The following is a 72,089-nucleotide window of genomic DNA, read 5'->3' as shown; positions in this document are numbered from 1 at the left end:
ATACATAATGATGCTTGTACAAAATCATTGCATTTGTTTCGGAATAGTATTTTGATGAGAAAAAAAGATTTTAAAGGTATTTTAGGATTTTTATAAAAAAAGAAGTCAAAATTGATGGTTTAGGGGGCAATTTGCTCCAAATTTAAAAATACAAGGATTTATATGGAGTTATTAACTAGTATGGGGTGTTTCTTAAACATTTTTTATATAGTGAGTTTTTTTTTTTTGGCACTTAATCCCTTAAAAAAACTCAAGATATTTTTAGATTAAGATCCTTTAAGTTCAAACCTCTCTACATTATTTTAAGTCGAATTGTTATGATTTTAACATGTGTCATTTCACTTAAATATAGGACTGACAATGCTCCATATAATTAAGTGATAAAAAATGATTGAAACGATAATGTTTTGAGGAAGAAAAACAATTTTAGGTTTCCAACCACCCACCTCTCTCTCCGATATTCTTAGTTTGATTTTTGATTTTTTTTTTTTTTTTTTCCATTTCATCTCATGCAACTAGATTCTCCGATTTTTTTACCTTTCATTGTCTTTCCTCTATTCTAATTCTTTTTTTATGTTTAAACTAAACTCTGCTCCTTCCAATTTCTTGGACATAAAGCTAGGTTGTTCAATTTTTATTATTTCTTTATTTTTTTATTATCTAAATCAATGAGATAATTGTGTTTTTTTTAATATATGATTTGTTGATTACAACGAGTTGGTAACTGCATTTGATTACGTTTAAATGCAAATTATTCAATCAAAACTGAAAATTAGGGTTTAAATTCACCGATGATCACCACAAAATTGCAAACTTCACCACCAATTCTATACCAATCCATGAAGAACCCACTAGTTTAAGGCATATGAGATCAGAAAAAATGGAGAGTTGAAGAAGTTTTAGCATTCTGTACATCCGTTAAACAACTTTAATTTTAATTTTTAATTTTTAATTTTTAATTTGCTGATGTGATGTGGTGCATTATGACTCATAGATATGTGATAAAGGCCACATGTCAAAATTTCTAAAATTCAACTTAAAAGAATATAGAAAAGTTTTAACTTAGAAGATTATAATCTTTTTAAAATTACGTTTAGATATGTTTGATAACCATTAAAAATGTTTTTAATGGTTACCAAAATTAGCTCAGTAGAGTTTTTGAATGAAATTAGAATTTGGTGATTTTAAAAGTGTAAATATATGTGGAATATTTTAGTTAACTCTTTTTATTAGACAATTTGTCTTTAATTTTTTTTTTAATAAAGATAATTACACTCATTTCTCAATAAAGTGATTATTATCAAATATGATGACATTAAAAGATATTATTATAAAATTAGCAATTATAAATATTTTAAAAAATATTGTTACAAAAAATAATTTATTTGTGAATAGTATTGTTTCACCAAACACTTAACATGTTTTTTTACTTATTACAAATTTTTGTCAGCTCTAATAATAAAAACATTTTTTTTTTCTTCCAACAACCACCCTAACCAGGCTCTGAGTTAAACCAGTTTGATGTTGGAAATGAAGAGAGAGGCTAAGTTTTACTTTAGTATACCGCGTGCTCACCACTTTATGGTGCATACGCCTATTTTGAAGGGTTGTTTCCTCTGGGAAATTCCCTACAATTCAAAGTTCAATTTTCTTTTTAAAAATATTATTTTTAATGTATTGTTTCTAATAAAATTTCAAATATTATTATCTGACCAGGAGGGCATTTTGTTAATTATCACTAAAATTCGATTATCAATAAGAATTGAGAAACCTAGATCATAACAACAATTCACGGTCGCAGTGGATCAATGTGGTTCCAATAAATAAAAAGAGCACGACAAATTGAGTACAGATTTATTTTTAATCTTTACACATTGAATTTACATTGTCCTTCACAGCCAAATTTATTTTCTCAATGCACTCCCTCTTTCTAGATATAAATAGAATCAGAAATGTTGGAAATTTTTTTTTTTTTTTTTTAGGCAAACAAATATACCATATATACATTTTCTGAGACGCCCTCGTAAAAACAATGGTCACCAACGCATATTTCTATTGAATCGGATTAATCAATATGGCTCTTGTCTTGTTTAGTAATTGCTAGGTGGATATCTTGTACTTCTTCATGATACCACAATCCTATCCTAAAAAGAAGGTATCTATACATTAATACTCACATGTATGTATCAATCCACATACCCAAAATTTGGATTTGAAGATTATAAATTTTATAGCTAATGGTCCAACACTGACCTTATGCTTTAGTTCATTGAATCATACATGCAAAATTCAAACCGCCAAAAATGATGGGTATCTTGGTTCAGCATTTTGGACATTTTGACACCAAAAATGTTTGCCAGCTTTGATGATACAACAGGCTAAATAAGGTGCAGAACCAGAACCATCAGAAATAATATCTGACAAATCATGATCCCATGAAGTGATCAAATAATACACTACAAGATTAGAAGAGATCATTCACCGGTAAAGATACAAAAAATCGTCAAGTCAAAATATTACCCGCGGTTGAATCCTCAGCAGTTCTTTTTTTAAATATTGATTTTTCTCACCACCCTAAATATTTATATGTGGGGGCCGCACCACTCATTGTGAGTCATAGTCTACGAGGCGGACAACTAAAAAGAGATGGAGTGAGTCACAGTCTACGAGGCGGACAATTAAAAAAGGACGGAGAGAGTATTAGTACAATAATGGACTAAAAGGGTCCCAAAAAATTGATCAAAGCACTGCTGGTGAATCTGATCCGCTCTCATGAGACGAGCTCTTCACTTTATTTGCTGCTGATTTAGCAGCAACTTTGCTCTGGGTTTTTTCACAATAGCCTCCGTCCCGTTTCGACACCTTCATAACTATTGCTTCCCTAAAACTGAAAAACTTGCACATTTACAGTTACCCATATACATTAAAATTCCAAAAAAAAAAAAAAAAAAAAAACCTTTTAAATCAACAAGGAAGTTCAGACTAAATTGCTAAAGTACTGAGTGGTGTTTATTACTAAATATTTGCGAAATTGTATTCCACAAGGAAGTTCAGTCTCAGGTGAGCTTTACTCCGATGGTCAAATCACCTATATTTCAAGACTCAAATGTAGAATAAACCATTTAAATCCTATATGATTTATCAACATTCCAAGCTTAACTGCGAAAATATTTGATACTTACCATCTCAATCCATTCAAATATTCAGCTTCAATTATGAACGGTAAAATTGAAAATCGTAAATGGAAACAAAGGCAATTCTCTTTAAGTTTGAAACATCCTCAACAATGATACACGGGGGAAGGGAAAATTTTGAGACAACTAATCTTTTTCAAGTGATTGAAAATAGGGCCAGTGTCTTGTTGGACAATCAGTAAACAAACAACAATACTTTTATCCACCCACCTGAAATTGATTTATATGGATAGGAGTAAGATTGAGACCCCTCATGGCCTTGGTAGCAGTAAAATCAGATTTTAGACAAAGATTAACCGGAATATACATATGCTCAAAGTGGCCATGAAAAAGCTGTCTATAGATGAAATGGCAATAAGAATATTAGTGGAAACATTGAAAAGCAAGGTAAGAATGTGATGAGAATGAAAGGAAGGAGAGAGATGCATCGGAAGAGAACAAGATGATGCTCCACCAGAACCGTCATTCCTCTGTCATTTTTTCCTTTTACTTTTGCTACGATGGAAACTAAATTTTTAAGAAAGACTTTTAATTAGTAAGATAATAGTGCAATAACATAATAATCATGTACTAAACATGCTAGGAATATGCATAACCATTTTGGTGATCCTTACTGTTGATGAATTGCCTTGAGTAGACCAAGTTTGCCAAGAGTTACTAGTAGCACTAGAAGCAGCAGCAATCTCTAATGAAGAGTACAAATTAGACCATGTTTTCCTCCTCCAGCAGTACTAAAGATTTAGGACCCTTTGTACCTCATATGTAGCAGGGGAATTTGAGAAGAAATTGGTAATATCTGTGTAGGTGCGTTTTTTTTTTAAAGTTGAACCACTAGATTACTGCCACATGTCAGTTTGAATGTCATAGCTACCACTCAGAGAACTTTGTGGTGGATGACAGACAGTACGTGGCCATTTGCCCGACTCTTCAACTTGAGAGAAATATTGGGCTTTAACTTGGGTCACATTTGCAAGAAATTTTCTTCTTAATTTATCAAGAGAATCAGCACATGCTCAAGTAGCTTATTGGAATTTTGAACTGGCACGTGCTGTAGAAGCATGGCGATCCGTTGTTGCATCACTTCAAGTTCCACTTTCATAGGAGGTGGCCCCCAAACAGCGCTTGGTGTAATCCCCAAACCACACATCCTAACACATCCCCCCTCTTTCTTCTCCTCTCACTTCAAAGTACAAATCAAGAGGGGTAAGGCTACCTCCCGAAGTAGATGCACCTTCTGTTTGGCTTTTAGATAATTCTTCTAATTGAACCTCCTGCAATACAAAATTATGCAAAAAGAAAGTAGGCTTATTTGCATGGCTCCAAAAGTAATCAGTTTGTTCAATAATTAACAACTTCAGGTTTTCTTTATGTGTTACTAAGCAAAAAGCTTCTTTCTGTCCCACCAACAAATGTGTGTGTGTGTGTGTGAGAGAGAGAGAGAGAGAGAGAAAGATAGAGGCAAAAGAGAGAATGACGCGTGTACTTGTTGTTGAAGGATATAAATAATAAAGTTGCACCCTCTCTAACGGATTAAGCTTTTGGAGTAGATGGTAGTTAACACTTATTATAGACCACATGCCAATTAGGCAAATTCAGGGAACCTTTATTGTTTCCCGCACTTGCACAAGTTTCATCAAATTTTGGCATCACTCATTATGTAAAATTGATTTTAAAAGTCATTTTGCTCAAATATATAACAAGAAATAGAGGTGATTAATTTGGATCAAAAGAAGAAAAGTGCTACTATTTATGGATATATAATGACCTGAAATGATGAATTAACTATGGAGAGTGCAACCGGGGCCATGATTTAATTTTGTTGTCACTACCACCAGTGTGCAGCAGCAGCAGTTGATAAAAGAGGGGGGAAATTGTGGGCTTCAAGTTTTATATGGAAGTCTTAAAGGAGAGGATGAGATTATTGATAAGCCTCTCACTATGGCCGTGGTTTAGTTTATTCTCTCCCACCACCATTATGACCTCTGCGCTTATTCTTTTTAATGTTGTTTTTTCCCTCTAAAAGGAGACCTCATTGCAATTGGCAGTAACTAATAGTAAAAAATAAGGGAAAATATCACTTACCTCCCTTGAGGTTAGGCCTAACTACAGGCAATAACCCTAACGTTTTAAAAATTGCAGAAACCTCCCCCCAGTGTGATGGAGCTAGATTGTAATACCTCTAATTTTTAAAGGATAGAATTGGAATTTAATTATTTGTTTTATTGCATTTTTAATTAATTATGTGGCTATGTGAATTATGTGTTAATTTGAATTAATTATTATGTGATTTAATGGTGCGCATTTAATTATTTGTTTGGATAATTTGCTTGTTAAATGATGTTTGTTTATTTGTAATTAATTGTTAGGATTAAATGATTTATTTGTTTTATTTTTATTTCTATTTTATTTTAAACGGATTGGATCTGGATAGTAGTAATGGACCAACCTAATGGGTCACATAGACAACTTGAATAAGAAGTCTTGATGGGTATGGATAATTACCAACGGATATTAGTGTGTATATATATATATATATATATATATATGGGTGTATATGTATATAAGGTAAGTAGTACTGTTGTTGTTATTATTATTATTATTATTAGCATTAGTATTAATAAATAATAAAGGGATAGTCAGTTATATATATATATATATATATATTAATGTTATATAATTATATATGTATATACGTATAAACTGATGGCTTAGGTATATATATATTTTTCCTTTTCCATTTTATTTTCTTTTTCATTAAGGCAGAGGATTTGGTTTGGGATTAGGATTAGTTTAGGGTTTTATATGTATATTACAGGTATGTGTGGGGATTATTTACGTGCATAATTATAGTGGAGGCAAGAGAGATGCAGAGAGGAAAAGAGAGGAATACGCAGAGAGAGAAAGAGAGGGCTTGGCCAAGGAGTGAAGGTCGGATCAAGGAGTAAGGAGAGAGGACTGTCTTGTGGGCTAGACTAAGAGCAGCAGAGGGTAGTAAAGGCAACCAAAGGTCGCCGGAATCAGAGAAGAAATCAGAGAAGAAGATTTGGGTTTTTGATCTGAAAACCTGGCAAATTCTTCTTCTATTCTTCTCCTTTGACTACGTGTTCAGTACATGTCTAGATCAATTCCAGGATGATTAATTAGATTAAATAAACCTCTTTGCATGTGAAAGTTGGATTAAAACAGTGTATGTGTATCTATATATGGGTTTGTATACATATTGCTTAATTTGATGATTTGATCCATGATTGATGTTTTAAATTGATGTAATTACGTTTAAAGACTTTAAAATAATTACTAGGACACTCTGGGACGTAGTATTGAAGCATAGGACACTTAACAATGGAGTTTGGAGGAAGAACAGGTCGCCGGAGCCAAAGAAGATGAATCTGCTGCCGGAACCGATCAACCGGTTTGGAGAAACGGTAGACCGGTTGTGGAAATCGGTCCACCGGTTTGGTCCAGTGAAGGGATTTTTATGGGATTTCGTGCTGGGAGCTGTTCAGTTCTATTTTAATGATTTTAAATGGCTGTAATTGACTCGATAAAGGACTAGAATGCACAATTTACAATAATATGTTGAGGTTTAGACAATATGGAATTTTTTAAAATAACTTCGAAGTTGTTTAATGGATATGATTTTATTATTTTAAATCGTTTTAACAATTAAATGGATGTTAATGATTTTAATCGTGTTAAAGGATGTTTATATAATTTAATTGAGATGTAGATTAATTACTTGTGATGTAAGTTAACTGCATGCTATTTAAAATGTTAATATTGCTAAACTAAATGCAATGTATATCTGTCATATTTATTTCTGGATTATTTTGATGTATATACATTCTTGCATCATTGTATGGGTTGGAAACCAATGTTTGGTTATGTTATGGATTAATGCACCATTGTTAGGATATGGGGGCATATTATTAGATGGTCTGACTAATAAGTTAAGTCAAATCTATTCGTGTCAGGTCACGAAACCATGTGAATGACATGCCATTGAAAGACTATGGCGGATAGTTTAGTTTGTGTTTTGGATAGGATATGGATTTTTATATATATGGATATGTGCCACGATATGAGCTTGAGTCCTCAGGATCGGTGGTTAGGGAGTGTATATTGCCTGGGATGCATAGCTGGATATAGTGGATAGTTGTGCGCCCTGGTACATCATGGTACTCATGCCCACTATGTGTGCATTTTGAATGTTGCCTATTATCCAGGTTGAGGCCGCCCTATAGTCCAGTGATAGTCCTTTAATGTGTATATATATATATATATATATATGGACTATGTAATTATTGTATGAGTTGACTAGGATGTATTTGTATATCGGGTTTCTGTTTGGGATGTAGTAGAAAAAGACTTGTTCGTAAGCCTGACCCACTATTATTTTTCAAGTGTAGAGATTGTTCGTACAGAGTAGAGACCAGTCTTCATCACTCTTCCGATTCTACGTAGGATTCTATTTATGTTTTCACTTTTTCAGTTTAGACAGTTGTTCTATTTTACTTATGGATTCCTAAGTTATAATATAGAGGATTATTGGTATCAGAATATTTAGAGGATTATTATTATTGAAATTTATTTAATTATTATTATTTTAGTTTCCTTTCAACTTATTTAATTATTCTTTATTTATCTTTTGAAATCTATGTTTGTTTATTACCTTAATTGTTTGATATTCCTTCGGGGTCGTGTGCGGACTTGATCAACTTGTGTTCCGGAATCGAGGAGTATCACATAGATTCCGGTGGAATCCTTGTTAAATGACTAAAATACCCTTATTATATAAAACAAAAAAAATAACAAACACATCTCTGTCCTCTCTATTCAACAAACAAATACTAAAACCCAATTAAAAAACTGAACCACCAAGCTTGCCGCAGTCCTCACCACCAAGTTGCCGCCGCCACCGGTTCAGTGTCGGCGTCCTTGCTCACCGTCGTCAGTTTCCTTGTTGAGATCGTGCATCGCCGTCGCCATTTCAGTCCGCTTCATCGCCGAATCAGAGCACTTCTTCACCGCCGAGCACAACCTAGCTCGTTCGTTCACCGCTGGTATCTTGCGTTGCCGGGCTCACTTTCTCTCTTTATAGATTGCGTTCACCGACTGCAGATCCTTGCTCGCCGACCGTAGATCTGTACTCCATCGTTGTCGATAAGAGTCCATGCACGTCTTTCCAAGCTTGCTATTAAGAGTTCGTGCATGCCCTTCACCGTCGTTCCTCGCTGGTTGCTCGTCGTTCAGACCTAGGGTCCTTGCTGTCGGAATAGCCATTGTGCTTGTTGCAGAAATCTCTGCCGTCGCCGGAATCACGACTTTTCTGGTCGCTGTCCGTCACCGCACTTTGCCGCTGTCGTGTCACTGTCGTCCTTCTTGATTGCCGTCGACGGAGCATATCCTTGCTCGTCGCCGATTGGTTATTCATAGCTCGCTGCCGTCCGATGTTCCATCCTTCCTTGCTTGCCAACACAACCAGTCCCTGGTGCACCTTTGTTTAGGACATCACAAGATGTATATTATATGATCCCTAAAGACCTTTTCGACTGTGTGAGGATTGTGGTATTGAAGGTTGGCAGGCCAAAGAGAGAACAAGAGACTCGAAAGAGAGAGAGAGTAGAGAGAGGTGGGTATATGAGTAAGGGTGTAAATGTCTTTATAATTATAGTAAGGGCAAATGTGGTATTTCATGCTAAAAAATGGCTGATATCATCAAAAACAGTTATTGACCGGCATTGACCATCACCGGAAGGGCAAAGTGTTACAACGGAGCTACCTTTGAGGGAGGTTTCTGCAAATTTTGAAACGTTAAGGGTACTGCCTATAATTAGGTTTAACCTCGAGGGAGGTAAGTGATATTTTCCTAAAAATATAATAATCAGAGTTGAGTAAGCTCAATAACATTTGGGCATCATCACTAGGGGTTGGTTCCATCTCTATGTTTGTGGGTCTAGCAAATAGCTTAGCACATGAAGGGGCCTTGCCATTTTTTTACTTCATCTAACATGATAAGAATATATTTGGGTTGACTAAGGGGAGAGAACATATATAGTTCATAAAGTACACAATCCATGAAAAAATGCCAAGACGCTAACCAACTAAGCTACTCGTGCGTAGCTCCCTGATCCCGTGGTATGAACCATGGTTTGCTTTGAGCCTCTTTTTTCTTTCCTTTTTTCATTCACTTCGACTCTACAAAAGAAGGATGCCAGACATAATTGAGTATCAACATATGTTTATTATGTCAGATTTTGGGTTCTTTTGTCATTTGCAGGTACAATACAGCAGCAATTAATCAATCAAATTTCTGCTCATTTCTAGCAAAATAATCACACAAATTGCAAGCAAATACCACATATAGAACAGAACATGATATCTTGCAGAATCGAAAAGTTCTGTTCAACAACAACCAAGCCTTTTTCCAATTACTTGGGGTCAGCTACATGAATCCCATGTTTCCATTCTGCTCTATTTAAGGCCCAAAAAATTTCACCTAAGAGAACAATACCCACAAATTAGTAACCATATGATCTACCATGTATTTTTATATACGCATTATTACAGAGGAAAATTAAGGGTTTCAACTGTTAGAGAACATACATAGCACGCAGAAATTTGTAGCTGATTTTAAGAATCTTGAGCAAAGTGGCAATTAATTCGTGTACATAATAAGACATACCATATATATATATATATTTAGACAATTAATTACCCAAAATCCCATGGTATGAAGCATGTTAGATCTTCAGTTTCTTACCTTCCCCTCCTTGGAGATAAAGTACTTAACCAAATACACCCAATCCTCCTTTACTAATGCGAGGTGGCAGGTGAAACAATCGTTTCTCATCATTGTCCCAAATAGCACAGTAGTCTCTCTCTAGATCAGAATTAAAATCCTTCCATTTTTTTCCAATGGAAGCAATAGTCCACTTTTTTGCTATGACGTGGCACCTCATGTTTTTCTACAAACGTTATGAAAAGATACCAGTTGGCTATTATATAACTTTTCTGGAGTTAATAAAAACACGAAAAAGAAACTAATAAAGTATGTACCTTCAAAGCAACAACATTTTTACCTTGAAAAGATTCCACATGTCCTATTTTATAGCACGAGGGAAATGTTTGGGGTTAAGCAAAGAAGAGTTTTGGGCTGAAAGTTCAAATGAACATGATTGGGGTTCAAGAGCTGTTAGAAGAGAGAAAGAATTGAAAACACCTATTGGAATCACTCCAACAGGGCCTAGGTATCACACCTAGAGAAGGAATTTGTGAATAACCAACAAAGAAATTTTTTATTTATTCATTTATTGAGTAATCAGAGTTACATAGTATCCTTTTTATAACAACTGATGACCCTTGGATTACCCTACAATTGCGATAATCAAAAGTTGACTCTAGCATAATAAAATTAACAAATAACTTAATTGAAACAATTTGATCTAATTGATGCAATTTACCACAATAATGCAATTTCACCATAACTGATGCAATTTACCAAAATTATGCAATTTGACCCAATCCCCCCAATTATGCAAGACTGCAAGTGGACCCCCCCTTCACCTAACAGGTGCCAAATCAAGGCTTGAGCTCTAGAATCCTCTTTCCCACGCCTTTTATACATTTTAAAACACTGCTGCCACTGTCCTCTACTTGTTGCCACTGTTCTCTACCACAGACTACAAAGTTTCATTAGTCAATGGCCTTTAAAATAGACATCAAAAGGGATATCACTTGTTTCTTGGGACTTCTTGTTTCAGGTTCTAAAAGCTTTTGGATTAGGGGATAAATTGATTGAATGAATAACATAATGCATATCTAACTCATGGTTTCATGTGTTAATAAATGGCACTTCTGCAGGGTATTTTCAGCCGAAAAAGGGCTTGGAGCAAGGTTGCCATCTCTCTCCCCCTTTTTTCACATTTAATTACAGAATTTTCTCCTATATGGTTCAGGCTGAAAGGAATAATGGGGGGTTTCACACTAGTGGTGCTGCTGAATCGAATGGGTTAGTCTTTACATACTGTTTTTATGCAGATGATCTATTTCTGATTGTTAAAGCAAGTGTGAGGTCAGCTAAATATATCTTGAATATCATTAATAAGTTTAAAACCCTCTCACCTTCTCAGGTCTGGAAGTGAGTTTTCAAAAAAGCAAGGTCTTCTTCTCTAAAGCAGTTAGAAGGAAAAATTCTCTGCAGAATCTCAAAGATAAACTGTGGTTCCTTGCCTCCTCAATATTTGGGGCTTCCTATGATTGATAAAGGCTTGAAAAATAAGGATTGTAATGCTCTGACCAACAACATTGCTGCAAAACTCAATGGGTCGAGCTCTCTTATTCTATCACTTTGCTGATAGGGTTGAGTTGATAAGATCTGTTATCTATTCTATTATTCATTATTAGTGTCCTGCGTTCAAATAACAAGTTGTTGTGATTTAGAAAATGATAAAACATAATAATAATAAAGAAATAAAAAACTTCATTTGGGAAGGCAAAATAAATTCTAAGATACTTCATCTTCTAGAATGGAATAAGATACTTCAACTTCATTTGCTTGCCCAAAATCTGGAGGAGACTTGCAGAAATAGATAAGGCCACCAAATGCAGTTTATTTTGGGACTAAGAAAGGATATAATGTGGATTCCGTGGTTGAAGAATCTTTACCTTAAGCGTGATTCTATTTGGTCTAATTCATTGATGTATAATAACTTGACCTTCTGGAAGAATCTGTTAGGGGTCAGGGAATTTATGTCAGCAAACGACCAATTCTAGGGGCAATCTCTAAAATTTTTCTTGGACCCATGGTGGAATGGTGCTTCCTTAGTTCAGACTTATGGTCACAGGATTATCAAATAATTTGATGTTCCTAAAGGAGCTAAGATCAGTTCCACCAGAATTCATGGTGAACGAGGTTACTGAAATTTGGAATCAGATTACTCATGTTCCTGTCAATCCAGGCTCTGATTCCATTAGAAGAAAATATGGTCAAAGCAACTTTTAAGTCTTTCTGAAAATACTATAGATATGAAACCCCTAAGAAGTACTGGTCCGAGCTGTTTGGAATGGTGGGAGACCGGTGGCAAGTGTGACCTCTAGTTTGGCCATCCAAGACAAGCTGCCTACTTTGACCAATTTGCAGCAAAGATGTATCATGCCTGTTATTCCAATATGAAATAATTGCATGTTAAATGCTGATTCAAGAGATCATATGTTTTTCAATTGTAGCTTTGCTAAAGTTATACAGAGGTGGTTGGGATATCTGTTCAATTGGGATGGGAGCAGGGTGAATAACTTTGATCAGTTGGTGAATGGTTCGTTTCTCAGTCCAGGACCAGAACTAACTGTGGCAAGCTTTGGAAGTTAACTTTCACTTTTACAATCTGGAATATGTGGTGGTATAGGAACCTGAAACCTCATGACAATGTCTTTGTTAATCCTCAGAAAACTGCTTGTCAAATTATTTGAAATGTGGCAGACACTTTGGATATTAAGTTGCAAGAGCTGGTGAGAATTTTCAGTTTTTAATCTGTTAATGTAAAGTGGTTAAGGAGGGAGTTCTGCTTCTTTCTGTGTTGCTATGTTTTTCCTTTTGAATGATCAATTCTTGGTAATCCCCCTGCTTGCCAATTTCTGGAAGCGGGTGTTCTTTAACTATTTTGTAACTGGGATGTCTTCCCCTCCGTTTGCCTTTGTAGCTCCTTAATAAATGCAGGATCAGGAAGGGGAAAAAAAAAGATAGGTCACTCACTGTTTCAGCCATTAACGACTTCAATCAAGATAAAAACAAAGAAAAAAAGTGCTAGCATAGGATGGAAGATCAAAAGTCACAAGATATAGTCAGAAAGTGCATATCAAATATAAAATTGGTTAAAAGAGGAATAGATAGAAACTAACTCGTACCTAAATCAACTACAGACTTCTTAAGAAATAACAATAAAAAATCTGAACAACAGAATGAAACAACACACAATTAAGACAGGGAAAGTAAGGTGGAGAGAGTTTTAATGGACACAATTAGCAAGCAACGGCAAAATGGTAATCTGTTTACACATACTGTATTATAATGATTTCTGAATTATTTTACAAATTTCTTAACGATTCACAGATTTCTAAATGATTTAGAAGTACTATGTTGCAAATGTGTGAAAAAACTGAAATGATAGATTCAATTGAAAATGAACTTGTTCAAGCTAAAACTGAAATGAGTTTAGTGAATCCACAGAACTCATGGAGATAATATGTATGTGTGTACATATATATATAGAGAGAGAGTGAGTAGAAAAACCTGATTGAGCCAGACAATACTTGATGCATGCGATTGAATATTGAAGTTGTAGTTGATTCAAGAACTGATTCAATTAGTTGTGCATGATCAAAGAACCTGATCTGATCAGTTGTTAATGAGCAAAGAAATTATTTGATTGTCCAAACATACAGCGATGGAAGAGGCAAGAGCACTGACATGAGAAAGAGGGTATACTTCTGCCAAGAGCACCCCAGATCATCTCCTACCAAGAGAGTATAGAGGGTTCTGTAGAGTCCTGTGTAAGAACACTGAAGACCTTGACGCAAGCAATACGTAATATTTGATTGTCCAAACATGCCGCTTTTTTAGTCAGGCGCTCTAAACTGCCAGACAAAACTATAAAATAACATAAATTCTGGCACTTCTAGAATTGCTGGTGAAAAACTGCCAGTGTAGCATAAAATTCTTGTAGTGTACAAGGATAGACAGAAGTAAAATATATAACAAAATTATCATTTGAAGAGGATACTGATTACACAAATAAACAAAGACAACTAGTGCAACTTAGGCATAAAATTGGAAGAGCTTTACTTGGTGGCAAATGTTGTTAATCACATTTTTATATATCTTATACATTTGAATTCATCTTTCAAATACGATTTATATATCTTATAAATTTGCAATACAATGCAGTATAGTATTTGGGACATATCATGTCTTCTAATAATAAGAATATAATACACTTGGTGTTGTTAGGAGGAAGCAGCATACTGCAAAGCAGACTTAATATCAGTATGATACCATGAGCATAGTGTAAAAGGAACAAGATTTTTATAAGCACATCAGTAGAACTGCAAACTCATAAATCAAACAATTTCATAAATATTAAGATAGAAAATGAAACTACAATTACAATAATTTGAAATAGTCACAACCCAAGTTGTCAATGAGTACCATAAAACAAGATGCTGCTAAGTTAACTGGTGACAAACAACCATAGAATGAAATTGATGGACATAAAACGCTGAAATAGTGACCACCCAACCCAAGTGATACTCAAACAGGAAAGAGGTTCTCAATGCATCGATGGACACGCCACCAACGATGAGAAGAAACAGGAATGCGCAAAGAAACAGGATGGTTTGCTACATCATCAAGCTTCTTAAAGGTGTTATCCCTAATGTTGTAGGAGATGATCATAGTTGTGTCTATGAATAGCACCAAAAACACGTCCCCATCATCTTCTCCATGAATTAAACGAAGCACCCTGACTGTATCAGGGCGGACAACCATCAACTCTTTTGATGCAAGATCAACCATAATCGAGTTAAGGTTAACCCGATACTTCAATGACCACTTGGAGTAATCAATTTCCATCTCAGAAATGTTGAAATTAAATCCGGTACCATCAATATAATCAATAATATGCAAATGACCTCTGGATTCCCCAAAATGCCAGAATTTAAAAGCATCAGGCCGATATGGTGGAGATGGCATCGGACAGAATCTTTCTTGATCAACATCAAAGTATAAGGAAGCGTTATGTGGTAGTGGGAAGAAGGAAATCCAGTGGATGGAACCATTGCAATAGACTCCACTACTTAATCTCACATTACATGGTAACTGATGATAACCAATATTGGGATATGGCCCCCGCCAGGCATGGGTTTCTGAGGAATAAATATGTACTTGACACAAGTAGCAACCCTTTAGTGAACTTTGAAGTAAAACAACTTTGTAGTGAGGTGATTTCAAAGGATCAAAAACCAAATATAAATAGTCAGGAGGATGACTGCGAGTGCGGGTAAAAGGCCAGGGAAGAGTGGAGAATTGCTTGGTAGTAGGATTGCAAACATGGTAAGACCATCGGTTACAAGAATTCGACTGCTTAGTTTCACAGCAGATGAGTAGAAGACCACAACAAGAGTCTTCTATGATTGTTGTAGTAGTAGTATTCATGTCAGGAAAGAGGAAAGCAAGTGACTTGTTTTCATCTCCACCATTATTAATACTAGTAGAACTATTACATCGATTCTTCTTCAAGTCAGTGTGAATGAGAGGAATGTATCTGATGAATTCAGGGAAGTATCTATTGGATAAGAAAAGGCCGGAGATTTTGGGATCAACGAATTGTGGATGCTGCTGCTGTAGCAAGTGGAGGAGAGAGAAGCGGTGACTGGAGATGAGAAAGAGCCATGGTTTAGAGACTGACCTGAATCGAAGGAGGGATTTCACAGGCAGACGCCTAAGGATCTCCACCACCAGGTCGGCGTTGCTGCCGATGATTTCAGCAGCAGCGGCAGCGACGGTGACAGAGATTTGGGCCGACGATGGTCTCTGCGAATTATTACGGTGGCACCTTTTAAAGTGAGAAGCCATTATTATTCTCTGATATCTCAATCGGACGCACCCTTCTCAGCTTTACGCTACCGCTTGCCTTGGACGCACCCTTTCGATCTCAGCTTTATGCTACCGCTTGCCTTGTGCCTATATATTAGATAGATAGGAAATAAAATCAAAACCTAATAAAACTGACTCCTGACTGACAACTTTAACATACGACCGATTGCTTTGGTTCGGTCTTTTCGGATTCAATTTCAAAATTTTAAAACTAGTAACTGTTTATATTATGTAATTAATACTTTCCCTGTAATTTTTATGGTAATTTTACCTTATCACATACACTATTTCTTTACTTAAAATAGATTATTCCCCTTCCTCTCTCGATTCTTTCTCCTCTCCAAATCCTACCACCACCGCCCCGGCCACAATCTATGTGTCTCCTACCACCACCCCATCGCCACCAACCACGATCTCCTACCACTACCAACAACCATAATTTATCAGATTAGAGAATGTGATTTAGTAAAACAGATACACTTGAGTTGAAAATGAATCGATATATATATAAAATCAACCATACAATCAACAAACTACAAGCCCAGAACAATAAATAAATAAAAAAATCTCGTCTTGATGCACTTCTTCTCTCGTTGGAAGCAAACCAGCCACAAACCCACATAAGAACGCAAACCCAGAACAAAAAAACCGATTCAGTTCGCGAGTCATAGATACCTACATATATAGGGAACTAAACACCGATTTCACGTAAAGCCTCGCTGGTCATCGAGACGGTTTCGACGAATTTGAAGACGCGGACGAGAAGGCCATGTGAATCACGATGAGAAATTGGGTTTGGACAGTTGTATCTCTTTCGATTTTGCCGAAATTGATAATGTGAGAGGGTGGGATTTGGAGGGGATAAGAATGAAGAGAGTGATTTATATAATGGGATCTAAGATTTGGGAATCACTGGCGGTGGTAGAGTGGTGGTGCTGATGAAAGTCGGAGGTTCCAGTCTTTTCTTTCCCAATCCTAATCGTAAAATTAATATATAATTTATTCAAATTAAGTAATCGAAATAATTATTATTAAGGGATAACAACCGATAATTCAAAGGGTTAATTTAATCGGTGATAAATATTGAGAGGCTAATTTAAAACAAGGTAAATTACACTAAACTACTAAACTCTCCTGATGGAGTGTTTCGTGGACAGATAGAAAAATTATTATATATGGGTTACTTCAGAACAATGCTTGTCTCCAAATTTATTCCATATCCAATCCGAATGAGAGAGGGAATGGAGGTATAAATGGATAGTCTGTAAAGTAGCCTATATCTAATCCATTTACTTTTTGGATAAATGGATAAGTGCCCATTGATACTAGAACCAGATTCAATCCTTGATTCGGTGCCACACGCTAAGTACCCGGCCTGAATAGGCAGGGTAGCCCAACCACAACGAGGGTGTTGCGAATTTGAGTGTGAGAGAATGTTACAAGGAGATATTTTATACCCAACAGCTTGAGCACCAATCCAATTCATCCAACCTGCTAATGTGGTCCAATAAAAAAGTTGGGTTTAAGTTGGGTATTTTTTAATTATTCGGGTTTAACCCATTGGTATGATTTTTTTCCCCTTTTTCTCTCTCTCTCCATCTAGTTCTTAATGTTCAACGCCGCCACCGTCGCCTCTATCCTATTACTGACCATCTTTGCTCACCTCTTCATCGTCTCAAGCCTCTCTATTTTTCCATGTCACCATAACAACCTTTGCTTCTCTCTCACCATTACCAACTCATTCCAACAACTAAACTTACAGCTCACAAATGTTGCCGCCACCAATTCATCCCCATAGTCAAACCCTAACCCCAAATCTAGTGCAATCAATTCATCCCCATAATCTAATCATAGCCCAAAATCCAATGCAATCTAAATTATTCAACACGTCTCTGTTTTTTGAACTAAAATTTGTTACAGAAGACTGACTAATGGACGGTGGCATGGACCAATGATGAAAAGGTGAGCAAAGATGGTCAGCAATGGCGATGCGGCAGCTGCGTTGAACAAAACCAGTGAGAACTGACGTTGATGGTCTTTCTTGGAGAGAGAAAAAGGAAAGTAGAGAAAAAGGGTCTACGAAGTCTTTTGGAAGTCGTACGTCTAGTTCATCAAGTTCTACGGTTGCAATCCAGTCATACTCAAACTCTGTCTGATTTGGAGTATGGTTTGCCATTGTTATTTCTTTTTTCTTAGTGTGTGATTGGAAAGTCTTGATTTTTCTCCGCAATAGAGGAAAAAAAAAAAATCTCAATTAAACCCGAATAATTGAATAATACCCAATTTAAATCTACCTTGTGTTTTTGTACACATGTTCATCCAACCTGAGTTGGACACGAGCATTGTCCATACTTATGCAAAAAGACATTAACGACTTTACAATTATAGGCGAACTACAAAGACATTAACAACTTTACAATTATATGCCAACTACAAGAATAATAATAATAATAATAATAATATATATATATATATATACATATTTATTCTATCCCAAAATAAATTTCCACATTTTTATAACTCAATTGTGTGTTAGGATTGTGATAATTTTTAATTTTAACTCCTTAAAAGTATGTTTATAATTTTTTATTGAAATTTATATTAAATTTTTTTAAAAAATTTATAAACAAGAGTAATCTAAGTATAAAATTAACTCATTTTTTAATGTGTTAGTAATCTAATATAAAACTAAGATTAACTCTATTTTTAATGTGATTTCTTTAAGGGTCAGTTTGGTTGGAGGGTGATGGAAGGAAAAGAAAGGAAATGAAATATCATGTTTGGCCATGCATCATTTATTAAAGAAAAAGAAAGAAAATGGAGGGATTTGGAAAGATACAATTTAGGCATTTTGGTTGGTTTTGTTATCCTTTAAAAAATGGGAAGAAATGAAAAGAAAGGGAAGAAAAGACAATAATTTTTAATAAAATTTTATTAATACCAATTTTACCCTTATTTTATAGAAGACAAAATCTATACAAACGAGTATAATAGTAAATTCATTAAAATAATTTCATTTCATTTCTTTTCCAAACATGATTACTATATTTTTTGCCTTTGCCTTTGCTTTCTTAATCAACCAAACACAGTATCAATTTTTTTTATTTTTTAATTTTTTTTAATTATTTTTTTTTATCATCTCTTTTGTTTTTTTCCACTATATCAAACATAGCCTAACTTGAGCTCCATTCAGAAGGTAAAACTCTGGAAGCTCATTTCTCTATTTATAGTATGCGCGAGATCCTTTATGAACCCAACCATAATATGTCTCTTTCTACCCAAAGTTTCAAACGTGGCTTGAACAAGATTGCTCAGGTTAAGATTCACACTGCACTCATATTGTTCACCACTACTTCGTATCCGACTTTACAAAGTGTTCGATGAAATTCCTCGGAACACATTCTCTTGGAACGTACGCTATGCTCTTTGGGTACTCGCATCACAACATGCACATGGAAACACTTGAGCTCTTCTCGTCTTTCCTCTCTTCATCATCGTCTGCAAAACCGGAAAATTTTACAATTACTTGCGTGTTAAAGGCATTTTCGTCTTTGTTTCGGAACTCAAATTTGGCTAAAATATTGGTTGATGGTTTTGTTATTCAAAGTGGTTTGATTCAGATATCTTTGTTTTGAATGCTATGATTACATACTATTCGAGAAGTGATGATATTGTTGCGGCGAGAACTTTGTTTGATATGATGACTGAAAAAGATCTTGTGTCCAGGAATTCGATGGTTGCAGGGTATTCTCAAGGAGGGTTTTATGAAGATTGCAAGAGATTGTACAAGGAAATGTTGGGTGTTGAGAATGTAAGGCCTAATGAGGTTACAGTACTTAGTGTTCTACAGGTCTGCGCTCAGTCGAATGATCTTATTTTTGGTATGGATGTTCAGCGGTGTGTAATTGAGAATGAAATTGAAATGGATCTTTCGGTTTGCGACTCATTTATTTTGTTGTATGCGAAATGTGGTAGCTTGGATTATGCTAGAGAACTTTTTGAATGGATGAGGGAAAAGGATGAAATTACCTATGGTGCAATTATTTCTGGGTACATGGTTCATGGATTTGTTGAGAAAGCTATGCATCCTTTTGGAGAAATGAAAAAACCAGGATTGAGTACGTGGAATGCTGTCATTTCAGGACTGGCGCAGAACAACTGGCATGAGGGAAATGCAGAACAACTGGCTTGGTTAGAGAAATGCAGGTGACTGGATTTATGCCGAATACAGTGACACTTTCAAGCTTTCTTCCTACAGTATCATATTTTTCAAATCTAAAAGGAGGGAAAGAAGTACATGCATATGCAGTCGGAAACAATTTGGATAAGAATATCTATGTGGCAACTGCCATTATTGATGCTTATGCCAAATTGGGCTTTCTTCTTGGTGCACAAAGGGTTTTTGATCAATCAAGAGATAGGAGTGTGATTCTTTGGACGGCAATAATATCAGCATATGCAGACCATGGAGATGCTAATGCAGCACTTAATCTATTTGATAACATGCTGAGTAATGGGACTCAGCCAGACCCTGTGACATTCACGGCAGTATTGTCGGCTTGTGCTCATTCTGGAGTGGTAGATGACGCTTGGAAGATCTTTAATGCCATGCTTCCGAAATATAGTATTCATCCCTTGGTTGAGCATTATGCTTGCATGGTAGGGGTTCTAACCCGAGCCGGGAAGCTATCTGAAGCAGTGGAATTCATTTCTAGAATGCCAATTGAACCTAGTGCCAAGGTTTGTTGGGGAGCATTACTTAACGAGGCTTCAGTTTCTAGGGATATTGAACTGGGGAAGTTTGCTTGTGATCGGTTTTTCAAGATTGAGCCTGAAAATACAGGAAATTATATCATCATGGCGAACTTATTTTCACAAGCTGGGAGATGGGAAGAAGCTGAACGTGTGGGGGAAAAGAATATTGGGTTGAAGAAGATCACTGGTAGTAGCTGGATTCAAACTGCAGGAAGGTTAGAGAGTTTTATAGCCAAAGATGTTTCAAATGGAAGAACTGAAGAAAATTATGGGATGTTACACAGATTGCTGGAGTTGATGAGGGAAGAGGGTTTTATCTTTTGGTGGATGAGTTTGATGAGGAAAGTGTTTGTAATTGAGCATCAAATCATTAACTAATGAAATTATTGCAAACAAGGAATAGTCCTAGGGTTTTAATCTACGGAATACACATACAGGACCTCAATAATTTACATTGATGCCTGGATATTCAGAAGCATGAGGCCTGTGAATTTTTTTGTACATATATAGTGCAAAAAAATCCAAGAGCATGATAGCAGCAATAAACATATGAGTAATTGATTTGATGGGTCCTGTTACCCAAGAGTCATAACTTCAAAATCATGTTCATGAGCAGCCCAGGGTCTTCTGAAGCTCCAACCTAGACATCCATAACTATGTCATTTGCTAAAGGAGAAGGAAGTCTTGAGACTCTTTCTTGACTAGGATATTTTTCGCACGTCCACCTCACGAATCTCGAGTCCAGTCCAGTGTGATTGATTCCTTCAATGCCTGAGCACTTCATCTTCCCATTTGCCAAATCACACTGAATTTGCTGCATCAAGTCCTTCATCAACTTACATACAAGTTACGTACAAGTTACGTTTCTATAAAATTATAGCTAGATTATTGTTCTTTCTAATGAGATATTGTCCGTATAATATATTTTTTGATCCAAAGTATTTATAAACAAAGCAAGTGCATTAAGCATTACAGTAACAGATTTAGCTATTAAATTACTCCTGAAACAGAAAAAGACTCCAGAGGAACAGAATTACCAGAGAGGCTTTTGGCTTTCTAATTTTTCTTTTATCTACTATTCTTCAGGAATATCTTTACTTGCAGTTTAAGGCTTCCAAGCATTCTTGACCCTGGTTTGGATCCACCAAAATGTCATTATATCTTCGTGACCTGCACGAAATACAACACTGGGTGTTGTTAGGAGGTAGCAGCATACTGAAAAGCAGGCTTAATTTCAGTATGATAGTACAAAAGCAACAATATTTTTATAAGCACACTGTTAGAACTGCAAACTACAAACTTGATAAATCAATCAATTTCATAAATATTAAGATAGAAAATGAAACTAAAATAATGTGAAATTGTTGAGGATTAAATCCCTCCTTCATCACACACAACGGAAACATCATCGCATCACATCAACACAAGCATATATGGAGATAACAATCATACACATCAACGCACAACACAATATTTTACATGGTTCACCCAACTCTAGGGTTACATCCATGGGAGAGAGAGATTTCACTATTATGAATCAAGGAAGATAATATACAACCACATGTCAAAACCTCACTTACTCACTCATCATCTCTTTTGAGGCTACATGTATATACTCGGGAATTACATATACTCTTCCCTCCTCACAGCACTGCACCCTTAAATCCCTTACATCTTTTATCTATTCTCTCTTTCTCTAAACCCTTCATACCTATCTCTATTTATAGAGTCTTCAAAACTCAATTCTTTGTGGACAAGTATTCCTCAAATCCAATTCCTTGTTGGACAAGGATCAACTTAGTTACAAGGAGTTACCATATCCATTTTCAACTCTAAAATAGCAGGAATAACTTTTTTCCCAAATCTTTAGCCTTTTTCCCCAAGTCTTCTGGATTCCAAAACAATCAGGAAACTGTTTCTCGCAGCTTCCAAAACGAAAAAGGAAATTAATTTTCTGCGCACAAATTTTGAGCCACAAACCTAACAATCTCCACCTTGGCTCAAAATTCTATCTTCACGTGCTTCTCCATAGCTCCACCTCGAATAAGGATCTCTTTATACCTCCACCTCAAGCTCTTCATAGCTCCACCTCAACTGAAAATTTCTCCACCTCAAATAAAGCATTATGATGAACTTGAAAAACACTATAACAATCTCCACCTTTTCTCAAATTCATCATTCTTCATTTTTTCTTCTATCTAGTTTATCCACCCTGTTGGTGTTCAATTGCTCACGCATGGCAACCCACCAATCTTCAACTCATCTTATTCCCCTTTACTCTTTATCGGGCTTAGAGCAAACCCCTTCATTCTTCACACCCCTTACCCTATCTTGAGAACTAGCACCTACTCTTGACTTGTCCTCAAAACTTGTTCCTCGTGGGCTTCACCTCTATCACCTTTGCCCCATCTTGAAAATGAGCATCCTCTGGCTTATCACAAGACTTGTTCCTCATGGTCTTCACGCCACCACCTTCTTCATACCTTCGTGTCATCATCAACTTTGATTGAATCTCCACAGCACCTCACTATCATCCTCTGCTCTGACAAACTTCGCAGCAATCTTCTTCTACTGATCTTCAGGACTAATCACAAGCTCTGACCCACCATCGGCTCTGATAGCAATTGTTGAGGATAATTAACTCCTTCCAACCCACTCAACGGTCGGCTGTTGTTGAGAGTTAAATCCATCATTCATCACACACAGCGGAAGCATCATCACGTCACATCAACACAAGCATATATGGAGATAACAATCATACACATCAATGCACAACACAATATTTTACATGGTTCACCCAACTCTAGGGTTACGTCCATGGGAGAGAGAGATTTCACTATTATGAATCAAGGAAGATAATATACAACCACGTGTCAAAACCTCACTCACTCACTCATCATCTCTTTTGAGGCTACATGTATACACTCGGGAATTACATATACTCTTCCCTCCTCACAACACTCACCCTTAAACCCCTTACATCTTTTATCTCTTTTCTCTCTCTCTAAACCCCTCATACCTATCTCTATTTATAGAGTCTTCAAAACTCAATTCCTTGTTGGACATGTATTCTTTAAATCCAATTCCTTGTTGGACAAGGATCAATTTACCTACAAGGAGTTACCATATCCATCTTTAACTCTAAAATAGCAGGAATAACTTTTTTCCCAAATCTTTAGCCTTTTTCCCCAAGTCTTCTGGATTCCAAAACCAATCAGGAAACTATTTCTCTCAGCTTCCAAAACGAAAAAGGAAATTAATTTTCTGCGCACAAATTTTGAGCCACAAACCTAACAAAATAGTCACAAGAATCACAACCCATAAAACAAGATAATGCTAAATTAACTGGTGACAAACAACCATAAAATGAAATTGATGGGACATAAAACACTGAAGTAGTGACCAACCGACCCATGTGATACTCAAAATAGGAAAAAGGTTCTCAATGTATTGATGGACATACCACGAAAGATCACGAGAAAAAGAAACAGGATGAAGTGCTACATCATCAAGCTTCTTTAAGGTGTTATCCTTAATGTTGTAGGAGATGATCATAGTTGTGTCTATAAATAGCACCAAAAACACATCCCCATCATCTTCTGCATAAAACACTCTGACTGTATCAGGGCGGACAACCATCTCCTCTTTTGATGCAAGATCAACCATCATCCAATTAAGGCTAACCCGATACTTCAATGACCACTTGGAGTAATCACTTTCCATCTCAGCAATGTTGAAATTAAATCCGGTACCATCATTATAATCAATAAGATACAAATGACCTCTGGACTCCCCCAAAATACCAGAATTCAAAAGCACCAGACTGATGTGGTGGAGATGGCATCCGGCAGAATCTTTCTTGATCAATATCAAAGTATAAGGAAGTTTCTTGTGGTAGTGGGCTGAAGGAAACCCAATGAATTCACCTATGCCTTCAAGTTTGGCACCACATACTTATCAACCACATTTACCAAGTCCAATTCGAAAGTATTTGGCACTTAAGGTGTCCGATTCCCGCAACACTCACATTACAGGCAACCACCATGGTGGTCCCAAGCATGGCCTAGACATGCCTGGTAGACGATGTCCTCACTAGTTAGAGAAGAGTTAAGGACAGGGTTTGCCACCTCACTGGGCAGGCAAGCTATCAAATTCATGTATGTATATATCTAAGCTAGTACATGCCAATGATTAGCCTTCCTTTTATTAGTTGTAAATTAATAATGTTTAAACCTATAATGATCACATTTGACAATTTTGTTTTTCTATGAACATTTTGAAATTCATGCATGCACATGTGATACTATATCAGCAAACAATCTTTTGGAAGATTTTGGTATTTGATTGTTGATAGAAATTGGACCTTTCCTCTTTGTTGATGGCAAATAAGCAGATGCAATTTGATGCTATATCTCATTGATTCTAAACTTTCAAATCAGATCAATTCAAGTACTTCTCTATCGTATCAACAAAAACAAACAAATAAATAAAAATTACAAGTACTTCTCTAGATGATCCTGCTGAAAACTCGCATATTATTAATTCATTTACAAAAGTGACAAAGCCTTTTACTAGAGGCTGTAAAGATGTGGCAGGAGTTTTATATACCAGAATTGAACGTAGTTAACTCAACTTGTAGGAAAATCCTCCAAAAAAATGGAGGACATGTATAGGGATGGGGCTAATCATTTCTCCAATTTGGTCTGCCCTTCTTATGTTGAAGTAGTTGTGTCTCTTTGGTTCTCTCCTTTCTTCAATTCAAATCTACACTTTACTGCTCCATACAAATCATGGAGCTTGTCCAATATGATATATCATCTTCATTACCTTTATTCTATTTGAACAGTATGATATACACATTTCTAATTGAGATCACAAATGAGCATAAAATTTATTTGTTGAAGCCAAACTACAAAATGTTGAGGTTGATAAGCAATGAATATTACATATTCGAAACGTGCATATGTTAATGGTTTAGCAATGCCTTTATCTCAGTTCTTATGTTTGTTTTCATTTATTTGCTATTTGTAGGTTTTTACCCAAAGAGACGGGCAATTCCATGTATTTGGAGCTTATGGTGATGTTCCCGATGCTTAGGAAGATGTTCGGGGCCTATTCGGGACTTAACCGAGAAGATTTAACGAAGCTTCAGGTTCTAGGACTTGAGCACAACCTCCTAGGGCTCGAGCACTGCTTAGTGCTTGACCAAAAATCTTCAGTGCTCGAAAACTGATGCAAGAAATTCAAGAAAAAAAAACTAAGTATGGAAGAAAAAACGCTTCGAAAATTTTCGGATCAAAATTTGGCCTAGTGTGGAAGTGTTGCTCAAGCACTAATGTGATACCCTTCGGATCCGAGACACGGGTTGATCAGGCCCAAGCCAAAACCCGAGGGAAATATCAAACAATTAATATGTAATACGAACACAGATGACAAAATGAATTTGATAAATAAAGTTTAAGCTGGAAGAAAACTAAATATAAAAACCTTTAATATTAAATATACTTAAATCCCAATAATCCAAAACCTCTATAAGTTAACAACTCGGGAATTCATCTCCAGTGGACCCCTGAAACCAAACTAAATGAAAGTAAACTGAAGATAAAATCCAAATCAAATATTTGGAAAGAAGTCCTACATCGTCGGTAGAATGGAAGATCTTCTCTGCCCAGCACGAACAAGCTCAAGCCTGGAACTGATGTACACCTGGAAAAATAGGAGTGGGTCAGGCCCACGAACAAGTTCTAACCTACTACAATCCAAGCAGAGACTTGATACGCATATACACTCTAACCAACTCAACAATAACTATATAAGTCGTGTATATATATATATATATATATATATATATATATATATCCATACTAAGGGACATTTACTGGACTACAGTAGGGGCCTCAACCTGAATAGAAGGCAACATGCAAAAACGCACCCAAAGGTAGGCATGAGTACCTAAGCCTAACAAGGTACACCTCAATCTACTATAGCCAGCTACGCATCCACTGCATATACGCACCCTAACCAACGAGTCTAAGACTCAAGCTCCTCTCGTGGTACCATAAACATATATTTAATATCCGTTCATAACAATCCATAATAAATCTAGTAAGTCGTTCAGCTTATTCAACTGCACAGACTTAACATAGATAACCAGTTAGCTAGCTAGTCATTCAGCTTGTGCAGCTTCTTTGACTTAGCCTAAATATAAGTAGGATTTATTTTTAATCCATTCCCTTATTCCGTATAGGTAGGATATAGCAATTTTGAGCCAAATCCAAACCTAGTATGTCACCGTCCCATACCGGTGCATACAATCCAATCCATCCGGTAGTTAATAGAATAAATAAAAATATAACTATCAACCAATCCATACATTTCACAATTGACAATAAAACACTAAGTACAAATATCAATTGTTCCATATTAAGCATGATAAAATAATTGTCAATTAACAAGCTTAATCCATACTACTCTGAAATGTCCACTAATTGATATTACAGGTTATACATGTAAAACAATTAATTCTAACCAACCATAACAGAAAATAAATGTTCACAGGTTTATTTTTAGTAATTCTGGAACATGACTAACTGCAAAACATCACTAAGAATTTTAATACCAAAGCTTAAACATCTTGCAGCTCCTTCCATCCAAAGTGTAAACCAACTTAGGGCCAAATAAGCATACTAAACCATTTAAATCCACAAGCTTATTTTATAACATTGGGATAAGTTTAATTGAGAATTTTATTGCTAAGAACTTCTATTCTAAGTGCTAAGCAATTCTGCATCCTTTTTAACAAAAACACAGTAAACTGATTAATTAAGCATTGTCCATTGTTGCATTAAAACAAAGTTGTTTTACTTTGCATAACCTTCTCTCAAGGATTTTAACCATGCTTAGACCACCTCTAAACACCTCAGTATAGCTTCCAACAGAAACTAAAAATCCCAAAATCCGAGTTCCGTAGCTCATAAAGTCACAGAAAAATGGAAAACAAAAATCCAACCAAGAACCTGCTCTCCCCAAAGGAAGAGCCTGCTCTTCTAAAGCTTGGAGCCGGCTCTCCTAAGCATGGAGGCGGCTCCAAGACCTCTAGAGCCGGCTCCATATAAACATGGAGCCTGCTCTTCTCCCCAATGAGCTGGCTCTTCAAAAATAAGAGCCTGCTCTTCTCCGTTCCTTCATCTCCTTCACGTCCGACTTGATTCTGTTGATCCGACTTCCATTCCTAAGGCACTTGGATGTTCAAATTGGGTTCCACTGATTCCAGAATCCATTAAATTCTTTGTTCAATTACCAAAATTAATTTAAAGCATAAACTTTGTAACAAGAATTTAATACTAGCAGTTTATGCAATCCCGAACCCCAACTGTTTTAACACATCAAACTTGCAATCTAAATAAATTTCAGTGATTCCCAACATAATACAGAATTAATTAAAATTATTACTCATCAATTTCCATGAATTAACATAAATTACAACAACAAAGGACTTAAAACAACCATTAAACAACTTAGAAACACAATCAGTTTTAAGCATTCAGGATATGCAATACAGTTCAATTTAAATCCTTATTAAATCCTGGAATTGTATTAGTTGTGTAAAGAACACGAGCCTAAGGGAAAGAGATAGGATTAGAACTTGCCTTTGAGACTTTTGTTCAAAATCTCTCCATCGTCTTCTAAGGTTCCGGCAATTCCTACTGCAAAATTCCTCCTTTGTTCTCTCTCTGCCTCCACAGGCGTGTATAGGTTTTACTTTTCTTAAAACCCTAAGCAGACTTATCTTATATATTTATAGGCAACCAAAAACCTAAATCCAATTATATCCAAAGTCTGAAACTCGGCCCATAAACATAACCTAGTTTATAAACCCTGTCGGCTCATTAAATTAAACCTAAACAGAACTAAAACCCTAACCACACTTTTATACCTAGTCATTAATTAAAACATTTAATTATTAATTCAATTAAAGAAACAATAAAATTCCAAGTTAACGTAAAACAGAAAATAAAATACAATTTAATAACTAATTAATTAATTCACAAACCACCACTAAATAAATAAAAACTAATTAATTAATTCACAATCCACCACGAAATAAATAAAAATAAATAAAGTCACACTTAATCAACAAATTCACAACTAAACAAATAAAAACATAATTTAAATAATTAAATAAATTTCAGAACTATCCTTGTTAAATTAGGGGTATTACAACTAAACCCAAAGCTCGAGCACTGATGTTCGTGCTCGAACACTTACATCCTGAAAGTTTCCAAAAGTTGCGGGAAAGCTACAAAATCACTCTTCTTTGTTTCCATATGGGCCTAATTGTCCCCAAAAGCTGGAGAGCACATCCAAGGGGGGTTTATGACTTGTTCTCTACTATAAAATAAGATAAAAAGACATAAATAAAAGGGCTTGGGATTTTTTGCATTGCTTGGCGGCTTTAGGGTTTGGAAGATTGAAGATTCCACTTGGCGGTCCATGGAAATGGCTTCTACACCAACAATGATGACATTCTTCCTCTCCATGAGTTGCTAAATCATTTCTTAGGGCATTGATATAACCCTCATCCGAGCAACATGGTTTGATTGTTCTTAACATTGGAGATTTTTATAGTTTATGTATATTGATAGCATGATTGTGGGCAATTGACTTAGTATTCCTAAGCAATTGGGTTTTTAATGAATATAATTGGTTTTTGATGAAATTGATCTCGTCTTAGAATTAATTTTGCTTAAATCAAAAATCAAACAATTTTATTGTGAGAGATTGGCGGCTAAGGGTTTCTCTTAACGGTAGAAGTAGTTATCATGCAATGAAGCTTACACGACTATATAAATGAACGTTTTGATAATTTATGCCTAGGGAAGACGTGTTGTATTGCATGGTAAATTAGAGTAGTTAAGTAGACAATTCGTGCCAACCGAAGATGAGTTATGGCTTAGTATTTATTCATATATAACTTCTTAATTGAATCGAAGTGCGTTTGTAGCCACTTGATTTCCAAATATGCGCAAGTGTGAATTCCCCATAGTTGAGACAATTAACCATGTTATGAGGCTAGTGGTGAAGTCAATCCCTAATTTTCCACTTTGATCTAAACCTTTGTTAATTTAGGTTTATTGCAATTTAGAAATTCGAAAACACCAAATCTTCTTTCTCTTGAATCAAATAAAGATTAATTTTATACTTAACAATCCACCATAGTCCTTGAGGTTCGACACCCTCAACATAGCCCTATCCTACAAAGATTCGTTCTATTGCGAGTGATTTTTATTATTGATAATACACACATCAGAGGCGTTCCTTATATTTTGCTTATGATGAATAAGCTTTTGTTATTATTAGAACAGCTAACAGACCAATTACCCTCATTTCACCACTAGTAGGCATCCTTGGAAATCATGTATATACTAAATTGTCAGTTAAGTAACATTTTCAATTCGTTCTTTTATCCAGGATCTCATACCTTCATGTATATATGTAGTCAACAATTACCAAATCAATGAAGGAGTTGCCAAGTGAAGAAATGCATATACCCATCATGAGCTTATTTAGCTTCACTTTTCCTGGCCCTTGCCAATCGGTGTTCTAGTTGATACAGTGTCCAATTCCAGTCACGCAGTCCACACTAGAGACATAAATGCAGAGATCCTCAGGTTTCCATATAGTAATCAAGGTATAATTTACAAAGAAGATGTCGAAAGTGCCCAAGGAAAAATAAAAAGAACAAAAGTTAGTCCACCTTGTTTCGAAATACTTGTGCCTGTTTCACTTCCTTTTCTTGAGTCGTTAAATCTCTCCCCTCAGCAGCTCTTTAAAGATTGGGCTTCAGCATAGTGTAATCAAGTGCTAATAAGACAAACGTGTCAGGTTAGTAATCCGGGATAAAATTTAAATCTAAAAGATTGGAGAAAACATTATTAGTTTCCGCTGTTTATATCTCAATTTGGTGAACTATGGGGTCCTAATCCACAAAGGTTAGTTGCATAACAACTTCAAATGAATTTACTGGTAATCGTTATTGGCTAACATGAATGAATCTCCGTGACCACCAAACGACATGGCCACTTTGTCACACTCTACATTATCTGCACTTCTTATAATGATACTGTGTCACTTGAATGACCCCATAAAAACCCAGGTTTTCTTTTTCAAAACCAAGCTACCATATTTTCCAGAGATTGATGATGTGAGGTACCACATTATGGCACCATCTTATAACCTTTTTCTTTTTGTTGGCACCATTTTAGAAGTTATATTTCTGTATGCAGATTTTAATCAACCATTAATTCATGCATTTCAGGTACATAGCCCAAACTGCTCATGTGATCCACCAAACCATCCACCACTCCAATAATCTCATTTGCTTTGGAGTTTGAACAGACTTCTGCCCAAATCGATAAACTCCATTTCCAATCTCGATCCAGCTGTACCCAGGATCCATTTTTAGCCTTTTATATTTCATCAATTTCCTTACTCGCCACCTGATCCCAATAACACACACTGGCATACAAATTTGCCAATTGCAAGTGGGTAGCAGCACACCATGGTTCCAGTATAAGCCTGTTCGTTGCAGCCTCAATTCCAATCCAAACATTCCCATGACGCCTGCACAAAGAAAGGAGTGAACCCCATATAATGGCATTGGGGTTAACAGGCACCTTTTTTTTATGAAATATCAAGCATCTTCCAAAAATCCAGCTTGACCAAGAAGATCTACAATGCATGAATAGTGGTCTAGTTCCGGTTTCAAACCAAATTTACCCATTGAATTGAAGTAAAGCTGGACTAGTTTAACAAGACCGGCATGGCGACAAGAAGAGAGGATGCCAAGGAAAATAATGGCATCAGATTTCACCCTTTGCTGCTTTATTTGTTTAATAAGATCAATTGCCTCCGATACAAGGCCATGCTGAGCAAACCCCGCAATCATCGAATTCCAAGATACAAGATCTTTAATATGCATGCTTCCAAATACAAAAACTGCATCTTGAACATTCCCGCACTTGCAGTACATCGATATAAGAGCATTAGATATGTTTATATGAACCAAAACACATCTGAATTGTTTGACAGTGAGCACTCCTCCCTGCCCAAGTGACCCACTACCCATGCACGTACTCAAAAGACTAGTAAACGTAAAATCATTGGGTTTCAACGTTGAATTCCTCATCTGACGATAGAGATCTAAGCAAACATCCACCTGCCATTCATGTGCAAACCCAGTTATGATTGTCGTCCATGAGACAACATTTTTCACAGGCATTTCTTCGAACACCCTATGCGCATTGTCCAGCACACCACATTTGCAGTGCAAAGCAATCAAAGAACTCCCAACATAAACATTGGCGATGAACCCAGTTCTAATTACCAGTCAATGAACTTGAATTCCCATTCTAAGCATTCTTGCATACCCACATGAACTTAAAGCATGTGAAAATAGACATGGATCAATTATCAGCCCTTCTATGCAGTCGAAAGAGCATTGAAATCGAATCCTCCCTTGGTTTTAATAAGCAGACTCATGATTACTAACACATTATTCGGTGAAATGATGTGAATTTGTTTGTAAAAAGTCCTGAATGAGTCGAAGATGGCTTTGGCTACTATGTGTGACATTTGCTTTTGGAGCTATTATATCTAGGACTCTCGGGGCTTTATCCAACCTCTTGCTATTTGTTGGGTGCGTTGATTTTTGAGAAGAGAAAGGCTATAGCAAAGTCGTAAGAAAATGGCATATAAACATTGCTTTCTAATACATTGTTTAACGAAAACTGTATCCATTCCTGGGCATAGCCCATTATTCTCCTTGCATATGCCATGTCACAGCGTAACCGTTCAATTATTATTGTTTTTATTATTTTTGCTTTTCTTTTTCCCGGTAAATCAGTATTGTTGTTTTTTTTATTGCTAATAAGGTAGGTTAGTAAATGAGCAATACTGCAGTGTCGTGGCAAGGGTAGCAAAAGACAGTCTAATGACAAGAGTCACTCTCTCTTTATTGGTAACATTTTTGTGTGTGATGAAATAATAATTATTATATATATATATATATATATATATATATATATATATATATTGACTTGGCAAACACAAAAAGCAACAAAAAACACAACAAAAAACACATCAAGACAGACAATCCTTAGCTGCTAAACTACAAATATCAAACAGAATCTGAACAAGTGCCACATCATTTGGTAAATGACTTCGAGACAACGTTGCAAGAGCATGGGCAACGTCATTGCCATGCCTATGAACATAGCTAAGAGAAGATGAGGAAAAGCTCTGAAGCGCCACTTGAACATCAAAAGAAATCGCATTAATTTCCATAGGCCCATGATTAACACCAAACACAGCCTTGACCACAACAAGAGAATCACATTTAAACCAAACATGAGCAAAAGAAAAAGACAAAGCCCATAAAACTGCTCTACGGAAACATTCAGCCTCTACCAATGTCGCACTGGAAGCAGAGAAAGGACTAAACACCACTGCCTGCAAAATTTGCCTCGAAAAGTCGCGAAAGACTTCACCACCACCCCCTAAATGGGCCGAAACAGAAAAGGAAGCATCCACATTACATTTTACAATACCTGAAGGAGGAGGAAACCATCGGGACAAGGAATAAGACACCAACGACCCGGATTTATCTCCAAACAAACTCTTTGGCAAACTCAAATGGAAGGACCTTGAGGCATCCTTGAATTCCTAAAAATAGGAGCATGCCAAATTAACAACCCTTTGCGCATTCCAAACCTTACCATTAAAAACAAGCTTATTATGAGCCTTCCAAATAAACTAGCAGCAACAAGCAACAAACCCCAACACATCCACCCCCTCCTCCAGTCTCCCCCACTGACGAACCAAACCCAACCACCAATCAGCAAAAGAAGAAGGGCAATTAACAAGCAAATCAAACCGTAGCGGTGAAAGCTTCCAAACCTGAACAAAGTGAGGACACCGAAAAAACAAATGCTCAATAGATTCCTCATCCACCTCAACAACAAGGCCATAGCCAAGGAGACATTTTCTAACTGGAAGAGCCACCTTATAACATCTCCAAAGGAAATGCTTAAGCTTAAGCTGGATTTTGTAAGACCAAAGACTATCCCATAACAACTGAGCAACATGATCCGGATGGGAAATCTCCAGAGACCTACCTCCACTACACAATAGATGATAAGCCAAATGATACGCCGATTTCACAGAGAACATACCATTATTCTCACAATTCCAACCCAACACATCCGGTTTAGAGAATAAACTAAAGCTGCATTGAAGAATATGATCAACAATGTCCGGTGGAAACAACTGGTGAAACAATCCCACATTCCATCCCTGGTTGGAATGATCAATCAAGTCAGCCACAAATTGGGGAGCCACAGAAGTAGCGGGTAATGGAAGCGAATGAGACAGGCTAGGAACCTAACGATCCGCCCATATATGAATAGACCTCCCATCTCCCACATTCCATCGAGAACTGGTCGCAATAAGAGATTGAGTAGACCATATACTCCGCCAGGCCTATGAAGGATTAGAGCCCAACTGGGCGTCCAAAAAAGAACAATGGCAAAAATATTTGGCCTTAAACAACTTAAAAGCTAATCCATGCTGAAGTACCTGAAAGTTCCACCCCTGTTTAGCCAACAATGCCGTATTAAATGCTTCGAAAGCCCAGCCCCCCTTCCTCTTTCGACACACATAAAGACTCCCAGGCAACCCAATTAATATTGGGAGAACCATCCGGTTTACCCCATCAGAATCGTCGGACATGTTTCAGAATGGAATGGCATAGATTTCGTGGTAACTTAAAACAAGACATCACATAAGTAGGTAAAGCACCCAACACTACCTTAATTAATACCCCCTAACCAGCAGGATTCAGTAATAGGGATTTCCAAGACGTTAATCTATTAGCAACCCGTTGAACAATGTAATGGAAAACATCCCATTTGGATAGACCAATAATTGCCGGCATACCCAAGTACTTAGCATAAAGATCGTCCTCTTTAATTTCCAACAATTGTCCTATCCTGGACTTATCCTCCTCTAGAGTATTTTTGGAGAAAAAAATAGAGGATTTAGCAAAATTAATTTGTTGACCAGATGTTTTTTCATACTTCTGGAGAAGAGTCTTAAGAAATAAAATATCTGAAGTAGCAGCTCTGCAAAAAATAATAGAATCATCCGCAAAAAATAAATGTGAAATTGCGGGAGCGTGCGGATAAATTCGAATACTGGAAAGAACTTTATGTTGGAGGACCATCTGCAAAGAGAGAGAAAGAGCTTCTGCACACAAAATAAACAAATATAGGGATAAAGGATCCCCTTGGCGTAAGTCACGGGTAGGCTTAAACAATCCCACAAAGCAACCATTAATCAATACAGAATAAGAAATCGTAGAAATACAAGTATAAATAATTTTAATCCAATGAGGGTGAAAACCCAATTTAGCAAGCATTGCCAACAAAAAAGACCATTCAATTCTATCATAAGCCTTGCTCATGTCCAGCTTCAAAGCAAGAAAAACATTTTTTCCTTTGCGCTTATTTTTTAAATAATGAAGAATTTCATGAGCAATTAAAATATTATCCGTAATATGACGCCCCGTAACAAAAGCACTCTGAGAATCGCTAACAAGAGAGTGAATAAATCCCTTGAGGCAATTTGTGATCACCTTAGCAACAATCCGATACGAGACATTGCATAAAGAAATAGGCCGGTAATGTGAAACTTGGGTGGGGGCATCATTCTTAGGAATTAACACTGTATTAGTATGATTCATACTAGTAAGAAAGTACCCTAAATGCAAAAAGCTACTGACTGCGGAAATTACCTCATGTTTAACCAAAGGCCAGTACTGTTGGTAGAACAGGGGCGTCATGCCATCAGGCCCTGGAGCTTTACAGGGTTGCATAGCAAAGACAACACATTGAACTTCCTCTTCGGTAGGCGGTCGGAGCAAACTCTGGTTCATCTCATCAGAAACACGTGAAGGAACATGACGGAGGAACGAATCAATACCAGCCGGGCATTGAGTTTGGAACAAACCTTGGAAATATTGTAAGAAAGTATCCTGAATTTGGGAAGCATCCTCAACCCAATGACCATTCATATCTTCAACACCCGATATATGATTTCTACGCTGCCGCCGAAGTTGACCATTTATATCTTAAACACCCGATATATGATTTCTACGCTGCCGCCGAATGGTGGATGCATGGAAAAATTTAGTATATTTATCACCCAATTTTAACCATTGAATTCGAGATTTTTGATACCAGTATAATTCTTCCTGTTTCCATGAGAAGTGTAACTGAAGTTCAATTTTAAGAACTTGTGCAGCATCATAGTCAGTCGCCTGCTCCTTCAGGTGTTGAAGCTGAATTTCAGCCTGCCTAATATTTGTCCGAGAATTTGGAGTTGTGGTACGAGCCCATCGAATTAAAGCTTTCTTACACGATTTAAGTTTTTCGGACCAACCATACATGCAAGAGCCATGAATCGGCACACGCCATGCATCACGAATAATGTTGCCCCACTGATCTTCAGACACCCACCGAGCATCAAAATGAAACTGACGAGGTTGGCAGACCAGCACCGGTAACAGGCCTATAAGGAGGGCACAATGATCAGAACCTGCAACCGTGAGATGACGAATGCGAGCTCTCAGAAATAAATGACACCACGTCCTGCTAGCTAAAGCTCGATCCAAACATTCCTGAATATTCGCCAAGCCTCTACGCTAATTACACCAGGTAAACGGATACCCATCAAACCCCAAATCTAAAAGCCTACAATCATCCACCATGCCCCGAAAATTACGAAGAACGCAAAAAGGTTTCGCAACCCCACCCTTCTTCTCAGAGGACGACAACAAATCATTAAAATCCCCAATAATGAGCCATCGGTCAGGCCAGGACAACCACATTCTTTTGAGATAATCCCACTGCGCCGCTCAGATACTATCATCGTGACTAGCATATATAATCGTAAGTATCCAAGTGCTGGTGCGACCAGAATTGAACTCCACAGTAACCTGAAAATCACAATAATCAACAATACGAAAAAGATACTTCGCTTGCCAAAACAGAGCGATTCCACCCGCCTTACCCACAGGGTTAACACACCAACTGTTTGCAAATTTTAACCGTTTCTTCAAGTGCTGAATTTTACATGAAGCATTTTTTGTTTCCAATAAAGCAATTAAATCCAGAGAATGCTTCCTATTAAGCTTCAGTAATTGTTGTACAGTTATAGGATTGCCCACACCCCGACAATTCCAAATTAAAAATTGCATATGACTAGGATGAGGCTTAGAGCTCGAAAACGGAGTAGAACAGAGAGGGTTACGCACTGCTGACGAACCGGGATCAGAAGAAAAGGAGAATGAACGAGGAGGGAAATTACCAAGACCAGCAGAAGTCCAGCACGGCTGTTCATCATGGTCGCGTGCAGCGGATTGCCTCTCAGGTGGTCTAACAGGATGGAGAACAGAACCTTGGCTCAAAGGATGGGCCAAAAGAGAAGGGTCCAGCCCAGAAGGTTTAAATGACCCGTTATCAATCCACCGATGGGCCTCTACTGGGCGGGAATAAGAAGCCCACTTGGAAAGAGAAGGACAGCCCAACCCACAGGACCGACCATGAGTGCTCCTTCCAGACTCTTCTAACCCACCTCAGGATTCATTCCCGGCACCGAGGGAACTCACCACCGGCAAACCAATCGGCCTTCGCACAGAAGACATAGCACAACAATCACGATCCCCCTCGGCAAAAACCATCGGCATGACAACAAGCGATCGGAGATAGTTGCTAAAAGAAACAACGCAAGAACTAAAAACCCAGGCCACCAACAAATTCCGGCCAACACCACACGAGAGAACCCAGTCTAACAAGAACACCCACCACACTAATTCAGTAAGAATGTCACGGCACCACCAAAAAATTGGTAAACCTTTTTACAGAGGTACTTTGCAAATAACAGTCTCTCTTTTCTTTTCTTTTTTTTTTCTTTTTTTTTTTTTAATAATGTCTTCCTACTGTTTTTTTTAAGTACAGTTGGAATGGAAGGTGTTTGGACGAATTTTGAACAGCCTTGTTTGAAGAAGCCAAATCTGAATTTGGAAATGTATGCGACTTGAAGGAGGAACTTAGGTGGTCTCTCTCACCTGCCTGTAGCTTACCAATTCTCTTGGATAACAATAAAAATATCTACGCATAGTCTATAATTTGTAAACAAATGATTGTCTTCTTTTGGAAAAACTGCATTTCTTTAACCCTACTTTACCAAGACATATGAAGAATTTAGATCTAACAATAACTCTCTGCAACTTCACTTTCAAAAGGCATTTGACTACTTCAAGAAATGGTTCATAACAAGTTCACCTTGCAACTTAGCTCTTCATATTGGGGCTTCTACAAGTCAAGCTGTTACAAATCTTTGGCAAAATGCTATTCTATTATGCCTCTTCCTAGAACTTGTTAAATCTATTCATCATTCCTCCGGTTGTGCACATTTACGTTCGTCTTCACTGAACTATTGAAATTCATCAAGGGAAGCTTCCTCCAGAATCTACAGTCCTTGTGGCTTGGTAATTTCTAGCTCTAGTGAGTCTCCTCCCTGATCCATGAATCGGTCTCTGCCTCTTTTTGATGATCTTCAATGCTAAGGTTTTCAATGGAACTGTAATGTCCAGGGGAAGAAGTATTTCTTCTAATTCATGCCACTCCAGATCTTCAAAATCGCCATCCTCATACACCACCCTGTACCAACCTGTTTCCTTGTCGAACTCGGTCACTTTCCCATTATAAAGCTGCTCCCCAAACAACTTGCGTACTTCTCTTCCTTCCAACCATTCACCAAAACTTACATTTCTGTGTGATTCTACATCACTTGTGATGTCACAGAGAACAAATGTGCCGTCACTTGGAGACACAGGTGGCACTCCATTTATAACAACAGCAGGGTCTCCAGATAACTCAAAAACCCCAGTCGATACAGACTCCGATTCATCTGCTTTGTGCGCATTCTCCATTTCAAGTGATCTTTCTTATTAAGCTTGCAGAAAGAATTCAACGAACTACACACACAAGGAATGATCTGATGATCTTTTAATACGCACAATAGATCACATTAAGGCTTTGAAGTGTGACCAAACTTGAGCCAAGAGAGAAGATGACCAAACTTGGCAATCATAAGAATCTGCATCACCAGAAAAATTAAAGTATAAATCATAAGCATCTATAAAGAATTGTTGTAATGTGGCATAAAATGCTCACTTGCTATGAAAAGTGTTAAATTTTGTTAGACAACTAAAGAATGAAATATTACACAATATTCAGATCATGGAAAAACTTTTCATATATCACCCCAACGTTCCTGTGCAAGTTATGCTTCATCACAAGTAGCGAAGAGTGAGTTATTGTGCAAAAGAAACTGATCAAATCATTGCCATAACAGGTTTCGGATTATATGACTGCACCATTTTTTTTCAAAAAATAAAAAAATTTGAGCTGTTGGGTTACTAAGAAGTAAGAATGACTCGTCCTTTGTTTGGATAGAGAAGGTATATATTAACAACAGAATGCTTTTTCTATCTGGATAGAGAAGATATTAGACATATTTATTCCATAGCCTTTGCAGCAATTAATTAGTAATTGTTTGTATAGCTCCACATTCCATGCTCAACTATGTTGTGTTATTATAGAAATGAATCAAATTATTCTCAAATTTGTTGAAATTCACAACTCTTGCTGGTATGCCTAATGCTACTGTAATTCCATTTTTTTATTCGATTTCTTCTAGTTAGCATCACTTATAAGTTTTTAATTTACAGACACTACAGATTTAGTATACATTTGTGCAAAAAAAAAAAAAAAAGAAAAAAAGTTAGGTCTATCTCCAATCTTTCACCTCAAGAACTTGCATTGACCATTGCCCTAAAATATTTTTCAGATTTAACAATCTAACAAATCAAAAATCATATACTGACTACTCCAGACAAACAAATGAATGACATAAAAGGAATCATTCAAAATGCTTCGACAGAAATCGATTGCAAAATGTAAAAGGACTAAGCAAAACTAACCTGATATCAGCAACCCACGACTTCAGAGTATATTATTTAAAGGTCCATTTCGATCTTCATACTAAAATCTATTAATTTGGTATCGATTCTTGAAGCTAAAATAGATAAAGAATCAAAGGGAATGGTAAGATTGAGAATAGAATTGCTGTAATTGAGGAAGAATTAAAGGATTTGTCAGAACCCTAATTATCAATGGAACCAACCAGGGAGCTGCACGAACAAACCCTAAAATGGGAACAGACGGAGGGGAAGGCAATACTGGTTATCCGATGTCGTACTGCTGTTATTTCAATCACATGTGATTCAAGTAGACAAAATAATAGGGTCATTTTTGCCCATTATTGCGTGTGTGGGAATTTTTTTTTTTTTTTTTATAAATATTTTTATTTTTTATATACACTTTTATAACATTTTATATAATAAAATCAAATTTATAAATACATGTCTCCACATCTTCCTCATACAAATTGAATTTATCCATACTTACAAAAATAAAAAATGTCTCTCTAATTTTTTTTTTTTTTTTTTTTTTTTAAATGTACTAGATAAAATGTTTGCTCGTAATTAAAACTTTTTGTCTATCATGTAAAAAATAAATAAATTGGCTTTCACAGTGTAAGTTTGAATATTTTCATATTTATATTTTAATAAGCCATATGTTATAGTCACAAGTCATGTAAGATGTATTTTAATATTTATATAAGTCAATCAAACAAATATAATTCAATACTTTACGTGCATTATGTCTGTTTCACACACATACATATAAATTTATAAATTGAATGTTGTCAATTTTTTTCAAATGAGTTAAAATCATAAAACTCCCGCCTATTATTAAAACTATGCATAAAAGCCCTATTAATTTTATTTTTTTACTATTAAAAAAAATAAATAAATAAATAAAACTTTAAAAAGGCTATTAGATCACAAAGTATCTGATGGAGACATTTAACTATTTATTTAAAAATCAACTAATTAAAGCAGTTTGTTATAAGGACTTGTGAACATTGTATATAATGTACAAATTAATAAGGCATATACAATGTTCCTTTTCACTTGGAATTAATTCTAAAACATGGCTACTACATCAATTGTATATATAATATATTAAAAGTAGGAATTAAACCGTTTACATATTAGTGAATATAAACTTGTAAATAAAAGAAAATTAATACATTGATAATGCTTGGTAGAAAATTAGCCAGAAAAAAAACTACTATATATACAAAACAATGAAAAATACAGTATTACAAATAGATGAATTCTAAAGGCTGGGGATTTTAATATTTTTCGTTTATTAATTATATTGAACTAAGCATTAAGTCATATGTAATTTATAACCAAAACACTAATTCATTTATATCATAATGGAGTCATACCATAATATAAGTATTATAAAAATAAATTAAAAGATTTATTCTATTCTTAAAGGTTAACCTCAAATTAAAAAAACCGTCTTTATGCCCACTGCTTTGGCTTCTCTAATCACCTTTGCGTTTACACTGCTCTTTTGATTGATCTATCTTTTTGTGTTGCATATTTATGTTTTCTTCTCTGCAACAGAATTTTTCATGAACACCTACCTAGGCTGTATGTTGTATGTCATTGGACCATGTGGGGTAAGAGATTGGCTTCACAATCTTTTAAATGAGCTTTCATTTGTCGATTCTTCATTTAAGGGTCTGTTTGGATAAATAGGGGAGAAAAGAAAAGAAATGATAGTATTAGTTATGAGAGAAAAAAAAAAAAGAAAAAAAAATAAAGGATAGTAATAATTTATATTGGTGTTTGGATAGATAGGAGAGAAAAGAAAAGAAAGGATAATTATTCTTATTTGGATAAGATAGAAGAGAGAAAAAAAAACAGAAAGGATAGTGACCAAATTATTGTTTTACCCTTTATAATAGTCATCACCTTACACCTTTTTCTTTTTTCTTTTTAAATTGAAAGTAGAGTTAAATGTCTCTATCCAAATTTCTCCAAATTTTACATTCCTACGGTGAAGTAATAATCAGGCTTTTTTTTTTCTTTTCTTTCCTGAGGCCTGTGCACAAACAACAAAAAGCAAAATAAATGAGAGCTTTGAAATTGACTTGAATGCATAGCTCAAGTTAACAATTTAGTGTGTACAGAATGCTTAACAGAGACCAAGACTACTCAACAATTGGGACATAAATAGAATTACATAATTGGGACATAAATGGAATTACATTTTTGTATGTGGATTTGTGAAGGGTATTTTGAGTATTAAAAATATACAACTTACTATCCCTCCCTATCTTCTCAATTTAGGAGAGAAAGTATATAAGAGATAGGTAGGAATAACTATCCCTCCCTATCCTCTCTTTTCTCTCTACTTAAATTAGCCAAACACACTTTCACACTATCCTCTTTTTTCTTTTCTCTCCCTGTCCCCCCAAATCAGCCCTACCAAACAAACCCTTAGTTTTATATTGAATGATTGCCTGATTATATTCATATCTTTGTAATTAATTATTCCCGTAAAAAAATTCTTGCTATTGGATATCCATTTATATCTTTTGTCTTGATCTTGTTTATTTGGATTGCTTCCTGCAACTACAATTTGTGTGCCTAGATGCTGATTCTCTTTATGTGGTTCTGTATCATAAAACTGCATTAGAATGTGAAAGTGAGCACTGTCTGTATAATTAATTATTAAGAACAAAACACTAACCACTTAACATGTCTTTCTTTTCTTTAAAATATAAATATATATATATATATATATACAGATTGGTAGACTGTAACAACTCAATTGGAATTCTCAACAGTTCTCATAATTTCTTTTGCTAAACTCGAGATTTGTCCACAAAAACTGAGACCTATTATTAATAATCACCACTCTTTCGAGATTTGTCCACAAAAACTGAGACCTACGATTAATAATCACCACTCTTTCAATTTCTTTGGCAAGATACAAAGATGCACTTCTACATTTCCTTCCAATTTTAATTTTTTGAAATGATACGAAACGAGCAAATTATAGAAAATTTGATGAAAAACCTCAATGGCAATAATTTGATTTATCTCACATTGAAGTTGGCTTTCATAGGTATAAAACTTGAGTACATCTCAAGTGCAAGTCACCCAAAAATAACCAAAAAAAAAAAAGTGTTCTGTTTCGGTCAAATTATGATTATGTAGGTCTGGAAGTGGACATAATTATAATACAAACAATAAATGGTATTTAAGAGGATAGAGCAATTCCAAATAAGGTTTCTGGACGCTTCAATTTCTATTTACTTACTGACTTCAATCTGTAGCAACAGCAGAGTTAGTCTTTTGACCCTTAATCGCAGAGTTAATACATCAAAGAGTGAATCTTTTGACCCTTAATCGCACTTTTTACAATAACAAAGTAAATCTAAAAGAACATACAAGAGAGAGCTATAAAGTTGGCCAAAAACCAGATGCAACACTTCGATCTCTATTTGCATATTGTCTTCGTATCTGTCCATACTGAAAAGAGGTCATGTTCGGATACTTGAATAAACCTGCACAAATTAGTGGGAAGGATGATCAATGGAATATTGGAATGTATAATGCATATCCTGTGTAAAATACTCAAAAAAGTAAGGTTGTGTCGCGAGGGATCATTACATAACGAACATCTCTTCTTCCTAAATATAGAGACCAAGACCATAGTCTATTAGATAATACCGGTGTAAACATATCAGGATCACTTGAGCTAATGAATATTTGCACGCTATTATTTTCAGAACACAACCATGTGTGCGACACAAGTGTTGGAACATCTGGGACTCTATGAACTACATTTCATGAAAAATCTAAGAATATAGTCACAGACTATTTTTTTAGGAGCACCACCACTGAATGAATTAATGTTCAATGTTTGGGATATTCACAGCCACAGAGAAAAACAGAGTTGCTGCATTTGATTCAAATCCAGATCAAATTCTGGAGGAAAGACCAATTTCTTGTGGAATAGACGTCAGTTAGACCAGATAAAACTATTAAATATCAACCAGTTATTCCAAAACTGCACCAAATGAAAAGAAAATTCGTGAAGAATTTGAAATATATTCACAAAGATTGATTATTTGCAAGATTTGAATATTATTTGTGAGTTTAACAGAACCAGGTTTTGTACTTTGATTGAGAAGTACTATGTACTAAATCCCCAGTGGGATAGAGCAGTTGGCTAGGAGCATGTAAAGCAGACGCCTCCCTCAACAAAATTCCCCTCTCGTGGAACCAGCCTCCACGCAACTTGGGGGTGTAGATATGTGCCTCGGAAATTAGTAAGAGTGTAAACGGACTTCAACGCTTGCGGTCTACTTGGGTTAACAGATTCAATAAGCAGTTGCGATAAGACCAGGATACGGTAGAGCAATGGATACAATGTTGATGACAACCAAATGATCAAGCAAGAAATTGCATTACAAATTTGGGAAAGCACACCTCTTTGCTATTCTTCAGTGTAATCAATCAACTTGAGGCGTAGCAGCTTGAAGCATTTCAACAATGAAAGTCTTCACATCCCTGCAAAAGTTTGGGAAAGAATGTAAATACAACCTACCCAGAAAAGCAATCCAACTCTAGTTAAGGACGAAGTCTTCATACAAAAATACTTCTGGAACTTTACTCCCTTTGTTATTCAATGCAATGACAAAATTGCCCTTTTAACATCTGGCTCTTTTTATAACGTCTCTGTTCCTTCCTTTGGGACTTGATTCTCATATCTTTCTCCTCACTTCTCTCCCTCTTACAATCCCTTGTTTTGACCTTAGTGGATGTCAATCAAGCTTAAGATTTAAACTAGATTGTGGCATCAGAAACTCCCACCCATGCTAAAGGGATTAAGAATGGTGGAAATTAGGATATGTAATAATGGAGAAGGAAGATGAATGGTGGAAATCAGATTTAAAATTTTGATTTGTGTCAGAAATTCCCATTCATGTTAAAGGGAGGAAATTCAAACTGGAAAACGACAAAATGGTAAAAGTTTCAGAGATCTCCCTCCCCTTCCCCCCATCCCCACTCTCTCCCTAAAGAAATCCACCAATTTTATTGTTGTCACCGCCACTAGGAAATTCATTGGTTCTTCCACAGTCATCATCACCACAGCAGTAATTCCTTTCTTTTCAGTTGGGTCTCAATATTGGGATGAAATTTCTACTGTTCAATTTCAAATTATAAATCTTAAATAATCATTCCACCTTTCCTCCACATTCAACTAAACCCAGAAAATTGAAAAAGGGCCCTTCTTTTTCCTAAGGATATCTCTTTATTCTTCCTAAAAAAAAATTCTTGTACCAAAAGTACAAATTCTGATATTGCCCTGCCTCTGCGGTGAAAGAGAAAGTAAGTGATATGTATAATAAATTTGAGACCAGACCCTTATTGTGCAATCCATTTGATCAGAATGTAACAATAACCAAGAGCAAAGGTAAAGAACAAAGAAAAAAAAAATTCAGCACAAGTTTCAGAGTTATGGTAGATCATTCAAATTTGAACGACTCACTTTCTATCCGTTGCACGTCTAGGGAAAGGGATTCGAAGCTTGAAAGTGCTCCCTTGATAGCCAGCCTGATAGAAAACAAATTGTAAGCACAATTGTGAAGGGGATGGTTGAGATAGGAAAAAAATGTGAACCCAATAAGGCTTGCTAAGTTTTTAGCAAAGAGAATCCTTTCACCAAATAGTCTATTTTCCAGCATGTGTCACTACATAATTAGCAACCAGCAAAAAGAGCCTCAACAACTTCAACGAAAGACCCAATCTTCCCGTCATATATAGCAGGAAAAAAAACAATAATAAGTCCTACAATTATTAGGAATAAACAGAATATGAAATGGTAAATATCAGCATCACCTTAACGTTGAAACCAAGACTGTCCAAATCCAGCATGTGAGCAGAGTCCACCTGGGGAGAACAACATAAAATCAATTTTTTGAAACATATGCTGTGACTGCTGTCCACTATAATTTCACTATTATTTAACTAAACAGCCATTTCTATGCTGAGGAATTAACTAATACAAGAGAAATGGCAGATATAATAACACAAGCATCCTTTAAAAAGATGCCACATCAACGAGCTACGTACAACATCCACAACTCAGTAAGTGAAACTTAAAACCATATTAAGTAATCCCCTCACTAAAATTAGATTTAACAAAGGCCGAAAGAAAAGAAGGGGATTTTTAAGGTTTCATCCAACAAAATACAAGTTTTGAAAAAACAGGGATAATTACTGCACATTTTGGTACAACACTGACACCCGTAAACTAAACAAGTTTGAAAAAGTGGCTGGCGTAAGATGATATGATTTGTTTAATAATGCAAATTGATTGGGAACAACAAATTTCAGTTTCATTTTGGTGAGAACATTTTCCATTGTTACTTTTTTTTCTCTTTGTTTGGATAAGTAAGACGTGCACACCCATGTCCCAACCGACATTTGAACTCAGGGAGAAGAGGAAGGGGGTGTCATAAAAGCAAACTTGATCAAATCATTAGCTTAAAATCCATTCTGGTTATGGCTCCAAATCCATTAGGACAGAACATTTTCGTTTCCAAGTGAAATAGGCCTAGTTGGATCCCCAATTTGCAATCATCCTGGTTTATCTATTTCAATCAGTTGAGTTATTTTGGTTTTTTAATAGTTAAGATCAAATTTCCAGCTAGATAATACAAAAATAGATGGTTCAAAGGAGTCTTCTGGATTACTGGGATTGATGTCGAGTGTTGTACGATAAGCTTTGTATCTTCTGCATGATCTCTATTCATGTGGGACTGACAAGTGACAATAACATAGAGTTAAATAGAAATCACAGAAGACTGCATCAAAGGTAAGAAAAAGCGATATGTAATCCAAAGGCACATGTTAGAAGGTAATACCGCAACTGGCTTAGAGAACTGAAATATTGGATCAACTTTTGCCATTCTATACTCTTCTTTGCTGAACTCTGAAAGTAGTACAAGATATTATAAATGAGGAAAGACAGTTTTAATAAGAGAAATCAAACGTGGTAAGGCAATTGGCAGGAGGCACTGAGAATATGAACAGATAAAATATTCAGCAGCAATAGCATAAGAAGGGCACTGTCTCTTGTATTTTGGCACTTAAGCAACATGTCAGCTCCCCCTTTTGTCCCAACCCAGTCCACATGTGCACACCAGAAAGGAAGATGGATGGATGATACACAAACCTCCTGATCCCAATGAAGCTGTGGCAACCCCTGAGACATATCGTACAACTTTGGGCTCGATGCGTATAAATTGGAAATCGCCAAAATCATCCTTCATATTCAAAATTTTCTCTTAATATTTTATCTAAATAAATAGGGGAGAAAGCATAACAATTATCGAACCATGATACATTGTATGCCAGATAATGAATGAGCAAAGGTTACCCAGAAAGCCCCAGGATGCCTTGCCAAGTATGCAGTACGAATAGTTTCTATATCTTTCTCAGAAACCTATAGAATTGATCACAAGAAAATTTATTTTTAATGATCCAATTAAGGGTCAGTGGAGTAAAATGCAACAACCGGCAAATGAAAAGAACATAAGCAGCATAATTTAGGACAGGTTCTTACCCCACCAACAAATGGAGAAAAAGAAAAAAGAACAAAACAGTAAAATATTAGAAAAAGTTAAAGACTTACAGAAATAGCATCACCATGCACTGTTATTACTAAATCAGTCCTATCCTTAGGATCTTTTGCCACAAGCAATGAGCATTTGGGATTAGATAGGATGTCCTGCATATAGCAGCATTGTTCCAAATAATTACCTGACTTTTCAAAGACTAATATTTCCTCAAAGAATACGAAACAAAGAGGTCATAAACATTTATTCGAACAAAGTGTTAATTCATTTGGTTATAAGGATAAAGAAAGTGTATCAGAGACATTCTAAGAATAATGAATGTCTGGGACAATCTAGGTTTTGACCTTGACCGAGCTCATCTTAACGTACATGAGAACATGTAGCTACATTTTTTTTTTTGATAAGTAAAAAAATATATTAGAAAAACGTTCAAAAGGGGAACATGTCTCTAATACAAGAATAAAAAAGGTCTAAGGACCAATGGAATCCAAGAGGTCAAAGAAATCATTAATCGAGGAGCATGCACTTCCTCTTACATAAGAGAACAGAGAGCGAAGAATATGAATTTTTAAAGTAGCTAAAGACGATTCTTTTCCTTCAAAGGATCTGTTATTCCTTTCACGCCACAAGCACCACCACACACAATGTGGAACAATCTACCAATAATCCCGAGCTTGTTCTTTGACAGGACACCTTTTCCAAGTGTTAATCAATTGAGAAGAGTGCTTAGGCATTACCCACAAAACGCCAAACATGCTAAAAATAAAACTCCAACAATCAAATGCCACAGGACAATGCAAAAGAATGTGGTCCATGGATTCACTATCAGCTTTACATAAACAACACCAATTAATAATAAAGTTGTCTCTCTTTCTCAAATTGTCCAATGTCAAAATCTTCCCTAATGTGGCAGTCCAAACGAAGAATGCGATTCGAAGAGCAGCTTTAGAGCGCCAGACAGACTTCCAAGGGAACTCAGGACCAACGAAATTGGACAAACAGATAAACATAAAGTGGACACCAAACCGACCATAAGCTAAAGGAACCCACAAAATATCATCACACCCTCTGCCAACATCCTTCTGTCTATACAACGTATCCAAAAAAAACACAAGCTTCCTCCATTTCCCAATCCTGAAAGGGCCGCCTAAACTGCACATCCCACGTAACTCCATTGTTATCAAGTTGATAACAATCAATCACGTAAACATGCTTATTGGCTGCAATACTGTAAAGCCTAGGAAAGGAGTGAGACAACAGCTAATCGCCGCACCAAAGGTCCTCCCAAAAACGAACATGTCTGCCATCACGAACTTTGAATCTAATATGTGTGGAGAAAACATCCCAACCCTTCCGAATGAATTTCCACACACCAACGTCTCCCGTAATAGTGACTGAAAGAGATGACCAGCCCCCACTCTCTTCACCAAAACGACACGAAACAACTCTTCTCCACTGACGATGGCATTCCCTTCCAAATCTCCATAACCACTTTCCCAAGAGAGCACGATTAAAAGGAACAATTTTTCGAATGCCTTACCCACCTAACCTCAACGATTGGCCGACTTGATCCCAATTGACAAGATGATACTTAAACTCATCTCCCCTTCCACCCCAAAGAAAATCCCTCTGAATTTTTTCAATCCTTTCAGCAACAGAGCATGGAATTTGAAACAGAGATAAAAAATAGGTAGGAAGGGATGAGAGAGTACTCTTAATGAGTGTGACTTTCCCCCCCTTAGATAGATACTGTTTTTTCCATCCTGCTAATCTTTTCTCATATCTATTAATCACTGGATCCCAATTCCCAACTTGAGTAAAAGAAACTCCCAAAGGCAATCCTAAGTAAGGAAGAGGAAAAGAACCAACTCCACATCCTAAAACAGCAGCTAAGGAGGAAATATCTGGAACATCCCCCACTGGGACAAGCACACTCTTTCTAACATTAATCTTTAGCCCAGAAACCGCTTGGAAGCAAGCGAGAGTGCACCTCAAGTATCTGAGTTGAGAAACTTCAGCATCACAAAATACCAAAGTATCATCAGCAAATAATAAATGGAAAATCTGCATCTAATGCTCAACATCTCTGCCAACTCTGAACCCCCTGATGTAACCCAAATCTTCCGCTTTTCTCATTAACCTGCTCAAACCTTCCATGACAATGAGGAAAAGAAAAGAAGATAATGGATCTCCTTATCGCAGACCACGCGAGCTAGCAAAAAAACCCGTAGGTGAACCATTCATGAGAACAGAAAACATAACTGACGAGATACAAGTTTCAATCCATTTAATCCACCTATCACCAAACCCCATCCTCCGAAGCAGATACAGAACAAACTTCGAATTAACATGATCATAAGCTTTCTCAATATCAAGCTTACACAAAACGCCAGGAATCCCACTTCTTAATCTAGAGTCAACACATTCCCCAGCAATAAGAACAAAATCCAAAATCTGCCACATTCAAACTATTAATTCAACAACTATTTCTTGTACAAAGCATTATGATATACCCTTATCATCAAACTTAAACATTCTCTTTGTTCAAGGAGTGTCCAAGCATTCCCTTTTCTATTTCTGTTTTATCAATTGAAAAAGCACTAGTAACCATTAGGAACCATTGTATTGCAATATAAATTTACATATAAGTCAGAAAAAAGGACGATTTTCACTTGCAACTCGCAATATCTCTTAGGATATTGCCAAAATCATTCTAAAATTTGAAATTTTATTTGACTATGAATTTTAAAGTAATGGTGCAAACCTTGGTATGAACTTCCAAGCTGCTGATTGCTAATATCGGACATCCATATGCATCACACACAAAGTCAACCATCAACCCTGACGGATAACCCTCATGCTTCTGCAAATGAAACGGTAATTGCAAATAAGTTGAGCCAATAATTTGGAAAAGGTAATATGTTTTCAACTTTTTGCAATCAATTATGTAGCTTCTATTTGCATTTGTCAGTTGTACAATTTGGCATGATAATTGTTTACATATTTTTTTTTTCTTCAGTTGTGATTAATTGAAATTGATTCATTAGAATTATTATGGAAAATATAACAATTGTTATGCTTTGATACCAATTGATAGATCTGTGGAACCGAAACCCTAGGATCTGATGTGTCAGAGTGTGAGCGGTGAGTTTGACCTATGGGGTTGAATAGGTCTTATGAATATTATTTTGCTTTTAATTAAATTTTCAATTTTTTGTTGATCCCTTTTGAAATCCAGTTAGCTTGTTGTGAAGATTGATATTTGAATTCTAGTTACTTTTTAATTCCTTCAATCATTCTCAAAATCATGCAACAAACATAAAGTATAATAGAGTATAGCACAAACACAATTTTTACATAAAAAACCCAAAACGGGGGAAATCACAGGACCTAGAATAGAATTCATTAGGATAGTTGTAAGTTACTATCAAATTATCACATATTTGTCCATTCAAGCTGTCCGTCCTCATCCTTCCATTCATATAATAATGCCAAAGTAGAATCCAGAAAATAAAAGCTCCATTTAATCAATCATCCCGAACATCCACAATTTTGATCTGGTTCCAATAATACTGTTCCAAATAACAGTGCAGAAGTAAAGGCTCAACTTATATGATCTGGTTCCAATAAAAATAAATAATTGGCAAAGGATAAAAGAATTCTTACATGAGATAAAGTAGAAAGCACGCCGCGTAAACTGTGATCAAGAACCGTCCGAATTTCTTCAATTGGAGGAAGCCTAGCAGCCTTTTCCTGCAATAACAACCCATGATTAATAAGATGTACCAATATATATACATAGACACACACCTATATATCTATAGAGAGAGAGAGAGGGGAGGAGAGAGAGAGATTATAAAGTTTAACCTGATAAGCTTGAATGAGTTGAAAGACACTTAATTCACCAACAGCATCCCAAGAAGGCACAGTCTGATTGACAAAAGAAATTCAAGAAAAATAGAAATATAAATTACTCAAACAGGAAGTGCAGGCCCAATGAACCTCTGCACAGATATCCACCACCATTTGTTAATGTTTTAAAAATATAACAATTTTTAAATTTGGGATACAATTTTTAAATATCTTATTCGCAGTTACATGTTTAGACTATTGACAAAAACATAATAAAATAAAATAAAATTTAAACCAGCTAGTCTTATAAATTATATATATCTTTCCAGAAGAAAAAAAATAGAAATTAATAAAACAAGTTCTTGTGTAGTTAATCAACTGACACAAATATCACTGAGTTTGTAGATCTTTTTCTGAGTAAGTCTCATTTCCATTAGAAACCCTCAAACAAATGGTAACAGGTATTAAAACACAAAATATGTTATCGAAACAAGTAACTTCGTGCAATTCAATAATGTGTTATCCCAATTATTTGTAGCGTTCATTTCTAAATCAAATTGGCTTCACTATTTTTCTTTTACCTGCGGCTAAAGTTTGAGAGTAATCAAATGCCAATAAAAGATTTCTCCACTTCTACCTTATAGGCTTATATATGGGGCTTTTGAGTGATAATGCAATCTTTAGTGACAGGTTTCTCAATGGTTGCCACATTTTATGTGTCATTTGACAGCTACTATAATTTCAAATTAACCAGCTCCGTTTTTATGTTATAATTAGATAAAATAAGTATGAAACTCGTAACAAGTTGTAGAAAGCATTCCACTAAAACGTAAAACACATCTCTTGAGTAGACAAGTTAGTTGGTACTCTAGGTTTAACGGTCTTCATATAATTAAAACTGAACTGATATAAGCCTTTTTGAGGATGAAGAAAGGGGAGTATCTAGTACCGCAAATAAGCATAAAAGTTTATAATATTTACATGAATTACTCCACAACTTGTTTTCTTTTTGAAAATAAAATTAGAAACATAAAATCAATGGTAATGGGACGAAAGCACATCCACATAAAGCTTAAATGGAAAAATAAGAACAAGACAAAGGAAAAGTATCTGACACAAACTCTAAGAATAGAGAATATATTTGAAAGGAACACCCTCCCAGCCATTACAAAGTATCTGTTTCCATAACCTTGTTGAAAATACTTAATCAGTAATATCACTCAAATAGACACATATTAAGACATCTCCAAACTCTAGGATGATTACTCATTAGCCTTCGGCCTTCCATAAGATTTGTACAGATTTTTTTCATATTTCAAGTATAGAAATACATATTTTTCATATTTCAAGTATAGAAATACATACCGAACCTATCTCTAAAGATAAATGCTTCCGAACAACAATCCCAGATACAGCCTGAAAAATAGCATTTGACACAATGTATATTACTGTAGCAACTAACAAAAAGAACTAACAACTAAGAAAAATATAATAAAATTTAAAGAAACACGACAAAAGTATTTCTTAAATAATCCTTACTTCACAAACATCTTCTGCATGCCCCGCAAAACATAGCGAGCGAGAGTCAATCTTTTTATAAGCACCCCAAGTACTTGTGACCTGGAATGGGTAATGTGAATTATCAATTACAGAATCATAATAATAGAACAATTTTATTATGCAATTACAGAATCAATACAAGTACACATAATTCAATCAGACATGCAGGGAGACCTGCAAACAAGAAATTAATATTCACTACATACAATGGAAACACTACTGAACCAATATAATTAATGATTCGGAGCAATTCCTCATGATGAGATGGGAAGTATACACACCTTTGACGGTCGAGAAAACTTGACAGGCAATACTTCAAATGAGCCATCCTGATCCTGGTTAGGTGTCATAAAAACAATACCATTCACCTTAAGCAAAATAGACTTCTCACTTCTATTTAAAACATGCAACTCAAGACCCACAGTGTCCAGCAAAGGACATACAACACTAAACTCTCAATTCTTTTTATTACGTATTGTTAACATACTTACAAAAAAAAAAATGTTTTAATAACATGCTTAACATTCGTTGATTATAGATTTACTTACTTGCTGTGTATCATCAATGATCAGCAAGGCACTTTCTGGACCTAGAACCAAATATTAAAGTCCATGAAAAAAATTTACAGTACAAGTGATTATCATAAACAGAATAATAGGAAATATAGACCAAGAACCACAGAATAATTGATTCATATAGTTGCTGACAAGATTAGTCATTGTGCAGCATATGAGTTCATTTTTAGTTTATTAATTAATTTAAGACAACTAAGAGAAAACCAAATTACTATAATTATACAGCCACTATGAGAAACACTTTACCAAAAGCATACTATGAGTTAGTACCCAGGAAGATCACAAATGATTCCGAAGTTACAATTATTCATTCCATTAGGAACTTTAATTTAAGTATATTTCAAAGGAATATAAAATTTAAAGAATGCACAAACCATCATATTCACGTTGGCATTCTGCCTGCCCTTGTTGTTCTTCACGGAATTTTGATGTCAAAATATGTTGCTTGGGAAAGAATTCAACGCCCGTCACATTTCCTGGACCAGAGTTTTGACTATCAGGGCTGCCTTGTGGTCCAGAAGGCCCTTGTGGTGTGGCAGGTGGCTGACGGGGAAGACTGATGGGGGGATTCAATGGTTCCACAGTCCAAGGGCTGACAAAGTTTTCATTTCGATCCGAGTGTTTCCATTGCACCTGAACATCCAGTCAATTGACAATAAATTACAATAATTAAATTCGACAACCTAACGTATAATAAAACGAAAACAATTAAAGTTGAGTTGATATACCTTCAGATTATACCAAGGATCATTATGGTAAACTGAAGTCACTCTACCTTCAAACCACTTTATTCCTCCAGCATCCTTGGTTTCAAAGGCCTTTCGGAACAACATTCCTGGCTTCCACAAAAAATCCAAAGCCTTCATAACATCAGATATTCCCACGCAAAACTGGGGACCCGCCGCTCGTGGGTAATAGAGAACCTCGTGGAGCCCTACTATATGCCATTGAAACTTCGTGGCTAACTGATGTAGCCCTCTCGATCCTGCTCAGTTCTTTTGCAATCCCTACTAGGACTTCATCAGCTTCAGCCTTCATAAACACAATAGAATCACCACGTTTGAGTTGGTTATTGTTTGCAAATCTTCTCCAATCCCCCCTTAGGTGATCTTGACTTTGTGCTCGCTTAAAAGTATGTCTGAACTCCCAACTTGTACCGGATATGTCATTCACAAGGATTGTCTGCTCTTCAGATTCTGAATCCATCGGCGGAAAAATTGTGTTAACACAGTGTTTCAAAACAGCCAAGGGACCATTTGCATCAGAACTCGTTAAAGTTTTATAAGACAATGGGTAGTCAACTATATCATCTCGATGAATCTTTGCATATCCCTGATCTAGTGAAGGATCCATGGGAACGAGTCCAATTTTTGCAACCGGCTCATTTGTGTCTGGATTTGCAAACAAAGTAAGCACTGAAACTTGACAACTAATCATTTGAGCACGACTGTCAGCTAGATGAAACTCAACCCCTACATGCTCGGCGTGCCCCTTAGGGAAGTAATAGACCATTGCCCCCGGCCATGGCACCTGCGCCATACTTCCAGCTGAAGCAAACCATAGCTTATCCTTCTTATTCATTGTACAGGCAAAACAACCTGAAAAAAATATCAAGACAGATAAAAGTTGTTAAGTACATATTAAGAAAAAACAGAATAGAGAAAAAAAAAAAAAAAAAAAAAAATTCTCTTAGCATTATTTATAAAAATATGCTTGCATTACAGACGCATGCAAATAGTTAGCTAATATGCATAGATAAACCAGGTAATTATAATATCTAACATTATTTATTAAAATATGCTTGCATTACATACCATCACTGCATGCAAATAGTTAGCTAATATGTATAGATAAACTAGGTAATTATAATAGCCGAGCCTCTCTAATATCATAGGATTATTCAACACCAATGCACAAAATTGAAACCCTAGGTTACAAATCTAATATCAAATATATATTATCGAATCCAGAAAACATGTAAAACTAAAGGACTGTAAACATGGAAACCATACATATAGATCGAAAAAACTTACAAATCTCGAAAATTAAAGAGTCATGGAAACATGTAAAAACTGTAGCCTAAATAAGAAATATAAAATAAAATTAATTAACAACTTTCCTTTGTATAAATTTTTTACATTTTTGTTTCTTTTTCACTTCAAATCTTTCTTCTTCTTTAATAAATCAACATACACAAAATTACAGAAAAGAAAGCGAGAGGAGTTAGAGGATTTCTCTAAATCAGGAAAACATGTAAACCTAAAGGACTGTAGACATGGAAACCAAACATAGATCGAGAAAATTATTAGAATCATGGAAACATGTAAAAACTGTAACCTAAATAAGAAAAATAAAATAAAATAACTTAATTAACCACTTTCCTTTGTATAAATTTTTTACTTCCATAGATTGATTTTGTTTCTTTTTCACTTCAAATCTTTCTTCTTCTTCAATAAATCAACATTCAAAAAATTACAGAAGAGAAAGCGAGAGGAGAAGAATTATACTCACACCGCGTCGCTTCAGAGGATTTCGGCTTCGCTTCAGAGGATTTCTCTAGGGCTTTCTATTCTAACGGTTGGGATTGGGTGTGTTATATGGGAAGATGGTTCGCGGTCTTCGTTTACATTTAAAATTTGGAAAAAGTACTAAAACCCCCTGAACTATTTAAAAATTCCAAATCCCCCTGTAGTATTGGTTATTTCATATCAGCCCCTAATAATAATAATAATAACAATAATCATATTCCAAAAACAATAATGCTGTTCGGGAAGTTTTTCATATTATTAACCATTTGTTTTCATATTGAACCTATGGTAAAATAATAATAATGATAATTATTGAAAAAACATATTTTAAATGTATAGTTGGTGATAATTGTTTTTTAAAAAAAAAAAAATTCCATACAGTAATGTGATAATTAAAATTAAAGGATTAATAATAAAAATACAAAAACTCTCACAAATCTAAAATAGTTTGAAGTTTTAACCGTCAAGGAGGATTCAAAAAAAGTTTAAAAAAAAATATAAAAAAGAAAAGAAAGCATAATGAATTGGAGTTGAACTAAAAACAAAGAATTTATAAGAAAATATTTATAAAATTATTACTGAAAATGTTAAGGAGAAGAAAGAAAAATAGTGTTAATTGTTGAAAAAAAATAACTAAATGTGTTAATGTTAAGGGTTGTGATATTCAGGCAGAAACGTCTTACCTACTTGCTAGGCATAATGCATGTGACCGTCCAGTTGGCAAAATTAATCCCATTTGGCATCAACATCATCACACGTCGTCTATTCTCCTTATAAACGATATGAAGACCACCGTCATCGACACCAAATATCGACGTCCTCTTCATCATATTATGCCGGCTCAACATACGTCACAACCATCACCCAACTCTAGCAATGCTACTTTTCACGAGCGCTTACGTGCCGGCATCGATCAACATCTTCATCATCACTCGCCCGGAGAGTGAATCTTCGGTAGATTCTTTGCCGCAGGAATGGTGACTTCTTCTACGACGTCGTCTCTTGTCGTAACTCCACTGAACACTAAATTCGTCGAGCTCAAACCCATCACAACCCAATTTAGTCCATTGACTGAACCGAGAGCCTTCACGCGTCGGTAACCATCACAAATCCAACCACGGCAGCCACGGAAAACTCATCACACCTCCGTCTGCAACACGAGTGTTAATTACGCGCCTCACGCACTCCACGCCTTCTTCTTCCAGATCACGTGCCCCACACGCCCGATGCGTTTGCTCCCCTCACCTCACCTCCAGCACCATTCAACCCAAGCCACGTGCTTACGAGAAGCTTATGGCCAGAGTCATCACCTATCAATCTGCTGTTCCAAAATCGTTATTCGATCTGCAACAACAACTCGCCGGCGACTACATATCACGTCAAAGAACATTAGATCGCGACTGTTACAAGCATCAATAGCAACTTAGCCGGCGACTCAACTCACAACTATAGAACACGACAGAACAAAAGATCGATAAATTAATTTCGTGAAAAAAAAAAAAAAAAAAAAAAGAACAACAACACAATCTCAGCTTCTCTCCGGCGGCTGACCTAGTTCTGGCATCTGAGATTCCGGCCATACTCTAGTAACCGTGAGCGTCAACAAGAACAACAACCCGAGAACTTGGTTGGTTCGGCGAGTCTAATTTTGGTTCAGGATAACGTGGGAGATTGTCATGACGTGGCTGGCCACGTATGCTTGTCTAACAAATCTGTCAAAATGATCGGCCCAAATATCATTTTCCTAATGTTAAGCATGTGATGTGAGACTGTTAAAGAAGATTTGAAGAGGTTTCGATATTTAGGACATGCTTTAAAATTTCAATTTTATTTTGGGGGGCCAATTCTTAAAATTCATTACTTATTATATATAATTTAATAAATTTTATGATGGAATATATATAATTTTCAAAAAGTTGGGGGATGGGGGCATGGCCCCACTTGCCACCGTATGATACATATTACAACCAACTTAGCCAAGGATTTAGAATGCTTAAATAGAATATTAGAGAAACAATCATGCTGTTTTGGGTTAATTATACTCTTTGTTATTATTATTATTATTATTATTATTTAATCACAAACACTTGGAATTGGTTACATTAAGCATATGATGTCTCACAAATAGAACTGAGACATGTGAACTTATATGCTTAATTAAGTAAGGACTAAGGACAGAGAAACGACAATCTTAGGACAGAGAAACGACAATCTTCTTCTTCTCACTTTTTTATTTTTTATTTTTTATTTTTTATCTTCTTCGAGGAATGCTTCTCTTCTTCTGTGTGTTTTTTTCTCACGAGGACGCTCTAGCCAATCAATTGGATTTCTGCAAACTCTCGGAAGAGCAAGAGCAAGAAAATTGTGATTGCTGATTCGGTGGCCTCCGAGGGGCTTCAACTCTGCGCTCATAGTCTGGTTGGGAAGCTCTACTCTGATAAACCGGTGAAGTTGTTTGGGATGAGAAAGACACTCAGTGAGGCATGGGACTGTGATGGTTTGCAGATGTATCAGATTAAAGAGCTTATGTTTCAGTTTCTTATTCCTCTGGAGGAGGATAGTGAGCGCATCTTGCGCAATTATCCCTGGAGTTTTGATGGAGACCTTCTCTCGATCCAACAATGGGTTCCAGAGTTTCAGTTCTATCCCGAATCTTTTCGTTCTGTACCCTTTTGGATCCGAATTACCAATGTTCCCTTGGATTTGATGACAGAAGGGGCGCCTAAGGAATTAGCTTCCTCTTTTCTGACTTGTGAGAAAGTTGAAGTTCACGATTTGGGTTTTGCCGGGGGACGTTATATTCGTATTCGGGTTTGTGTGGATGTGTCAAAGCCATTTAGACGAGGGCTCAGGATTGTTCATGAGGGTAAACGAAAATGGACGAAATTGCGCTATGAACGTCTCCCTTCCCTTTGTTATTTTTGTGGCAGAGTTGGTCATGCAGTTCGTTGTTGTCCGTCCAAGCTTGATTCTGATCCAATTGATGATCGGCAGTTTGGTTGTTGGTTGAAAGCTTCGGGATTGGTTGGGAAACTTCTTAAGAATCAGAAAGGATCCAGTTCGGCTAACTCATCTTTCGGCCCTTTGCCGTGATCTACTTCAGTCGTCCCAATTTCCCTGGTGATAGGGGAGCCCGCCGACGAGGTACACAGTGTCCATAGCGATTTTATCAATTCTTGTGCACCAGTGGTTCAGTTCATTAATGCTCCAGTCAGACTTCAGTTTGACTCTTTTCCCTCGGGGGTTGGTCCTATCAGTGATAGGGGCCCAAGTTTGATGGGTGGGCTGCCCATTCTTAATGATCCAGGTTGTATCCATTTCTCTGCCCCTCGGGCTTCGGCCCAGTCTTTCGGATCCTTGGATACTAATATTCCAGACGGTTTTATCTCTGGTGAGCCTTATAATTACCCTACTGAAGTCAAGCCCAATCCGAGTACGGACTCCTCTCACCAAGTTTTTGATTCTCAGTCATTTTTTAGTCCAGACTTAAGCCCATCTATGGAACCTGTTATTGTTCCTATTTCCTACGCTGAGGAGTCTTCGTTACCCCCTCCTATTTTGCCCGATCCTTGTGGTGTTGATGGTTCATCAGTCCCCTCTCTTGTTATCTCTCCTATCTCGGTGATGCCGACAAAGGCGACCTCCTCGTCGGCGTGGAAGAAGCGAGCTTGGGTGGCCAGTGTGCACAGATCGGAGACTCCCACCCCTCCCCCCAAATGTAAAGCTGAGGTCCTTCAGGTTCCTCCTCTCATCGTTTCTAAGAAAGCTAAGGGGGTGGTTTTAGATGCTGATTTTCAGAACTCCTCAGTTGTGTCCTCTTCCCCTCAATCCAATCCGATGGTGGCAGCCTGCCTTCTAGGGCCCCAACCCCCTTAATGAGAGTTCTAGTGTGGAATTGTCAGGGTTTAGGGAACCCCCTGACAGTTTCCCAGTTGAGGAGGTTAGTTTACCTCTATTCGCCCCCTTTGGTTTTTCTTTCAGAGACAAAAAATGTGGGTGATCGGGTTGAAAAAATTAGAACTTTATTTGATGGTTTTGATTCTTTTGTGGTGCCTTCGATTGGACGGGCAGGAGGATTGGCTCTATTTTTTTCTACGGAATAGACTGTTTCTATAATTGACTTCACTAATTTTCAGATAACTTGTAAGGTTGTGGGGGGTAAAGGGAACATCCCTTGGTTTTTTACAGGGGTATATGGGTCCGGTACTGAGAGAGACAGGGCCTTTCAATGGCGATACATTCATAGCTTGCAGTTTCAACTGGGACTTAATTGGATTGTCATGGGAGACTTTAATGCCATTTTACACCGTGACGAAAAACGGGGTGGACGTTTGAAGCATGGGTGGATGTTAAAGGATTTTAAGTATTTCTTGGAAGATTGTGCTCTGCTAGACCTCCGGTTTAAATGTTTTCCCTTTACCTGGCAGAATAATAGGGAGTTAGATAAACTTATTTTGGCTCGTTTGGATCGCGTTCTAGCTACTCGTGAATGGTCTGACCTGTTTCCCTGGTGTATGGTTCATCACTTATCAGTTTAAGGTTCGGATCACCATGCCCTTCTCTTATGTCTTAATGATTCCCTTTCTCATTTCCGCCGTTCTTTTCATTTTGATGCCCGCTGGGTGAAAGAAGCGGAGTTTAAACCGTTTGTGGTCAAAGCCTGGACGACCCCTATTCTGAACGCTCCTATGCCCGGTATTCAGAAGCGTCTCCTTCACTGTAAATCCGAGTTACAACTTTGGCGCCGGGGTAAATGCAATAATTCCAAGTCTAATATTCAGCGTCTTGAAAAGGCTTTGACTCATTTAAAAGAAAATGAGACTGGGTATGATAAGGCCAAATGTTTTCAGCTGGAACAGGAGTTAGGCACTGCTTGGCGGGAGGAAGAAATTTATTGACTGCAGAAATCCCGAATAGCATGGTTGAAACAAGGTGACAAAAATACTAAATTTTTTCATCGGAATAATGAGATTTATGGTTTGGAAGATTCTTCCGGTCGGTGGTGCGAGTCCAAAGATGATATCCGTAGGGTTGCCGAGGATTATTTCCAAGACTTGTTTGCTGCCGTCCCGAATATTGCCGATCATGAGTTTTGGCGTTCAGTGAACCAAAAAGTTACTCCGGAAATGAATGCCTTTTTGTTGACGGATAGAACTTTTGATGAATTTTGGTTTACTCTGGCCAGCATAGGCCCCTATAAAGCTCCAGGTCCCGATGGGTTTACCTATTTATTCTTCCAGTCTAATTGGTAAGTTTTGAAAGGGGACCTTTTTCAGGGGTTTAATGATTTTATCCATGGAGTTCCGTTGTCCCAATCTTTGAATTCCACTAACTTGGTTCTGATTCCTAAGGTTTCGCATCCGACTTCTATGTCTAACTTCCGTCCAATTGCTCTTTGTAATGTGGCTTACAAGATTTTTTCTAAAGTGATAGCAAACCGTTTGAAACCTTTGCTCCCCCTTCTTATTACTGAAACCCAGAGTGCTTTTGTGCTGAACCGTCTTATCCATGATAACATTCTTCTTACTCATGACCTTCTCCATGTTCTGAAGTCCAAAACAAGTGGCGACCTTTGTTTTTTGGCCCTTAAATTGGATATGGCGAAGGCCTATGACCGGGTTAATTGGGCTTTCCTGGGCAAGTTTTTATGGTGTTCGAGTTTTGATTCGCGGTGGGTTAATTTGATTATGGAGTGCATTAGTTCTGTGTCGTATTCCGTTTTGATTAATGGTGAACGGGGTGCTGATTTTTTCCCTTCCAAAGGGCTCCGGCAGGGAGACCTATTATCACCGTTTCTATTTCTTTTTTGTACCAAGGGTCTCTCCCTCTTGTTTAATTCTCCCGGTCGGCGTGCTCAGTGTTTGGGTCTCAAGGCAGGGAGTGGTTGTCCTTTGATTTCGCATATCTTGTTTGCAGACGACGCTCTTATGTTTTGTCGGGCGAAAAATGTTGAGGTGCTCCAGATCAAATCTATTCTAGATCGTTATGCAGCCTTAATGGGTCAACTGGTTAATTTTGATAAATCCATTTTGTTTTTTTCTCCCAATACTTCAATTTCTCATAAAGTGGTTTATCGGCGGTTGTTGGGTATTCAAAATGTAGATTGGCAGAATAAGTATCTTGGCTAGCCGTCTTTTTTGGGACGCCCTAAGACAGTTGCTCTTAATTTTTTATCGGAAAAGGTTTCTATAAAGGCTAATTGTTTAAAAGGTTCTCTGTTGTCTAAGGCTGGTCGGGAGGTTCTTCTGAAATCTGTTTTATCGACGATTCCAGTGTTCTCAATGCAATGTTTTCGGCTTTCCAAAAAGAATTGTCAAGTTTTGTCCAGCCAACTTCTTAATTTTTAGTGGAATGGGGTTGAGCGATCGCATAAAATTAAATGGATTAGTTGGGCTGATATGTGTTTACCCAAGGATGGGGGTGGTCTAGGCTTTCAGGAAGTTGAAGCTTTCAATATGGCCCTTTTAGCTAAGGTTGCTTGGCGTATGGAGGTGGGCGACGAGTCTATGTTGTACAAATCCTTCAAGCCCAAATATTTTAAAAATTACAGCTTTGTGGAGTTGTCGTCTCCGTCTTATGCTTCGTGGGTTTGGAAGAGCATTTTTTCTATTCGTGAGTTGATTCGAAAAGGGTTGAAATGGTGTATTGGGGATGAAGCGAAGGTGAACTGCTGGTCTGACAATTGGTCACCGGACTCTCTGAACCAATCTGTTTCTTCTAAGCCTGACAGAGCGAGCTTTTCTTTGGTGGCGAACTTAATTTCCCCTTCCCTTCACTGTTGGAATGTGGAGTTGGTAGACCAGTTTTTTAATCAACGAGATCGTGCTCTTATTTTAAAAACCCCTCTGAGTTTGTTTCGTCGCGAAGATCATAAGGTGTGGGGCGCCTCTCTTAATGGTCGTTTTTCAGTCAAAAGTGCTTACCATCTTGCTTGCTCTCTCTTCCATAAAGTGCCTTCCTCCCCGTCGGAGACAAGTTCTAGTTTTGTTGCCGTTCTGATTTGATGTGGCGAAAAGTGTGGAAGATTAAGGCTCATCGAAAAATCATTCTTTTTCTCTAGTAAAACATGCATGATAGAATTTCGATCCAAACCCAACTTGGGATTAGAGGGGTTCTTTCTTCTTTGGATTGTCCTCTTTGTGAATTGGAAATGGAAACTGTTGATCACTTGCTCTGTACTTGTGCCTTTGCTCAGTTGGTCTGGAAATTATGTTCGCTCCGGATTGTTTTTTTTTTCTCCAGCTCCCACTATTTGGAAAAAACAATGGTTTGAGTTGTGTGATAACTAGTCGCAGCTGGGGACTTCTGACGACTGTAAGAGTTTGGCGGCATTTGTGTGTTGGTCTATTTGGAAGTGCTGCAATGATCTTGTCTTTAATCGGAAACGTTGGGATCCCTTTGATGTTGCTCAGAAAGCGTTTTCGGATTTTCAGGAATTTCAGGAGGTGTCTCGGCAAAACCATCTTCTGTTATTACCGATTTGTCCAGTCCAGTCCTCTCCGGCTGTGTGGCTGCCTCCTGCCTTGGGGTGTTTTAAATTGAACTTTGATGCGGCTTACAACTCTTCTCATCAGATTTATGGAGGTGGTGTTATTCTTCGAAACCATTTGGGTCGTCTTGTTAAAATTGCCACTTTTTTCCTTTCTCATGTTTCTAGTCCTTCTTTGGCTGAAACTTTGGTGTTAAGGGAAGCTCTCTTGCTTCTGAGTCGTTGGGGCTACACGGACGTTTTGGTTAGAGGGGATTGCAAGCCTGTTATGCAACTGTAAGTGAAAGTTGAAGGTCAGGTGGTGCTTTTTTTCTAATATTTGTTCCCTTCTTTCCCTCTGTGTCGGGTCCTCTCTTATGTAGATTCCTCGCGGAGGAAATGATGTGGCTCATCTTTTGAGCATAAAGGCTCTTGTAGCCTAGTACGGTGATTTGGAGTGGAGTATATGGCCCTCGTGGTTGTTGAATGCTCTGCTCCCTGTTTGTACTTCTTCCATTTCTTTAGTGTAATTGTTTGTTGGCGAAAGAGAAAAAAATAAAAAAAATAAAAAAATAAAAATGCTTCTCTCAATAACCCACTATACACGCATAAAAGGTAGGTGTGACTCATTACGTGACAACAATGTGGTTGGAATGTATCCCATATAAAACAAATATAACATATAGGCATAGCAGATAGATGGATTTGAGAATCTCACATATAAACAAAATGACCAAATGTCACCCAATGCTTATTTCTATTGAATCGGATTAATCAATATGGCTCGTCTTTGTTTTTGGTTTTTGATAGTTAGCCATGCGTTGGGCCATTGCTAGGTGATACCTTCATTCTTTTCCAATAAAAATTTAGATTCAGCTTCAATTATGAATAGTGAAATTGAAAATGGTCTATGGAAACATGCTTAAGTATCCTATTGGATTTATCTGTCCATTGACGTTTTGAACTTGCACATGTTGTAGAAGCACGGCAATCTGTGGTTGCATCGCTTCAAGTTTCAATCCACATGCCTCTTCCTCAACTTCTCAAAAGTTTCGCTTTCACTTGAGAGGACAAATCATGAGGGGTAAGGCTACCTCCCGAAGTAGATGCACCTTCTGTTTGGCTTTTTGATAATTCTTCTAATTGAACCTCCTGCAATACAAAATTATGCAAAAAGAAAGTAGGCTTATTTGCATGGCTCCAAAAGTAATAAGTTTGTTCAATAATTAACAACTTCAGGTTTTCTTTGTGTGCTACTAAGCAAAAAGCTTCTTTTCTGTCCCACCAACAAATGTGTGTGTGTGTGTGTTAGAGAGAGAGAGAGAGAAAGATAGAGGCAAAGAGAGAATGAACGCGTGTGCTTATTGTTGAAGGATATAAATAATAAAGTTGTACCCTCTCTAACAGATTACGCTTTTGGAATAGATGGTAGTTAACACTTATTATAGACCACATGCCAATTAGGCAAATTCAGGGAACCCTTTATTGTTTCCCGCATTTGCCCAAATTTCATCAAATTTTGGCATCACTCGTTATATAAAATTGATTTTAAAAGTCAATTTGCTCACATATATAAAAAGAACTAGAGGAGGTTAATTTGGATCAAAAAAAGAAAAGTGCTACTATTTATGGATATATAATGACCTGGAATGATGAATTAACCATGGAGAGCACAACCGAGGCCATGACTTAATTTTGGTGTCACTGCCACAAGTGTGCAGTAGTAGCAGCAGTAGATAAAAGAGGGGGTAAATTGCGGGCTTCAAGTTCTATATGGAAGTCTTAAAGGAGAGGATGAGATTATTGATAAGCCTCTCACATGGCCGTGGTCTTGTTTATTCTCTCCCACTACCATTATGATCTCTGTGCTTATTCTTTTTAACGTTGTTTTTTTCCCTCTAAAAGGAAACCTCATTGAAATTGGCAGTAACTAATAATAAAATATAAGGAAAAATATCACTTACCTCCCTTGAGGTTAGGCCTAATTACAGGCAATATCCCTAAGGCAGAGTTAGATTCCGGTGGAATCCTTGTTAAATGACTAAATACCCTTATTATATAAAATAAAACATTAACAAACACATCATTTTCCTCTCTCTCCAACATCATCTATTCACTACACATTTCTTCTTTGCAAGTCCTCACCATAAAAAAAGAAGATGACAAATAACAAAACCCTGAACAACCAAGCTCGCCGCCTCCCTCACCACCAAGTTATGTTCAGTGTCGGCATCCTTGGTCACCACTGTCGGTCTCGCTGCTGAGATCGTGCATCGATGCCGCCATTTCAGTCCGCTCCATCGCCGGATCAAAGCACTTTTTCACCTCCGAACACAGCCTAGCTCGTTAGTTAACCGCCGATATCTTGCATCGTCGGGCTCACTCTCTCTCTACAACCATTATGTTCACCGATCGTAGATCCGTCCTCCATCGTTGCCAATAAGGGTCCGTGCACGCCGTTCCGAGCTTGCCGATAAGAGTCTGTGCATGCCCTTCACCGCCTTTCCTCGTTGGTTACTCGCCGTTTAGACCCAAAGTCCTTGTTGTCCCCATAATCATAACAACCACTGTGCTTGTCGTAGAAATCTCTACCGTCGCCGGAATCGCAACTCTTCCAATCGCTGTCCGTTGCCGCACTTGCCGCCGCCTCGTCACTGTAGTCCTTCTTGCTCGCCGTCGACTAAGCATATCCTTGCTCATCGCTAGTGGGTTATTCATAACTCGCTGTCGTCCGACGTTTCGTCCTTCCTTGCTCACCTACACGACCAGTCCCTTGTGCACCTTTGTTTGGGACATCACAAGATATATATTATACTATCCCAAAAGACCTCTTCGACTATGCGAAGATTATGGTATTGAAGGATGGAAGACTCGAGAGAGAGAGTAGAGAGAGGTGGGTATATGAGTAATTTTAATTCAAAAGTAAGGGTGTAAATGTCTTTGTAATTATTATTATTAATAATTTTTTTTTTTTTCATAATTGGTGATGTATAAAAATATATATATATATATATATATTTATAGATACACAGAAGGCATACCCTCAGAAAAAACAAAAATATAGAAGATTGAAGTTGAAGACAAAATTAGAAAATAAAACCAAATCAAAACAATCCCTGGATAAACAATAAGGCAGCATCAACAGCCCAAAATCAAGCCAAAATGTCAGTCAAACCAGCATCTTGAACCTGCAGAACCTCCATAAGCATAGTACGAGCCACCACTTTAGGAGCACTAGCGACCCCATCAAGTAATCTAATATTTCGTTCCTTCCAAATAGCCCATAAAGAAGTAGGAAACAGACTTTTAAGTGATCTAGAGTGAATATATTGATGATGACACCATTCCCAAATCTGATCAACTGTATTTAAAACCAAAAATTGATCCATCTCCCATCTTAAGACACCTCCTAACCACCTCCAGAAAGCTGTAGTGAAGGAACACGAGACAAACAGATGCGCAGTTGTGTCCACAGCACGTAAACACAAGGAACATCGAGGGGCTAATTGAATCTTCCTTCTCTGTAAATTAACCATACTAGGAAGCTTGTTGTGCAACACACACACTGTTGTAGTAGACCACCGAGGACAAGCCTTACCCCAGTAAATTTTGTACCACTGCATAGTACCAAAAGCAGACCTGCAAATATCCCAAGAAGCCTTAAAAGAAAATTTACCTCCATCCCATAAAATTTTGTCATCCTAAGTTATATGCACGGACTGTAAGAACTGTCTAAAATGAAGAAATATATCATCCGACAACAACCGAAAGTCCCAATCCCCATTCACTATCAAAGCATGAACTTTACTGTGCAAATCCAAAGACAGTCTACGAGCCATCCAATGGCCAAATTTCTGAGTGAGAGTCTGACCAAGACACCAAGGATCAAAAAATAGCTGAACTAAATTCCCAATCCCAATCTGATAAGAAATATTAGCTCTCATAAAATCTCTAATGTCCACCATAGATTTCCAAATAACAAAATATGTCACTCTAAAAATCACATTCCAATATGAAGAGTTAGGAACGTATTTCTTCTTAAACTAAGAGATCCATAACATGTCCTTGCTTAACAGGAAGTCCCATACCAACACACTTCTGGACACCAGTTGAACATCCCCCAATTTCCTAAGACCAAAACCACCCTCCCGTTTAGGCCGTGAAACCATGTCCCATGACAATAAGTGAATTTTCTTAGAATGCTCTGAACTGCCCCACAAAAAATCCCTGCATAACTTCTAGATCTGGTTAACAATACAAATAGGCACCACAAATATACTACACCAATATAGGAAAATAGGATTCACAACTGATTTCAGAAGTTCAAGTTTGCCAGCTACGGACAACAACTTAGTACTCCAACTATGAATCTTATTAGTTATTTTATCCACCAATTCCCTGCAATTAGATTTCTTCAGACTTGCAGGATACAAAGGTAACCCCAAATATTTAATAGGGAATTACTCCTTTTTACATTGTAAGATGTTCAATAACACTTGTTTCCTCCTCACTGCCCTAGAAAACAATACACTACTCTTTTAGGGGTTGATCTGTAACCCAGAGAGATCCCCAAACTTGGAGAAAATAGAAGATAAAGCCTGGGCATTTTGAATAGAAGCCTCATACACCACCAAAAGATCATCAGCAAAAAATATGTGGCAGATAGAAGACTGCAGCTTCCTAACAGAATAAGCAGCTGTGATTTGACTATTAATAATAGCATCACAAATAAATTTTGATAGATACTCAGTGACCAATGTGAACAGCAGAGGAGATAAAGGGCAACCTTGCCTAAGACCTTTTTCAGGTTTGAAAAATCCTTCAGGAGTTCCATTTATCAAAATAGAATACCTAGTGGATTCAAAAATTACAGAGATCCAAGCAATCCATTTAGCAGAATATCCATAATTTTGAAGTGCCGTGAATAAAAATTCCCAAGAAACAGAATCATATGCCTTCATAATATCAACTTTCAGAGCCATAGTGGTATGCCTAGGATGAGAAAAATCCCTAATCAATTCATGAGACATAATCAAAGCATCTTGGATCTTTCTACCTTGTACAAAGGCACATTGTTCTGCTCCAACCAGCTTATGAAGTACCAAGGATAGTCTATTAGCCAAGATCTTGGTAATGATTTTATAGAGTACATTACACAAGGCTAAAGGTCTGAAGTCACCTAATTTAAAAGCATCACTAACTTTAGGAAGTAAAGAGATGAAAGAACAACTTATCCCAATTGGCATCTTACTGAACCTGAAAAAATCTTGCACTGCAGCAACGACTTCTTTATCCACAATAGCCCAGAAAGTTTGAAAAAATCGAGCTGGGAAACCATCAGGACCTGGGGCTTTATCTAGATTAAACTGCATAACTACAGTTTTAATTTCATCATAAGTGACAGGAGCCTCCAGCACATTAATCTCAACTAGACCAATAGTCTTCCTTGGCAACTGATCAACCAATCCATTACAAGGCTTCTTGGAAAACAGTTGCTGATAGTAATCAACAAACCATCCTCTAATCACTGCCATATCAGTAGATGTCTGACCCCCAACGCCTTCCACCGATGTTATAGCATTAAAGTTCCTGTGTTACTTCAATTTATGATAAAAATAACTTGAATGTCTATCACTCTCCTTAAGCCACAGCACTTTAGATTTTTGAGCCAGCATAATTTCTTCATCTGCAACTGCTGTTTGGTACTTCTCTCTGGCTGAAAACTCAAGGTCAAAATTAACTTCAGAAGGAGCAGAAAGCAACAGTAATTGGATAACCTCTAACTCTTGTTTAGTAGTTAAAAGCCTCTCCCCCACATCCCCAAAAACATTCTTATTCCAATCCTTAATGCATTACTTGACATTCCTCAACTTGTTAAGAAGTTTATGAGAAGGAGAACCAAGAACATCCAAAGACCAAGCCTTCTCTAGAATTGAACAAACACAGCTTTGAATACACCAAACCTTAAGCATCTTAAAAGGCTTAGGACCATTTGCAAAAAAATTTGAGACTTGGATTTGAACCCCATAATGATCAGAACTCTTTGCAGAAGAATAAGAAACTTTAGTACCTGGAACCAAGTCCAACCACCTAGCATTAACAAACACTCTGTCAAGCTTAACTAAAATCCTCTTATGAGCCCTCTGTCCATTACACCAAGACCAAGCACCATTAATAGGAAAGATTTACACAAGGCCAGCATCTTGTAAGCATTGGTTAAAAACATTGAGCAGCCGTTGTGGAACCCGAAAACCTCCCTGTTTATCACTATTAAATCTAATAGCATTCCAGTCACCAAAAGATATCCAAGGACCATTAATAATAGTAGAATAATGCACCATAGAATTCCACAGAAAAACTCTAGTTGCCACATCATTGGCAGCATACACAGGAGAGCAGAAAAATACATCCCCAGTCTGCACCACCCTAACTTTCAGCAACAAACATTGAGCTTGAACATCCACCAAATCAATAGAAAAAACCATAGGATTCCATCCCACCCATATCTTACCGAAATCATGAGCAGAATAATTGTTTAACCAATTCCAGGCTGTGTTACCTGGACTCGTCCTTTCCGGCGAGGGTGTCCTTGTCGACACGACATGACGCGGACACGGACTCGGGATATGCGTCCGACCTTGTACGGTCAAGATCGGACACGGCCGTTGAAGAAAACCTTGGTTTCAGTGGTCAGAAATTACTGGTTTCACTGGTTTCGCCGTGATTTTCAGGAAAGATGTTTTGGAGAAGACGAGGGTTCTTCACGCGTTGGTTTTGCATAGAAAGTTACCTATTTGGCACGTCTTTTTCACGTTCTAACGCGTAAACAAATTTCGACCGACACTGCCTGTCATTGAGAAACGTGTGTATATATATATATATATATATATGGTAGTAGTATATATATATATATATATATATATATATATATATATATAATAATAATAATAATAATAATAATAATAATTGTGGTTAGTGGGTTACCAGCTGTAACCCACTCACCACAATTATGTTGACCATTTTAACCTAATTAAATAGGTGTAAATTTACAATTTTAACCTTATAATTAAACCATTTGTTGCGTTGCGTTGTGTTTTTGCCCCTAAAAACAATCTGACTGTTCTTTTCTTTCTTCTCTCGTGTGTGTTACGTTTTTGCCCCTCCAAAAGATGTGAGTGTTCTTTTCTTTCTTCCCTCTTGTGTGTGTGTGTATATATATGTGTATGTGTGTGTGTGTATATATATGTGTGTGTGTGGGGTTTTTGACAAGAATAATCTTATTTATTATTGATAAGGCAGAGACTATCATCTATGATGGTTAAAGACTCTGGTTGTGCTAGGAGAATGATACTCACGTGGGATCTGCCTGATTCCTTCATACGGCCGCCGGCAGAGCCTCCAGACTGATACCACGGTGCGGCTACTGCGTCGCCGCTTGGAATCGGATGATCTTTGAGACTTTGGCTTAGACTTCTTCAATTTAGGAAACCCTAGACTGAATACGTCTTGATCCATTTGTAAGGCCTTATGGGCTGTTTAATTTATGGGTTGGCCCATTGGTTGAGGCTTTGGCCTGCTGTAAATTCTTTCTTTTAATAAAATACATTTACCTTCCAAAAAAAAAAAAAAAAACCTATTTATTACTCTTCGTTTATAAGTTAAAACAATTATGTATTTTTGTATTCATGGAAAATATTTTCTTCAGTTTTATTTTATTTTATTTTTTATTTTTCCCTCTCTGTTTTTTTCAGAGTTTATATTGCCAGTCAGAAACACTCTAATATCGCCCAGGAAACACTGTGGGCCACTTTTTGTCCATTAAAATAATAATTTAGACAAAGTTATTTTTGGGCATTGGGCTTTGTACATTATTTTACCATCATCAATATAACAAAATATATACAAATCTGTTACAATAAAATACACAATAGTTTATAACTTTACATGTATATTTATTTATTAATATTAATTCTTGTTTTTTAAAAATATAAATGACAATGATCAAAAGATAAAGACTTATTTGCTTTGACTTTTTAAAGTGGACAAATAATATTGTCTAAAATAATAAAAGATTTTTTTCCATAATTAAATCTCATAAATCCATTAAAAAAGGTAAATAAATACTTATGCCTTTTTTATATAACTTCCATATAAAAAATATTGAAAGCAAACTAATTTCATATTAATTACTAATCATGTTTGAGGTTTATAAATATTCTAAAAAATATTATATACATTATATTTAAATTAATTAACTTTTTATCCCATATTAAAGCTCGGTAGCTGACATACTCACTTATTACTATATAATTTTCTTATTACTCATTAATCATGTTTAAGGGTATAAATATCCTACAAAAAAAAAAATTAAATTAAATTTATATTACTTAAGTTTCTTTTCTATTTAAATCTCACATACCCAATTATTAGCAAGATAATTATATAAATAATTACACATTAAATTATTTATTTTATTTACAAAAACATTAGAATAAAATTAAGTATTTAACTAAAAAAAAAAACTTATATTTAAACATTTAACTATATAATTCAACACATGGAATTAAGAAGGTTACACTTAGTAATTAAACACGTTGAATTATATTTGTCCTAATTAAACACATTGAATTAAGAAATCTAAAACTAATATTGTCTAAAACAATAAAAGGTTTTTTCCATAATTAAATCTCACAAATCCATTAAAAAAAGGTAAATAGATACTTATGCCTTTTTTATATAACTTCCATATAAAAAATATTGAGAGTAAACTAATTTCACATTAATTACTAATCATATTTGAGGTTT

At 36.6% G+C, this 72,089-nt stretch overlaps 5 protein-coding genes and 2 pseudogenes across 7 annotated transcripts; 2 read left to right on the top strand and 5 right to left on the bottom strand.

The window, feature by feature from the left end:
• Nucleotides 1-14,291: 14,291 nt before the first annotated feature.
• On the bottom strand, nt 14,292-16,819 carry LOC132313111 (F-box protein At5g07610-like). Its single transcript, XM_059811772.1, has 2 exons — nt 16,523-16,819; nt 14,292-15,930 (listed from the first exon to the last, which is right to left on the bottom strand). The coding sequence occupies exon 2, from the start codon at nt 15,820-15,822 to the stop codon at nt 14,500-14,502; it is 1,323 nt and encodes a 440-aa protein (XP_059667755.1). The 5' UTR covers nt 15,823-15,930; nt 16,523-16,819; the 3' UTR covers nt 14,292-14,499.
• A 1,055-nt stretch (nt 16,820-17,874) lies between these two features.
• LOC132314652 (pentatricopeptide repeat-containing protein At2g37310-like) lies at nt 17,875-20,957 on the top strand (annotated as a pseudogene).
• Nucleotides 20,958-30,093: 9,136 nt separating this feature from the next.
• Nucleotides 30,094-31,984, bottom strand: LOC132314651 (pentatricopeptide repeat-containing protein At2g37320-like; annotated as a pseudogene).
• Nucleotides 31,985-32,739: 755 nt separating this feature from the next.
• Nucleotides 32,740-34,386, bottom strand: LOC132314650 (uncharacterized). Its single transcript, XM_059813487.1, has 3 exons — nt 34,234-34,386; nt 33,478-33,951; nt 32,740-33,321 (listed from the first exon to the last, which is right to left on the bottom strand). Exons 1-3 carry the CDS (start codon nt 34,384-34,386, stop codon nt 32,740-32,742), a joined length of 1,209 nt encoding a protein of 402 aa, XP_059669470.1.
• An 8,542-nt stretch (nt 34,387-42,928) lies between these two features.
• On the bottom strand, nt 42,929-54,920 carry LOC132313110 (uncharacterized). Of its 3 annotated transcripts, none has more exons than XM_059811769.1 (18): nt 54,017-54,920; nt 53,663-53,921; nt 53,262-53,302; nt 52,995-53,048; nt 52,693-52,773; nt 52,519-52,569; nt 51,169-51,231; nt 50,968-51,054; nt 50,066-50,164; nt 47,358-47,453; nt 47,103-47,168; nt 46,899-46,989; nt 46,588-46,655; nt 46,417-46,482; nt 45,560-45,610; nt 45,210-45,274; nt 44,147-44,227; nt 42,929-43,218 (listed from the first exon to the last, which is right to left on the bottom strand). In XM_059811769.1, the coding sequence occupies exons 1-17, from the start codon at nt 54,152-54,154 to the stop codon at nt 44,170-44,172; spliced, it is 1,434 nt and encodes a 477-aa protein (XP_059667752.1). In that variant the 5' UTR covers nt 54,155-54,920; the 3' UTR covers nt 42,929-43,218; nt 44,147-44,169. The 3 variants fall into 3 exon arrangements, with proteins under 3 accessions (XP_059667752.1, XP_059667754.1, XP_059667753.1); XM_059811770.1 differs by lacking the exon at nt 42,929-43,218 and adding an exon at nt 43,290-44,019; XM_059811771.1 differs by lacking the exon at nt 46,417-46,482.
• On the bottom strand, nt 54,159-54,869 carry LOC132314649 (auxin response factor 18-like). Its single transcript, XM_059813486.1, has one exon. It carries the CDS (start codon nt 54,867-54,869, stop codon nt 54,159-54,161), a length of 711 nt encoding a protein of 236 aa, XP_059669469.1.
• A 1,870-nt stretch (nt 54,921-56,790) lies between the features above and the next one.
• On the top strand, nt 56,791-58,909 carry LOC132314648 (uncharacterized). Its single transcript, XM_059813484.1, has 2 exons — nt 56,791-56,823; nt 58,130-58,909. Exons 1-2 carry the CDS (start codon nt 56,791-56,793, stop codon nt 58,907-58,909), a joined length of 813 nt encoding a protein of 270 aa, XP_059669467.1.
• The last annotated feature ends 13,180 nt before the right edge of the window (nt 58,910-72,089 follow it).

The sequence above is a fragment of the Cornus florida genome, unplaced genomic scaffold, assembly GCF_030987335.1.
Source record: "Cornus florida cultivar Cherokee Brave unplaced genomic scaffold, ASM3098733v1 CherokeeBrave_3.0.0_Hap2_Chr06, whole genome shotgun sequence".
In the NCBI taxonomy this organism is placed as follows: Eukaryota; Viridiplantae; Streptophyta; class Magnoliopsida; order Cornales; family Cornaceae; genus Cornus; species Cornus florida.
This window is presented reverse-complemented; position numbering and strand designations above follow the sequence as displayed.

What these genes read in the sequence shown, in the direction of transcription:
- LOC132314649 (XM_059813486.1), bottom strand. Translation starts at nt 54,869, where the DNA reads ATGAATAAGAAGGATAAGCTATGGTTTGCTTCAGCTGGAAGTATGGCG.
- LOC132313111 (XM_059811772.1), bottom strand. Translation starts at nt 15,822, where the DNA reads ATGGCTTCTCACTTTAAAAGGTGCCACCGTAATAATTCGCAGAGACCA.
- LOC132314650 (XM_059813487.1), bottom strand. Translation starts at nt 34,386, where the DNA reads ATGTCCGACGATTCTGATGGGGTAAACCGGATGGTTCTCCCAATATTA. An exon ending in AACAGGGGTGGAACTTTCAG is followed by an intron (nt 33,952 to 34,233) that starts GTACTTCAGCAT and finishes CATTCCAACCAG; the next exon opens with GGATGGAATGTGGGATTGTT. An exon ending in CTGATTGGTGGTTGGGTTTG is followed by an intron (nt 33,322 to 33,477) that starts GTTCGTCAGTGG and finishes TCCTATTTTTAG; the next exon opens with GAATTCAAGGATGCCTCAAG.
- LOC132314648 (XM_059813484.1), top strand. Translation starts at nt 56,791, where the DNA reads ATGGTGACTTCTTCTACGACGTCGTCTCTTGTC. An exon ending in CTACGACGTCGTCTCTTGTC is followed by an intron (nt 56,824 to 58,129) that starts GTAACTCCACTG and finishes AGGACGCTCTAG; the next exon opens with CCAATCAATTGGATTTCTGC.
- LOC132313110 (XM_059811769.1), bottom strand. Translation starts at nt 54,154, where the DNA reads ATGAAGGCTTTGGATTTTTTGTGGAAGCCAGGAATGTTGTTCCGAAAG. An exon ending in ATGCCAACGTGAATATGATG is followed by an intron (nt 53,303 to 53,662) that starts GTTTGTGCATTC and finishes ATTTGGTTCTAG; the next exon opens with GTCCAGAAAGTGCCTTGCTG. An exon ending in TCATTGATGATACACAGCAA is followed by an intron (nt 53,049 to 53,261) that starts GTAAGTAAATCT and finishes ACACCTAACCAG; the next exon opens with GATCAGGATGGCTCATTTGA.